The following is a 70,279-nucleotide window of genomic DNA, read 5'->3' on the forward strand; positions in this document are numbered from 1 at the left end:
TCAATCTCCTCTGTTCATGTCTGTCCTTGACAGTATTTAGTGTAACTTTCGGCACAAGTGTTCCCACACGTGTCGTTTCATTTTTTGTTTTGTTTGCTATATTTTCATCTGTTTCTTCCTTGCCTTCCTGGGGGCTACCTGAAGCTGTTTGAAAATTCTTTTGTTGGGGCTGTACAAATATCTCAAAAAGTAAGCTTGCCTGCTACCAAGCATGCTGACTTGAATTCAGTCTCTGAGACTCTCATGGCCAAAGGAACGAATTTACTCTCACAAATTGTCCTCTGACTTCTGTAAGTGCACTGTGGCACAATCCCCCAACCCAAATACATAGACAGACAGACAGACAGATGTAATAAACAAAGCATAGGAAATCCCCCTTGTGAGCTTTCCATGGTATCCTGTGTCTTCTTAGTGTAGCTCTCTTTGCTCATGGCTCCTCTAGCCTCTTGCTGTCGCCTCTGAAGCTCCAGGGATGCAGTGGTCAGATCTCATGCTTCCTGAAGCTGTTCTTTCCAGCTCCTGGTCCATTTTCTCTGCCAGTGCTTCTCTGTCGTCTCCACCCCTCTCTTCTGGCTCGGTGACTCTCCCTCTGTCTCTTTCGTTCGGCAGATGAGCTCATTCGCTGAGCTTTTCCCTTTCATTATTTCATTTTTCAGTTCTGAAAGTCTCATTTGGTTCATCTTTGTATTTTACTTTTATTTTCTGGGATTTTTATTTCACTAGCTGAGGCATTTTTATGGTAACTATGTCAAAATCTGTGTTGGATTTTTTTTTTGATTTTTCGAGACAGGGTTTCTCTGTAGCTTTTGGTTCCTGTCCTGGAACTAGCTCTTGTAGACCAGGCTGGCCTCGAACTCCCAGAGATCCGCCTGCGTCTGCCTCCCGAGTGCTGGGATTAAAGGCGTGCGTCCAACGTTGTGTTGGACGTTTTAACATCTCTGCCAGATAGGTGTGATGTCCAGGTTTTCTACATGGTCTCCTCTGGCTCTACACAGCACAGACACTGGGAAGCTCCTGATGGCCTCATAGGGTAGATGTGTCCTAGTCTAGTCTTTGCTGACACTCAGCAGTCGGTTTTCCTGTGGAACTTGTCTTAAAAGAAGCAGTCTTCATCTAAAAGCTCACTGCAGTGTTGGACTTGATGGTGGCACACACCTTTAATCCCAGCACTCAAGAGTCAGAGACAGACAGATCTCTGTTAGTTCAAGGTCAGCCTGTTCTATGTAGTAAGTTCCAGGACAGCCCGAGCATTAGCTGACACTTGGCTGCTGCTCCTGATGCTCTTTGGCCAAAGGTTTCATGGCTTCCTAGGCTCCCCGGACAGCTCTGTGTCCTCAGCTGAGGGAGCCTCCTGTTTGTCTCATTTTGGAGGTCATAGAGAGGCTAAGATGCTGAAACTTTTAGGTGCCTGGGATGTGTAAAAAGTCTTGTAAGCCAGGTGGTGGTGGCACACGCCTTTAATCCCAGCACTCGGGAGGCAGAGGCAGGCGGATCTCTGTGAGTTCGAGGCCACCATGGTCTACAAGAGCTAGTTCCAGGACAGGAACCAAAAAAAGCTACAGAGAAACCCTGTCTCAAAAATAAAAAAAAAAAAAAAAAAAAAGTCTTGTAAACCAGGTCCCAGCACTTGGGAGGCAGAGGCAGGTGGATTTCTGTGAATTTGAGGCCAGCCTGGTCTACAAAGGGAGTTCCAGGACAACTAGAGCTGTAACACAGAGAAACCCTGTCTCGAAAAAACAAAAAACCGAACAGAAAAGAGTCTTGTGAAAACTTTTAACCATAGAATTTAATATCAGTAGTCCATCCCCACTCACTCTGCCTTTCTTTGTGACATTATGATGAAGGCAAAAAGTACATTAAGACTTGAATCTGTGTATAAATTGTAAAAATCCACCCTAGTTTCAGTCTGGGAGTTTGTATGCCAGACATATATAGGTTAATAAATGGGCTGGAAAGTTCTGGGGTAGAATAAACAACCGCTCTATGAAGTTCCCATGAGCACTTGCCAAGCACAGGCACATATCTGGAATTTCACTATTAAATCTACAATCTAATGGAAAGAATTTGTTTAGGGACTACTCATCGAAAAGTGGTGTCGTCCTCAACAGAGCGACACAGTAGAGCTGAGGTGCAAGTGTGTGAGAACTGGCCCCACTCCTTTGCTCATCTTTACAAGGGGTGAACTAGCCAGAACAATGCTGGAAAACTCACCCTAGCGGTGAAGATAGGGGGGAGCTGGTGGGAACCCTGCAAATATCCAAGCCCAGAACCAGCAGGGTTAAGTGTTGGTCCACCCTGACATCCACCCCATCTGTGATCTGCTGGAGCACAGGGCAGGAGGCAGGGAGTCCTCTTGACCCAGGGCTACAGTAGGCTCTCCACAACACAAGGCAGCAACAGGACGTCCAATAAGAGTCCCAGTGAGGACGATAGCATAGCAGAGACCAGAGGTCTCAAACCAGACCAGTGACTCTTTGTGATGAATGATTGCACATAAAGATGTACGGATAAAAGGGGTTACTTCGCAACTCGTTGGGTCACACTGCAGCCTCCATGACAAGATTTTACTCTTTTTCCCTTTTTTATCTTAAATTTTATTTTATTTGGTGGGTTGCAGAGGCAGGGAGTAAATGCGAGTGGATGGGAGGTGTGTGGGATCAGGATTCATGATGTGAAAGACAGGACAAATAAAAAACAAAACTAAAAAAAAAGGAGAGAAAGAAAACTGGTGCAGTGACTCACCTTGTTTTCCAGGATGGGATTCTGAAGGCCACCAGCAGGCGGCCCCCTAGGACTGACATGCTGCAGACTTTTGCTGCTGTGAGGGTTAAAATCTGATCCCGTAGTTGCGTCCTGGGTAGATTTCTATTGCTGTGATAAACACTGACCAAAAGCAATTTGGGAATGAAAGGATTTTTCAGTTTTTAGTTCATAGTCCATTACGAAGGGAATTCAGGATAAGACTCAAGGTAGGAGCTGAAGCAGAAGTTATGGAGAAACACTAATTGCTGACTTGCTCCTCATGGCTTGTTCAGTTTGTTTCTTAGAGAACTCAGAACCATTTGTCCAGATATGGTACTGCCCACAGTGGGCTGGGTGTTCTCCTAGCAATCAAGAAAACACCCACACAGTCTTGCCTACAGGCCAATGTGATGGAGGCAAATCCTCAATTGAGATTCTTTCTTCTCACATGGCTTGTGTCAGATACATACACACACACACACACACACACACACACATACAAAGTTGGGATCATGCTTGGTTCATGGCAAACACACAATAAGCATTTGCTATTCTTGTGGGTCTATATTAGCATCTGTGTACGTGTGTGTGTGTCCCTGTGTAGGCCAGAGGTCAATGCCACGTCTTCAATTGCTTCCACCTTTTTAAAGTGGTTTTCCTTTTATTGTATTTGATGTGTGTTTTGCCTGAATGTATGTTTGTGTACCACGTTTGTGCCTGTGCCTATGGAGATCAAAAGGGGGCACTGAATCCCCTGGGACTGGAGTTATAGCCAGTGTTGTGCCATCATGTGGGTGCAGCCTGTGTGTGCTCTTAACTGCTGAACCATTTCTCCAGAACCCCCCTCTTATCATATTACAAATTTCTTGGCATCTATTTATTTGTGGAGATGGGACATGCATGCGCCATAGTGTTCATGTGGAGGTCAGAGGATAACTGGAAGGATTGGTTCTCTCTTTCTACCTATGGGTCCCCAGATACAAAAAAAACAGGTAAACAGACTTAGCAACAAGGGCTTCACCTGCTAAACAGTCTCATTGACCCTCTTCATCTTATTTTTGTTGTGGTTTTAATGTTTTATTTTTAAATCATTTATTCTTTGAGGAATTTAACATATGCATACAATATATTTTTATTTTATCCAGCCCCGCTCCTTCCATCCAGTTCCTCCCAGACCCCATCACCATGCCCCCTCCCAAGTTCATTCCTTCTTTTTTTTTCTTTTTTTCTTCTTTTTTAATCCACTGATTTTTTTTTCTGACTTAAATTTTGAGTAAATTATTACTGAACCTAGAACTCAGTTCATTGGCTATACCGGCTAGCTGTAGAGCCCAGGGACGCTCCTGCCTCCATCTCTCCAGCGCTAGGATTAGAGCACATCCTGCTCCCACCAATGTCTTCTGTGTGGTATGGCAAGCATTTTGCCAAGTGAGCTATCTCCCCGGATCCAGTATTTGCTGTTTTTAAGGCTGACACAAAGAAGTTCAATTCTCCACAAGTTCTTTATGTGTTAAATATTGTTGGTACAGGGAGATCCACAAGCACAAGGCATGAAAGTGAAAGGAGGGCTCTGAGAAAGAAGAGGCCCATGGGAGCTGAGAGGGAAGTGTTACATGTTCAGAACCAGAGCTACAAGTGGTGTGTCTTCTCATCCCTATAATCAATCTGAACTATAGGCGTCAGGGGCAGGAAGATCTCTGTAAATTCAAGCCCAGTTTAGTCTACGTAACATAGTCCAGACCAGCCAGAACTACATAGTGAGACCTTGTCTCACAAAACAAAACAGAACTGGGGCTGCAGACCAGGGCTGCATTAACGTCACATGATACAACACAGGTAAGCATTGCCAGACACACAGGTGTCATGGAACATTTAGTTTTCAATTAGTTTTTGGCTGTTGCACATTCAGGAACTTTTACAGTTACCAAATGTGTCACAATGCCTATATTTGGTTATATAATCCAGCCCAGGCTTGTGACCCATAGTTCAGGAAGTTGTGTGCTTGATAATATAAAAACACAAGAGAAAATAGGGGGAAAATAAAAAGATAAAGCACTAACGGGAAAGGTTCTGCATATGAAATCCCACCAGAATCGAGGCAACCTTCCGCTGCCCAGATGGGTAAGGACCAGTCAGTCCATGCTGGGAACAAAGGTTCCTCAAGAACTTTGGTAATTGGGTGAGATTGATAACGACAATGGAAGCCACGCATTAATAATAAAGGGATCAGCGACACAAACAAATATATTTACAAGTCGCTGACTCAAGCTGAGGTCTACAAGGACCCAGATGTATCACCGCTTTCAAATTTATTTATGAATCCATGTCCTAATGTGATAAACAGTTGGCTTATAAACTACAGCTACTGAAAACCACCACATGTAACTCCGGCTGCTTCTCCCCGTATTCACTGTGGGAGAGATGTCAGCAAGGCCACTGGTCCAGGACAACTCCTTACTCATCTGATGAATGGATGAGTGTCAAAGGATGAGCAGCCTACAGCTAACTCCTAATAAACAACAGCTCAGTCGCCTGTGGACAAACGTGGTGAGAACACCAAAGTTCTACCCCAGGGCCAGCATGTCCCTCTTTAAGGCCAGTGTGACCACACTCTGCAGGCAAGTGCTGCCCAAGGCTCATGAAGGGAAATTGACCCCCCCCCCAAGCTTTCAGTTGAGCCTTTCCACAATTAACTCAGAGGAAAAGACAGAGGACTCAGGAGCCCCAAAGGGCTTCTTTCCACCTTTCCTCTCTCCTTCCTTCCTTCCTTCCTTCCTTCCTTCCTTCCTTCCTTCCTTCCTTCCTTCCCTCCCTCCGTCTTAGTTGTGGTGACTATTGTTCTGATAAAGCACTATGACCAAAAGCAAATTGCAGGGTGGGGGTAGAAGGGGTGGGAGGGGTGGGGGGGCAGAGGGAAGTGTTATTTCTCTCACATTTTCATATCATCAAAAGCTGGGTGGTGGTGGCGCACACCTTTAATCCCTGCACTGGGGAGTCAGAGGCAGGTGATCTCTCTGAGTTTGAAGCCAGTCTGGTCTACAGAGTGAGTTCCAGGACAGACTCCAAAACCACAAAGAAACCTTGTCTCAAAAAAAAAAAAAAAACAAACCAAAACAACAACAACAACAACAACAACAACAATGGCAGTGAGGAAGGAACTCAAGCAGGACAGGAACCTGGAGGCAGGAGCTGATGCATAGGCCATGGAGGGGTCCTGTTTACTGACTTGCTCCTCATGGCTTGCTCGGCCTGCTTTTTTATACAACCCAGGATTACCCTTCCACATCAATTAAGAAAATGCCTTTCAGCCAGAATTGGAGGTATTTTTTTCAACTGAGGCTCCCTCCTCTCTGTTGACTCTCCCCTTGTGTCGAGTTGCCATGAAACTGGCCAGGACACTTTCTTCCCTTCCCTTTTGTCCTTCCCTTCCCTTATTCACTCACTCAGCAAATGTCTGGCCAGCCCTAGTGTCCCATCAGTGAGGAGGGCTGCACCGCAGAATCACACAGCCAGACCAAGTCCCTCTCTGCAGACTGTGTCTTGGAGACAACCAGTGACAAAGAATCACAGCAGGATTGCTAGTGGGGAGCACGGGGAGCATGGGAGCACGGGGAGCACAGGAGCACGGGGAGCACGGGGAGCATGGGAGCACGGGGAGCACAGAGAGCACGGGGAGCACGGGGAGCACGGGGAGCACGAGGAGCACGGAGGAGCACAGAGAGCACGGGGAGCACGGGGGGCATGAGGAGCACGGGGAGCATGGGAGCACGGGGAGCACGAGGAGCACGGAGGAGCACAGAGAGCACGGGGAGCATGGGGAGCACGGGGAGCATGGGGAAGCACGGGGAGCACAGAGAGCACGGGGAGCACGGGGGAGCACGGGGAGCACGGGGAGCACGGGGAGCACAGGGAGCACAGAGAGCACGGGGAGCACGGGGGAGCACGGGGAGCACGGGGGAGCACGGGGAGCACGGGGGAGCACGGGGAGCAGGGGAGCATGGGATAGGGCACCATCTGGAGAGGACCAAAGCTGGGCAAGCCAGAGATTGGTCATGCCCTGCTTAACACAGGCTGGGGCTTCCAGGCTGAGGGGAATTCATCTTTCACTCCAATCCCACTTTATACTTGATTCTGTAGACTAGAGACGGGGGAGTGGACTAGGGAGGCAGGCTCTGTGGCCACAGTCTTCTGTTCCTCCTTCCTACAGGGTGCCTGCTCCCTCCTCTCCAGCAAAGTGATCCTCACTGTTTCCTGATACAAAGCAAACTCATAGCTACACTGCCAAAGACCTGCTTCAACAAAACTCCTACCTTCCAGGGTAGGAGCGTGAGGGTTAGGATTATTAAGCAAAAGGAGCAGAGATAGGAGAGAAATAAGAGACAGAAACACGGCGCAGCACTGGAAGGAACATTCAGTGAATACTGAATCCACCGCGTTAGTTTTCCACACGCTGACAAACTTCACTCCAGAAGGGGAGGCGGATGCGACAGTCTTCATTAACATGGTATAAGGAATAGACTTGAATGCTCCAACCTTTGGTCCAGGTGGAGCAAATCCACCTCTATACCCAAAATACTAATTAACCACACCCTAGGTCAGAATCTCTTGTTTGTAGCCTTACCTGTTGACACTTTAGGATGTGGGGAAAATCTCTCAGAAGAATACTCCAGCTTCCTCCATTATTCCCCACAATGTTCTTCGGATGCACCCTTACCCCATCCTCCTCCAAACCAACCTTCCCGTCCTCCTGCTCCTCCAAGAAATCAGTGAGGCACCACATAGCTAGCTTGACCCCACAAGATTAGAGCGATGTTTACAGTGATGCCCCATGATGTAAAGACAGTGAAAACAGGAACACGTGTTACAGGCTGTTCCCATGGCAACAGCCCAGGCAGCAGCGAAGGGCAGTTCCAGTGCTCCCTGACTTGCTCCTTTTCCTTTTCACTTCATTTAGATCTTGCCCATGAGATAAAGCAAACCATATCTGGGATGGGTCTTTTCCTCTCTCTCGGGCCTCTGGAGATGCCCCATAGACGAACAAAAAGGGTGCCTCCATGTCTCAGGTGGCTGGAAATCCAATGGAGTCACAGAGAAGAGTAACCATCATAGCTTGCCTTCTGTAACTGTGAAAAACACCATGACCATTTTGCCCTTGGAAGGAAATGGTTGATTTGGCTTACACTTTCACATCAAGCTCATCTTTGAGGGAAGTTGGAGCAAGAACTCAAAACAGGAGCCTGGAGGGAGGATCTAAAGCAGAAACAATAGAGGGATGTGTTTGTTGGCTCTCTCCCAGGCTCTGCTCAGCTACCATTCCTATGTGAACGATAAAGAAACTCTATATTATGCCAAACATCCACCCTGGTACCCACTAGCTGTTTGTCTCTGACTCCAGTCCTTGAAAGATAAGTCCCTATTAACACTGACTCAAAGATCCCCCATCCAAAAATATACAACCATGACTATCTATTTGTTATGATATGACTAACTGCTTTTTTTTTCCTTCTATAATGGTCCAGATGATCCAGCATTTCAGAGGACCTCTGTTGGAGTTTCCTCTGAGTTCTACATCCAGAACAGTTTCAAGACTGCTGGCTGAGATGATCAAGCCTTACAGAATACTTTAGTCAGGACTTGATCATAATTCTAAATCTTCTTTAGGTCCCCATAAGATTATCAGTGCTCCCAATCAGCAGGAAGTAGCCTGGAAAACCATGCTCACATTTCCAAAAAAATGGATTATGGATATTCATCTTTGTTTAGAGTGTTGGTTACAGTTGTTATGGATAATGGTCTGGAAAAAAAAGCTAAACAAAGGAGATTAAATTCAGAGTTCTTGTTTTTTTTTAAAAAAGGCGGGGGAATAATTGCAATGGTCTTGTATTGTCTTTAATAAAATGCTGATTGGCCAGTAGCCAGGCAGGAAGTATAGGCGGGACAACCAGGCAGGAAGTAGAGGCAAGGTGATGAGAACAGGAGAATGCCTGGAAGAGGAAAGGCTGAGTCTACAGTCGAGACGCAGATGCAGAGGACACAAGATGAGCATGCCTCACTGATAAAAGGAACCAAGCCACATGGCTAACATAGACAAGAATAATGGGCTAATTTAAGATGTAAGAGTTAATAAGAAGCCTGAGCTAACAGGCCAACCAGTTTATAATTAATGTAAACCTCTGTGTGTTTCTTTGGGACTGAACGGCTGCAGGACTGGGCAGGACAGAAGCTTCAGTCAACACTGTAACTTGCTTACACAGATACCCAAAGATTGTTTTGGGCAGCCTTACCCTCTTAACTGAACAGACCAGTTTTAGCTTGCTTGCATAGGTATTGAAAGTTTTCTTGTGGTTTTTGCCTTTAAGAAAAACCCTTCCCCATACCCTTTCTTCATGGCAATCTCAAATTCGTCTCAGAGATGGTTTGTTCTGCTAGTAGCTAATCAATAAGTCTTTTAATCATAACTGGATTGAATCTATGGTCTTTTCCCAGGGATCACAAACGCTGTAACACCTAGATGTCCTATACCTCCCCTGAACATTTGGGAGGAGTAATACCACCCATAGTGGGATGAACCCTCCTACACCAAAAATTAACCAAGAAAATGTCTCAGAAACTTGCCTACAGAGCAATCTGATAAGGCATTTTCTGGTAGATTCCCTCTACCCCGATGACCCCAGCTTGTGTCAAGTTTAACATTAACCATCACACAGAAACATCATCCTCTTCCAGATAGGCTTTGTCCTCCTGCTCTCATTAGCACCCACTCTCCATCCTCCTGGTCATTCCCCTGGGATCCCAGAGCATTCGATAACATCCACACTCTTTCCTGGACATCACTGGTGAAGACACTGAGGCTATATATTCAAACAGGAGCTGAGCCATTACTATAGTGATAACAGTGACCTTGTCAACTCATAGCTCTATAGATAGATATTCAGCATGAGCTGGGCAGTATTCTAAACTCCACACCTCACAGTTCACACTATGAAGTCAGCAATATCTTCACATTCATCAAACGATAAAGTCTTTGCTTCAGAAATCACTCTTCTTACAATGTGACCTTCAGGCTCTGCTCCTGAAAACATAAAATGCTATATAGTCAAATGTATTTGCCACAGCGTCATTTCTAATATACAAATGTCGGAAATAACTAGTCAGGTGCAGTGCTGTGGGCCTGGGGTCTTACTACTAGGGAGACTCAACTAGGAAGTGCTTGAGGCTGAGAGTTCAAGGCCAGCCTGTGCTACAGACTGAGACATCGTCTCAAAAGGAGAAAGAAAGAGGATACACAGAGAAACAGTATTGACTGCCTTCCTTTGGGTCCACATGCATGCATAGAAAAACAAGGATGTGTGGAAGTTAGAGCTAGGGTGAGTTCCGCAGTGCACCCCAAAACAAAGTGACCAGGTTTCAACTTTTTCTTTCCTTCCTTCCTTCCTTCCTTCCTTCCTTCCTTCCTTCCTTCCTTCCTTCCTTCCTTCCTCCCTCCCTCCCTCCCTCCCTCCCTCCCTCCCTCTCTCCCTCCTTCCTTCCCTCCCTTCCTGTCTAGACTTGCTCTGTAGTCCAGACTTGCCTCAAACACCGGCTGCAGTTTTCAAACTCTGTTAGTGTCTGTGACTCCGCCCTCCCACCAGCAGAGGGCACCGCCTTCCCATCCCATCTTTTTAGTCTCACAGAAGCGCTAGTTCGGTAGTTCCGCCCCTAGCGGAAGTCGTGCACTGGACATCCCGGAAGTTAGCCATATCTGCAGGCATGGGCGCTGCAAGCCGCGGTGGAGCGCATCCGCGCGCGTTCCGCCCGAAGCGTAGGGGCGGTCGCCGCGGTCCGGGTGGTGGGGAGGGGGCCCTGAAGCGAATGCGGTTGGCAGTGGAGAACTTCGTGCGGGCTACCTCCGAGAGCGAGGCCCTCGAGGGCTGCGAGGACCGCGGCGCTGTGCCACGCTCCCGGCCCGGCGGGCGAAAGAGCCGCAAGGAGCTTCGTAAGGAGAAGCGACACCTGAGGAAAGCGCGGCGCCTGCAGTGGACGGTGGACTCCGGGTCCGGGGACAGAAAGGGTAATGTCGGCCTTACCGGCGGCCGGGAAGCTCCACCGCCCTCTGACTCACGACCGACCCCTGCCACGGCCACAGCGAACTCCACCAAGGCCAAGGCTTCCTCCGCTAACCTTAAGGCCGCCGCGACCCAGGATAAGGTTAAGACTTCCTCTTCTCCGGCCACGGCGGTGTCACCTAAGGCCAAAGCTAAAGGTGGCCCCGGAAAACTCGGTCCCACCACCTCCGCCGCCCGGAAGCGGGCACTTCTAGCAGCCAACGAGGAGGAGGACCGAGAGATCCGAAAGCTGGAGCGATGCCTCGGCCTAAACAAGCGCAAGAAGAAGGGCAACGGCAGCTCGGTGCCGCTCAGCTTCGCGCGCGACGGACTAGATTACATTCTCGGGGCCCTGGAATGCGGGAGAGGCGGCGGCCTGTACGAAAGCAGCGGGGAGGAGGAGGAGGAAGCCAAAGCGGAGACTGAACAGGCACTGGAGAGTGACCTAGAGAACAGTTCCGAGGAAAGTGAGGAGGATTCAGACTCGGAGGATCAGGAGGATGTAAACTCGCACAGGGAGGAAGAAGCGGAGGGTGGGACGCTAGAAAATAAAGGGAGTAAGAGAGTCCGTTTTGCAGAGGCCGTTGAAAAGAGCGAAAGTTCTTCGGAAGACGACACAAAAAATGAGGTATGGCGCCAACAACGTGTAAGGCCCTGGGCTGTCATTTCAGACGGGGTGGGGGGCAGGGGACACAATGACAGCCACAGCCTGCCCGGGGAAAGGCCAACCCAGGCCGTTCCAGGCATTCGCTCAGTAGAACGTCTCTGTCGAGCAGCCGTGTCCTGTAATGATAGTTGCTCCAAATCCTCAAGAGGCGGGGTAGTATTTGAGTAAAGAGGAAAAATACTGAGTTTGTCGACTGTAAATTTTTTTGCGATTTCATTCCTGTCTTCAAGGAAAGGTACTGTGTTGAAAGTGGTGGAAAGTACATCCCACCTCGGTTGCGGGGCGAGGAAACAGTGGATGTCCACAAGAAAGAAGAGCTGGAAAGGCTCAAGAAACACGTTAAAGGCCTCATTAACAGGTAACCTTATACAATGAGGGCATATTATCAGTTAGCTATAGAAACCATCTAAAAAGCGAACGATGGGGCCAGGACTAGACAGTGTTTTGGATCCTTGTTCTTGTTGTGAGGTAACTGGACCACTCTTGAAGAGGGAGGATGCTCAGCTGTTTGGTATTGCCCTTTCCATGTTTGAAGACCTCCCACGGGTCATTCTGAGAAGCAGGAAGAAACAGGTCAGGGTTCTTTCTTTCTGTGTCATCCCAGGAACGACCAGCTGACGTTACCCTCCCTGTGAAAGTGAATTCACCTCGTGGTGAACAGGGTCCTCCGTCGCCATTCGCTTCGTCATTTTTTTAAAATATTTACTTATTTCTTTATTATGTATACAATATTCTGTCTGTGTGTATGCCTGCAGGCCAGAAGAGGGCACCAGATATCATTACAGATGGTTGTGAGCCACCATGTGGTTGCTGGGAATTGAACTCAGGACCTTTGGAAGAGCAGGCAGTGCTCTTAACCTCTGAGCCATCTCTCCAGCCCTCGCTTCATCATTTTCTGTTGTTCATTTTAAGAATAAACATCAGAGCGTTCATCAGAAGCCACATGGATGGGGATTTGTCAATTACCTTTCCCTATTGGCTGTCTAGACTTAACCCGTGGATCAGAATTGTTTGTCTAAAGCCCTTCTCTTCTTTCATGTCCCTCACTTGGCCTCATTCGGGCCCCTCTTCCAAGCCCTCTAAAGATGACCACTGTCCTGGCCTCTAGCACCTCATCTAATTTTGTCAGGTTTCAAATATGTATTGTCCTTTTGTTGCTTAACCTATTATTATAGATCACTGGGAGTTACAAAGACGGGGAGGTAGGGGGAGCAGTCCTTAGAGGGATCACCCCCAGCTTGTTATTACAGTTAAAAACAAAACAGAGAGAACTGGGGATGTGGCTAAGTTGATAGAGTATTCATCTAACATGCACAACACCTAAAGCCCTAGCTTGCCAGGCCACATAAGCCAGGCATAGTGGTACATGTCTGTAAAGTCTGTAATCCCAGAACTCTGCAGGTACGAGTAAGAGGATCAGAAGTTCAGGATCATCCTTGTCTAGACAGGTAGTTTGAAGCCAGTTTTGGATACATGAGACCCTGTCTCAAATGAAACAGACACAGCACCCACAAGTGTTCCAGGTCACATCTTTTTCACAGGAGAGAGGTTGAGACTGAGTCTGTGCAGTTTTGTTCCGTGAAGATTTGGGTGACTGCCACCATTATCAAGATGCATGGTTACTCTACCACAGAAGGTTCTCATGCCAGTCCTTGTCACACTTCCTTTGTGCTTTCTCTTTATTTTTTGTTAAAGCCCACATATCCTGTAATTCCATCACTACCTGTTGTTTTGACAGCTGGTTCAGTAGTAAGCACAGGTATCTGTGTCACATAAGAGATGAGTAAGTTCATGTTTTTGTTTTTAACTCAACACCTAGGCGTGATCATGCCTCTGGGGGATAGTAGATCAGGCCACCTGTGGGCATATGTACAGACGTAGAGAGGATCCTAGGGTATGATTCAGTGGCTATGCACCGCTAAAACATGGTTTCATTATTTCAGGATTCTAGAGTGTGTTAAGAGCAGTATGCACCAGGTTTTTGTGGCAAAGTTAGGGTGGTTTCTGGGTTATATATCCATAAAACAGAATGTATTAGTAACACTGCTCATACTTCACTGTAGGCTGAGCGAGCCAAACATGGCATCTATAAGTGGGCAGCTGGAGGAGCTATACATGACCCACAGCAGGAAGCACATGAATGACACCCTGACTGCTACCCTCATGGATGCCTGTGTCACTGCCTCAGCCATGCCCAGCAGACTGATGATGGAGCATGTCCTCTTAGTCAGCATCCTTCACCACACGGTTGGGATAGAGGTACACCTGTGCCATCTGGACTAGTATTCCACGTGGAGTCAGTGAGTTTGGGGAGCTCGGGACGGGAGAGATTGGCCTAACTACCTCAGAAGCGCTGTTCTGCAAGGTCTACATTGTCGTCTTGGGAATTGTGCTTCTGTAGTGCTCCCCCACCCCCAAGGGGGTGCTTGTTTTCACATGCCAATGCCCGAGTCCATTTTCTTGCTATTACAAAGTGTAATGGATGCCCTGGACAGCTTTCCTGGTGCCCCATAATCACGGTAATTGACACTGTTCTGTGGCTGCTGTGGTGCCTCCCCCATCCCACTCCACACTGGGACAGTTCAGCAGACTTAATCAAAGTGATTTGAGTGCAGACGGCATTTCTGTAAGTTATTTTAAAAGTCATAGATATGACCACCGCAGCACATCAGGAATTTACTTGATTTGAAAACCTGAAATTATCGGTCCTACTTACCATTTAAACCTTTGCTAATAGCGTGCAGGACAATGAGATGACTTGTTCAAGGGGAAGTCATTTAGTACTTTAGCTAATGGCATCCGCTCAAGCTTGTGCCAGATCTGCTGCCTTCTCAGGATGCTGGTTCCCATTGAACTGTGCTGAGAGAAACCTCCCAGGAACTCATGGAAGGGAAAAAATATGAAAGGGTCTTCTCCGCTACTGGGGCCTTCTGTCAATCAGTTAACATTCAGGCCTTTGCAGGTTTTGTGCTAAAATTCACATATCAGAATCAGTGTTGGCAGTGTGAGTTTTTTTCTTATTTCTACATTATACCAGTATCTTTAATTTAATAGAACATTAATAGAATTTAAATTTTAGGTGGTTACATAATTGGACCTAATTGTGTGCTGAAAACATGCCTCAGTTAGTGTCTCAGTGCTTCTTGTGATCCTGCTAACATTCTACGTGGGACTAATAGGAGAGGATGTGCTTCGGGCTCTCTTCAGTGAGAAGACCTGAGCTGGGAATCAAGTCTCAGGCCTTTATTTTGGGCCTCCAGAAATCAGTATTGCCAGTCTTTCTAGCTTTGTTGTTTTGCCGTCTAGCAGTCCTGTGTGTAGTTGCCCATTATACTCTGAGCTATATGTGAATCTCATCTGCCTTTGTACATCCACATGTCTTACCTGATGTGAATTTTAACAGAAATATGCACTGGGCCAACTGACATTGAAACAGGTTTTAACTAGCAGCCCACAACCTGCTCATCCCTGTGTAGTTCCTGGAGATCCAGAGCAAATGCTGGGAATCACACTCAGTGGTGCCTACCCTGCCAGTCTGCCCCACGTCACTATGAGCAGCCCTTTCTTTCCCATATATCACAGCTGCCTTACTCATCTCCCAGCTGGATATCCTGCAGGAGAAAGTAGTCACAAGATGATGCTACCAGCAGCGGGATTACTGCCATTTCTACCTTCACTGCCTTTGTTCAGAACCACCACAAGTTGAAATCCTGGCCTTCCCCAGCATACATACATATGTATTCATACACTTATAAATATGTAAATAGATGTTCCAGAACAGCAAAAGAACAGCACCATCGCGACCTTGCCCGGCTTCATCAGGCATCTGCTGGTTCTCAGCCTACTGCTGTCCCCTGGCTCTCACCCTTAAGTGTGTTCTGACACCAAACTCGGGTCATCAGGTGGGAAGCAACCTCCTTTATGCGGAGCCATCTTGCTATCACTTCTGAAAGGAATTTTTCTAGGGAGCCACAGTGACTCCAAGGGAAGCCACCAATTCTTTGATTATTCTAAAGACATGAAAGTATTTTTATAGAAAAGGTTTCTATGCTGAAGCAAGCACTCAGTACTATGTTTGTTATCTAGAATCTTCTCATCAGTATGTGAAGCCTGAGTTACTGAAGTCTGCATTCTTAGTTACCAGCGCCCCTGCTGGAGTTCTTGTCCCACCTGGATTTGTGTGTACTTTATGGGTATTTGTGCAGTTTGACAGGCAGGATCCCAGAACACCATGGGGACATTTCTTCCATCTCCTTCAGGTTGGTGCTTGCTTCCTTGAGGCTGTGGTGAAGAAGTTTGATGATGTCTATAAAGATGGAGGTGAGGGGAAAGAACTAGACAACCTGTTTACCATGATTGCACATTTGTACAACTTCCACGTGGTACAGTCTCTCCTCATCTTTGACATTTTGAAGAAGCTTGTTGGAACTTTTACGGAAAAAGACATTGAACTGATCCTGCTGATGCTGAAAAATGTGGGCTTTGCATTGAGAAAAGATGACGCCTTGTCACTTAAGGAGCTGATCACAGAAGCCCAGGCCAAGGCCAGTGGGGCAGGCAGCATGTTTCAGGACCAGAACAGGGTAGGAGTGCCACTTGACCTGCTGAGTGACCATGAAGCACGTAGAGCGTAAATGAGTAGCTGGCTGAATACTACTAGTTCATGCCCTACTGCTCCTTGTTCTCTTCTGCCTTACCTAGTACTCTGACTTTTTCTCTAGTCTGCAGACTGACCTTGGTTTTGAGGGATCTGCTTTCGTTTCCTTGGTTTTTTTGAGATGAAGTCTCACTATGTAACCCAAGCTGGCCTCAGGCTCATGATGTGGTGTGGGAAGTCATTCTGTACATGTGTTGTTCTTATTGGTTAATGAATAAAAAAGCTGCTTTGGGCCTGTAGCAAGGTAGAATAGAGCTAGGTGGGGAAAACTAAACTGAATTCTGGGAGAAAAAAGGTGGAGACGAGACACCATGTAGCCGCCAGAGGGAAAGAAGCAAGCTGCCGGCTGGAACCTTGCCAGTAGGCCATGAGCCTTGTGGTAAAATGTAAAATAATGGAAATGGGTTAATTCTAGATGTAAGAGCTAGCTAGAAATACGCTTAAGCTAGTGGCCAAACAGTATTGCAAATAATATAGTTTCTGAGTGATTATTTTGGGGCTGAGCAGCCTACAGTGATCGATACTCTTCTGAGTGCTGGGATTACGGGTGTGTACCATCACACCCTGTTTGAACCTTGTTTCTTCATTAAGAACTCATACATATTTTATGATTATAAATGGTTTGTTTGCCCTCTCAGAAGCTATTTCCCACGCTTGGGTGTCAGCGGCAGAGGCTTAATCTTGCCAGTTTCCTTTGTCAAGGCTCCCACCCCATCTGAGGGGTTAGGACAGCACCTGAGAAGCCCGGATGTGACCTGTTGAAGATCATCAGTGTGGGAACCTGGGGGCCTAACTAGGAAGGAGAAGATAAGGCCCAGGGAGCCAGGATTTTTTTTCTTGGTGGAGGGAAATCTGAGCAGATAGTATTGACAGCTGTTCTACTCTGATGGAGACTTTGATCCCAGTGTAGGAAAGATGAGAGATGACAGAGCAGGGGAAGGTTTCAGGAATCTCTAAACAAAAGTAGCGTGTGTGAGTGTGGTGGCAGTGGGTGTCACCTTGGGAATCAGAAGTAAATGACTTTTGGAGGAGCAGGGACATGGGATGGAAATTTGGGGTCACCCTGTAGGACATACAGGAGGAGATCTGAGGCTGGAAGGGAAGGTGACAGCTTCTGAATATTCAGCTTGGCATCTAGATAGTCTTTTTTTTTTTATTTACTTATTATGTATACAATATTGTTTGTGTGTATGCCTGCAAGCCAGAAGAGGGCATTATTACCTCATTACAGATGGTTGTGAGCCACCATGTGGTTGCTGGGAATTGAACTCAGGACCTTTAGAAGAGCAGGCAGTGCTCTTAACCTCCGAGCCATTTCTCCAGCCCCCATAGACAAAGGGTTTGCAAGGAAGGATTCTGGTCACGCTCACACCAGGGCTGGGGTTGTGGGAGTGCAGAAGAGAAGGCCTCCAGATAGTGAGACACGTCTATTTTAAGATACTCTATTGCTGAATGAACTGTTAGAGGTATCACAGACTGCCTTTAGACTATCAGTGTTCTCCATCAGTGGTGACCATGTGCTTCAGCCATGATGTGTTTTTCACCATGTGGAATCCTCAGTGGCTGTTAAATGATGCCTTCGGATGCTTTTCCTTTTCCTTTAAGGTGCGGTTCATGTTGGAGACAATGCTGGCCCTGAAGAACAATGACATGCGTAAAATCCCTGGCTATGATCCTCAGCCTGTGGAGAAACTAAGGAAGTTACAGAGAGCTCTGGTGAGTGACACCCTATTCTGGTTTGTCCTGAGTCTCCATGCCATCATGGACTCATTGTGAACAGTGGTTATGCTATGCCCAGCACAAGTCTTAAAAACTGTATATCTGTAGTGAGATTGTGGAACCTCCATGCACAGGAATCGTCAAGTTGGTTAAGTGCCCAGTATGAGTCTCCTGAGGTGTCCAACCTGTAGTCTTGCCATGCAGCATGAGATGATTACTGTAGGCATTCTAACATAGTCATTGTTGCAGTCCAGGTCACACACATTTGGATAATGGACCCATAGACTTCACAGACAGAACACTAAGAGTTGACGGCTCTTTCTGACATTTTCCCAAACAGACTAACTGTTCATTGCCATAGTCATACACCCAAACTGCCTTTTTCAAACAAAGCATAAGAAAAGTTCAGAGTGTGAGCCAGCCAAAGCTCTTCATGAAGCCTTTTCTTTTAATCAGGTACGCAATGCTGGCTCGGGTTCTGAGACTCAACTTCGAATCTCCTGGGATGGCATCTTAAATGCAGAACAGACTGGTCGCTGGTGGATTGTGGGGTCTGCATGGAGTGGGACCCCAATGATTGACAACAGTCATCAAACGCTCTTAGAGAAGCCGCCTGCAGGAACGGTATGAAGGCCCCAGTGGCTGCCTAGCCTGCTGTGTTACAAGTCTACTCTGCCTAAAGTAGCTCCCTGTTATTCCTGAGTATTCATGAAGTGTACCACACAGGCTTATCAGGATGCCTCAGAGAAATAGCTCCTGTCAGCGTATGAATAATTCAGTTTCTCTGTTCTAAGAATTTTTATAAGTTCCAATACCCATTGGGTAGTGGTGGCACACACCTTTAATCTCAGCACTCAGGAGGCAGAGACAGGTAGATCTCTGTGAATTTGCAGAGTCTGGTCTACACATTGAAACCCTCTCTTGAAAAACCAAAAATGAAAAAAAAAAGTTCCAAGACCCAATTTAAATAAAATCTAGAAATTGAGTGTAATGAGAAAGGGGTAAAGAGGAAACTCGCCTGAGAGGAGGAGCTGTTGTTGGAACTCGGGCACATGCTGTTCCCAGGAGGTGTAGGTTCCAGTCCCTACTGTGGATTCAAATTGTGACTCCGATTTCCTTTGTCTTTCCTTCCTGGGGACCTTGGTCTTACTTCCAGACTCTGGCAGCAGCTTGTATCTGGACTTGATCTTCATTTGATAAACAGATCTGATCCACAGAGCAAATCCACCTCCTGAGAAGGCTCCCACTGCGCTTTTCTTTCTCCCTTATGTGCTCAAATGTGTATGTTACACTTTAGAAATTCAAGTTCAGAAACCTGCTATGCTAAGGAACAGTGTCCTGTTTCTGAGGAAACGGCTTCCATCAGGATGATGGGAGGGTCTGGACACTGACTGCTTTCTTTTCAGATGAGCTCCAAGATCCTAGAACTTGCAAGGAAGCAGAGAATGAACACTGATGTCAGGAGGAACATATTCTGCACTATCATGACGAGTGAGGACTTCCTGGATGCTTTTGAGAAGCTGCTGAAGTAAGCATTGGTGTGAGCATTTTGATCTGTTATTTAGTAGACATACTGTACATAGATCTAGGTTCAGCTTTTGGCTAGTCTAAACCTCTCATCTGGGTTTCTGGGTTCCATGAGAAGCTCATGAGGCATTGGCCCGTACTAGTGCACCTTTGTAAGTAGTATCAGGTGAGAGCTTGATCGGCAGTGTTTAAGTGACCAGCCACCTGATTGTCGGGAATTATTATCTCTATCTTTCTGACTCGTAATATAAAGCTTACAATATAGTTCCTGTAATTAGTTGTAAATTTTACAAAGTGTGTCTAAACAGTTGAATGTTAAATCCTCCTTAATCTGGTTCAAACTTAGAAATAAGTGCAAGTCTGATGATTGGGTTTTCTGAACTGGGCCTTGTTGATATGGAAACCTTGAGCTTGCTTATGCTTCTGAGACCTTGCTGTTTGCTGAATGTAGGCCGCACTGAGTCCCTCAGTCAGTTTCTGTCTCTGAGAGACTTTGTTAAAGGAGGATTATCCTGTCCAGTCAAAGGGTCCAACTTGCCCATTGCTAGTCAGTTGTCAGAGCCTGCTCTAACAGAGTCTACCTGGAAGGGGGCACTGAGGCTAAAGAACTGTTAGATCGAGAGAAACTGAGACAGAAAACACAGGGTATATTCGGGAGACTGCCAGCTTACTCTGAACAGCCCTGAGTTTATTTCAGAGCCTGCTTATACACAAAAGCATAACAAAGCACACACAGACCTTCAGATTCCTGTTCTTGAGCGTTCTGTCTGGATGTGCCCTCAACTGGCATTCACCAGCCTGTGTTCGATAATGTACTCTTTCTCATTGGGCAAAATGCTCTTTCCCATGGACTTAATCAGATCTTTCTCACAGCCCTCAAGGATGCAGGCAGGGCAGGCAAGCTTGAACTCAGATTCAGATGACTTTTAAATCAGAATTGACTCCAAATGGAAACTGAGCCACCTGTGGGCTCCCACAGTCAAATTTTCTGTCTCTGTGATAGAATGCCTGAGAAAATCAACTTGAAGGAGGAAAAGTTATTTGGGCTTATAGTTTCTATCCATGGTTCCCTGACCCTGTTGCTCTGGGTAGTGGTGGGACAGTACATCATTGCAGAAATGTGGTAGAAAAGACCTGCTTATTTCGTGGAAACTGGGAAGCAGAAAGAAGATCTAGCTTCCCTGCATTCCCTTGAAGGGCACGTCCCCAGTGACCTAACTTCCCTCCCACTGGGCCTTCTCAAGGTTCCTTCACTTCCAGTAACACCACGGCTTAGGGACCAAGCCCTCAGCACATGACCTTTGGGAAATGTTCCAGTTCTGACTGATGTCCTTTATGCCAAGAAGTATATTTCCTTCACTGTTCTCTCATGGCCTAGTTAGCATTAACTGTCAACTTGGCACAGCCTAGAATCACCAGAAAAGAATCTCAGTAGAGTAACTGTCTGTAACAGGTTATCTGTGCATGTGTCCGTGAGGGACCGTCTTAACTGCTTCAAGACTCAGCCCACTGTGGGCAGCACCATTCCAAGCAGATGGTGCTGGGTTGAATAAGGAACTAGCCTAGGATGAGTAAGCCAGGGGGTAAGCCAGTAAGCAGCATTCCTCTGCGGTTCCTGCCCTGTTTCCTCAGTGACAGATTGTGACCTGTCTGTCACTGATAAACCCTCTCCTCAAGTCACTCTACATCACATTATTTTTATCAGAAAAACATAAGAAATCTAGAGCATTCTAGTTCATTTCAGTGTTTTCAAACTTTTAACATTGCTGGGCATGGTGGCACAACCTATGTTGTCCTATCACTTGTGAAGCTAAAACTGGTCAGTCTTACTTCCAGGTCAGCTAGGCTACAAAAGAAAAGGCCTATCAGACTTAACAGTGACTCCCTGCCCACCCCACTTGTATTCATGCTGGGATTGTAATTCAACAGTGTGAGGTCCTTGACTCCAGCATTCCAGCATTGCAGGGTTTTTGTTTTTGATCACTGTCTATTCTTGTACACATGTCACCCCAAGGATTGCTATAGTACAGCTGAAATGAAACTGGCTATTTGGGTGGCCCACATACACTTGAAAGGCATGCTGCTTCTGTTGGGTTTTGTTGCTTGGGAACAGTGTGGGGATAACATGGCAGCAGAGTTGCTGTTTTCTCCTAAGTCATACATAGAGCTTCTGCTTTTGTTTACAGCTCCTGGATTCAGAGGACAGTCAGCTAGGGCTAGGGACATGGTTCAGTGGGTAGAGGTCTTGTTTGGCATGTACAAGGCTGTGGGTTCAACTCCTAATGCCCTCCAAAAGAAAGAAGATAATTATCTTTAATTGCCAGAAACCCCAAGGCTGTATGTTCTTCCACTGATGGGTAGACTGACTGTGGGTCCTCTAGGTACATGGGTTGCTTGTCAGTCAGTTCTGCAGAAGACAGGGCAGCAAGGCTCATACAGCAAGGATGGGTCTTAAATATTCTGTGCCTGGGACAAGAGCCAGACTTGGACAACTACTTCATGACTGTTGACATGTTGACACAGCAGAACTAGAGGCACAGAAAACACATCTGTAGTGGCCTGTGTTTCAGGGAGAATGCCCTGCTGCAAAGGGAGGAAGGAGGTAGAGGGACTGTAGAATTGTGTTTTCACTGGAGTGGTTGCTGTTTGACCCTGTGGGCCTGTCCACACTCACAGGATTGTACACAGGAAAGAATGCATTTTGTTGTGAGTTTTACCTGGGAGAAGGGTGTTTGGGAGGTTTGAGGCAGGTCTCCTTGTATAGGTCAAGCTGGTCTTAAGCTCAGATCTCCCCACCTCCGCTTCCCAAGTGTTGGGTTATTGTTATACAGCACCAGAGCTGTTACCTTAAGTTATACAGAAAAACAAACAAAAACAAAAAAGTACCTGGCGAAAGCCTTTAGTCCTGGTGCTCAGGAAGCTGAGGCAGGTGGGTCTCTGAGTTCAAGGCCAACTTGAACTTGGTCTTCGGGGTAAGTTCCAGGACAGCCAGGGCTACACAGGGTTTGACGGAGTTTCTCTGTCTCAGAACAAAACAAAAAAAGTCAAAGTGTCTGGTGAATTGGGTCAACATTTAAGAGTACTTGCTACTACTCTTCCACAGAACCCAGGTTTGATTACTAGTGCCCACATGGCAGTTCACAAACATCTGTACTCCAGCCTAGGGCCTCAGATGCCTGCTTTTGATCCATATGGGCAGTAGACATGTAGGTGATGCACAGACATACGTGCAAGCAAAACACTCATACACATAGAAAATTTAAAAACATAATTTAAAAGAAAAACAAAAAGTAAAGTGATTACCTTAACCACCCCCGGCTTCATGGCATCACAGGAGAATCACCTGTGTTGTCTGCAACAACCAGTCCTTGGCTTTTACTACCGTACAGCTTGGGAGCTGTGCTGTGCTTCAACATTCTGTCACATCATAGGCACTGAGGCCCATTGGGGCTGGGAACAAACCTTGGTTGTGACCAGTATGTGACAGTATGTGACTGCCATCACCATCTTTACCGACTCCCTTTCCACTGGACTCCTCCGACAGGGAGGACTGATATTGCCCTAGAAATTGAAGTAGTATACATTCTTAGTCTGGTTGTTTTTAGGCTTGGGCTGAAGGACCAGCAGGAGAGAGAGATCGTTCACATTCTCATGGATTGCTGCCTGCAGGAAAAAACCTACAACCCTTTCTATGCTTTCCTGGCTAGCAAGTTCTGCAGCTATGAAAGGAGATTCCAGGTAATGTAGAAGACCACCAGTACATCTGCCTGGCTCATTATCCCACCATGGACCTTGTCCATGCCAGCAGCCAGGCCTGCCTGCACTGGAGAAGATAGAACAGTGGGGCAAGGTAACAAGAGTCCAGAACATCCCGAGGCAGCTTGTCTGCCACAGCTGGAAGATTGTGCCAGGCTGGCTGGACACCTCTCTAGTGTTTCAGGCCACTGCTATCTAATAACTGGTTGTTGCTAATAACATTTCTTCAAAGCCATGTGTTGACATGTGGGGCAAAACTACAACCAAAAGGAACTTTTCTGTGATGGTGTCAGGAAGTTGCTCTTAGTTGTGATTTGGGTTATTGACTATAGAGTACCTTTAAAGTATGTTCACGGTGAGTTGTTCCAGTGGTTTGCTGCATTTTAACTTTTTTCTTCTTTACTGTTAACTAGATGACTTTCCAGTTTAGCATATGGGACAAATTTCGGGACTTAGAAAATTTGCCAGCCACTAAATTCTCAAATCTGGTTCATCTGGTGGCACACTTGTTGAAGACAAAATCACTTCCACTTTCTATCCTAAAGGTCTGTATAATGCAAGAAATTAGTAAAATTCTTTCTGTTTGGTGTATTTTAAAATGCCTTTACTGAACCTCTGGAGTGTTTTTTTTTTTTCTTTCTTTCTTTTTTTGGGGGGATGGGGTTGTTGGTTTTGGTTTTTCAAGTCAGGGTTTCTCTGTGTATCCCTGGTGTCCTGGAACTCACTCTGTAGATCAGACTAGCCTCAAATTCAGAGATCCACCTGCCTCTGCCGCACCAACACCCCTAGCTATAAAATGTTTTCATTGTCATAGCCATCACAGAAAATATCTAATCAATACATAATATAAATTTACTTAGAAAATTAGTGTCAAGCTACAGGGTTTTCTTTTTTGTTTGTTTGTTTGGGGTTTTCTCCCCTTTGGTTTTATTTTATGTGTGTGGGCTTGCATGTGCTGGGTTCAGAAAGCAACTTTCAGGAATTGGTTATCTCTTTCCATCCCATGTGTTCTGAGAATCAGCTCAGTTCATCAGTGTTGTTGGCAAGTTCCTTACCTGCTGAGCCATCCCATCAGCCCCGTTACAGGCTGTTTAATAACCAAGCTCTAATTATACAATGCTGAACCGGTCACAGCTCCTTGTGTCACAATTTCCTTGTGACTGTGAGAAGTGGGCAGGAGCCAGCTGTGGATGATAGGGTTCTCTAGAGTAACAACATAGAGCAGAAATCTCTCGATATATAAAGGGGATTTATTAGAATGACTTACAGTTTGCAGTTCAGCTGATCCAACAATGACTGTGAGCAGAAAGTCCAAGAATCTAGTAGTTGCCCAGTCCATGCGGTTGGCTATCTCAGCTGATCTTCCAAAACAGTAGTCTCCAATGCCAGTGAAGGAATGGGCTTGCTAGCAAGGCCGGACAAGCAGGCAAAGAGCAAAAGCTTCCTTTTTCCATGTCCTTATATGGCTTCCAGCAGAAGCTGTGGCCCAGATTAAAGGTGTATCTTCCCACCTAAACTCTGGGTTAGAAGTGGATCTTCCCATTTCAAATTAAGCAGAAAGTTCCTCACAGGTGGGGTTTTAGTTCCAGGTGTAGTCAAGTTAACAGTTGAGAATAGACATCACAGGGCCCTAGACACATCCCTGACCCTGTTCCTGGGTTCTTGTCTGTGCCCTAGGCTCTTCTCAGGGGAGCCACACTACTGTGGTGCGTATCCTTGTTCCTAGCCATGCTTTTGTGCTTTCCCGTGCCTGCGTCTGTAAGCAGAGTGTATGTGGGCATAGCTCAAGTCTCTAGGCAGTGCCTAGTTACCTGCTGTACCCTGTATTTCTGCGGTTTTTTCTATCTTTGTTACGAGCATGGACAATTTTATTAGCATTTTAAAAAGGAAAAAGTACAGATAAGCTGTAAAAAGGAAAGATGACCATGCCGTTTAAGCAGGCATGGAAGTAGTCACAAAACAAAATAAGCAGCTTCAGGGTAAAACTGGAGGCTGTTTTTTTGTTTTGTTTTGTTTTTTGGTATTTCAAGACAGGGTTTCTCCGTGTAACAGCCTGGCTGTACTGGAACTCACCTTGTAGATCAGGCTGGCTTCAAACTCACATAGATCTGCCTGCCTCTGCCTCCCGAGTGCTGGAATTAAAGGCGTGTGCCACCACTGCAGGATTGGAGGCTTTGGAGAAAGAATAAAAAAGCCCAGAGTGTTAGGGGAAGCATGTTTGGAAGCTCCATTTAAGTTCAGCTTGATTTTGTTTTGCTGTCTGGGTCTTTGAGTAATGACTTCGGTGTGGAAATCCACTGTGTAAGTATAGCATGCTAATCCTACTGCTAAAATTGAGAAGCTTTGTGCAGTCGTGCTTTTCAGGGAAACACGTACATATGTGCATGCTAATTGGCCTCTCTGTGCAGAGTTGTAACTCAGGAGTGGCTGCTGCAGAGGACAGAGGCAATACCTGTTTCCCGTCTACTAAGTAAACCTAGCTTTGCCTTGTAGCTCACAGCCTGGGAGCCAGCCCATCTTGCCCAGCAGTGCTCTGTACTTGCCAGCAGTTGGTGTTGCAGAGAGCTTGTCACAAATCATGGTAACACTGAATCAGCAGGATGATGTTTTCCTATCTCCTGACCCTTAGGTAGTTGAGTTCAGTGAATTGGATAAACCCAGAGTCCACTTCCTACGGAAAGTGTTGACTGAGCTGTTGATGGAAACAGAAGAAGAAGACCTGGGTTTAATTTTCTCAAGGTACGTGCCCAGTATTTCCTGATAAGACATGGGAAAAGAGCAAACATTGCCATTTGAGCAAGCACGGAGGGTACTCCCATTTCACTCCTGTCGGCTTATAATGCCAGGGATGTGCCTAGCACATGATTTTAGACTGAGTTCTACATTACAGTATCTATGCACAGGATTGCCTAATGGAGAACAGTGGCATGTAACACATGCATATGTTAAACTGTTCCTTGGGTTTCATTTCATGTTCTTCCTATGAGGTGCCGACATTTCAGGCCTCTCTCTGTGCTAAGCATATGCTTCTACCACTGAGCCTCATCCCTAGCCCTCAAGAAGTTCAAGTGAAAGCTGGGCATTTCGGTTCACACCTGTAAGCCCAGAATTTAAGAAGCTGAGGCAGAAGTATTGCTATAAGCTCAAGGCCAGCCTGGTGAATTCAAAGCCAGGCCAGGACACAAAGTAAGACCCTGTCTCAAAAAAAAAAAAAAAAAACTGACCTTGATCTCACAGGTCTGTGCCTGCCTCTGCCTCACCAGTGCTGGAATTAAAGACTTGTACCACCACACCCAGAATCCTACTTTAAAAGCAACCAGTTACAGCAGCTCATGTCGGTAGTCCTAGCACCTCAGAGACTGAGGCAGAAGGGCTCCAAATTTAAAGCCCCCCATACTGCTTTATCCAGGTGTAGTGCCATTCCTGTGGTCACAACTTTTCTAGAGGCTGAGCAAAGGGGGGTGCTTTGAGTCCAGGAGTCTGAGACCAGCTTAGACAGTATAGCAAGGTTCTGCCTAAAAATAAATTCTCTTAAATAAGGGACAGGGTGGGGGTGTCTCAGTAGCAGAGTACTTGCCTATCTTATGGAAGACCTTGAGTTTTATCCCATCATCCAAAAAAACAAATGCCTGAAAGTAGGTTTTGCCTTGCTGCTTGAACTGTCAGGCACTGAGATCTGGAAGACCAGCCCCTCCCTGACCTATGTCTCCAATTCCCTTTCAGAGTGTCAGACAACCCAAAGCTGGGAATGTTGCAAGAAGGCCTGAAGCTCTTCATTAGCCACTTCTTACTGAAGCACACACAGACTCTCCAGAGTGCTGAAGAAGCCAATCTGCTGAGAGAGAGGGCAGGCCTTGCATCCAAGTCTTTACAGGGCAAAGCTATCCTAAGAATGTAGCCAAAGGACATGGAACGTGTAGCCAAAGAGATGATATGTGTGAACTCAAAAGCCTGTCCTGCCTCTGTAAGAGTGGGGAGTATTATGCCATGGTTTGTCACAGTTTAAATACTATATTTTCAGACTTTTTTGAACCCAGGGTTGTACTGGGATTTTGTTTGTTTGTTTGTTTGTTTTAGTTTTTCGAGACAGGGTTTCTCTGTGTAGCTTTGGGTCCTGTCCTGACACTAGCTCTTGTAGACCAGGCTGGCCTCAAACTCACAGAAATCTGTCTGCCTCTGCCTCCCGAGTGCTGGGATTAAAGGCGTGCGCCACCACCGCCCGGCTGGTTGTATTGTATATTTTAAATGTATTTGTATGTATATAGCAGATCAAAGGGAAAGGGGAGAGAAGACGGGGACATTAAGCCCTGTGAGTTCAAGGCCAGCCTGGTCTACACAGCAAGTTCCAGGACAGCCAAAGCAAATCATGAGACCCTGCCCAAAAAAGTTCAAAAGCTAAGTTCCCCTGGTGATTAGAATCTGATATCTCCCATTCATCAATCCCACCTTGGGGACTGTTTGATAAGACAACTTCAGATAGGTATTGGGTACCTGGTGATAACAGAGAGAGACAGGAACACTTGTGGTGGGTAAGTAAGAAGGAATAGCCTTGGATGTATGAATACTCTTATTTTACAGCCTTAAAGTTTGCTTCTCTTTCAAATGCTGTAGACTTGACTAGCTCTGATCTTCAGTTGTTGGAAAGCAACTAAATCAGAGCCCTTCCACCCAGCAGTGTTTTGTGTAGAGTGTGCATTCCAGGAAGGGAGGCACAGACCAGGAATGCTGCTCCTGGGTGAGTCACCTCTTCGGTTTGAGTTTTGAACAGCATGTCCCTGTAGCAGTGTGAGGTGACCATGTGTAGTCAAGAGATGTTCGTGCAGATCCCGGAGGATTGAGCTCTGAGGTGTTCAACAGTGTCTGCTGCTGTTCTTGTTGCTGTGGCACATGCTTAGCAAGAGCAGTGGAAGGAAGGGTTGCCTGGGTTCATACTGTGTAGACACAGTCTGTCACGGTGGAGTGCCATGCAGCAAGAACTCAAGGCAGCTGGTCACATTGCAACTGCGGTCAGGAAGCAGCAAGATGGACACGGGTGCTCAGCTCACTTTCTCCTTCTTACTAAGTCCAAGACCCCACCCATGGGAAGGTGCCACCCATGTTCAAGATGGGTCTCCTCCTAAATTAGCCCAATCAAGAAACTCACTTTGAACCTCCAGAGGTTTGCCTTCTAGGTGACTCTGAATCCTATCAAGTTGACAGTACATTTGGGGGCTGAGAGTACAGCTCTGTGGTAGAACATTTGCTTGAACCCTGGGCTCACTCCTTAGCTTCACTCAGAAAAGAATTTTTTTTCTAAGTTTTATTTGTGTGAGAGTGTGTGGATGCGTGTGTGAGTGTGTTTGGAGACCAAAAAAGGGATCTCTGGAGCTGGAATCCTAGGTAGTTGTCAGCTGCCAGTGTGGGTACTGGGAACCAAACTCCGGTCCTCTTAAAATAGCAAACACTCAACCACCAAGCCAGATCTCCAGCCCCAAATGAGTCTTTGTTGTTGTTGGTGGTGTGTGTGTGTGTGTGTGTGTGTGTGTGTGTGTTTTGTTTTGTTTGTTTTATGAGACGGAGTATCTCCAAGTAACCCTAGTCCTGGGACTCAATATATAGATTAGGCTAGCCTCTAACTCACAGAGATCTACCTGCCATCCCTAACCCTGCCCCAAGTGATGGGATTAAAGGTGTGTAACACTATGCCAGGCCCCAAATATGTACTTTTAAAATTGTATCATACCTGAGCGTTTGCCCTCCTGTCTCCCGGGCCTGCTGCCTCACAGCAGCCTCAGTCATTTCTCTCTCTCTCTCTCTCTCTCTCTCTCTCTCTCTCTCTCTCTCTCTCTCTCCCTCCCTCCCTCCCTCCACGTGTACTTCTTATCATAAAGATTAAGAACTGATGTAAAAGCTAGGCAGTGATAGCACACACCTTTAATCCCAACACTTGGTATGCAGAGGCAGGTGGATCACTGAGTTCAAAGCCAACCTGATCTACATAGTGACTTCCAGGACAGGCAGAACTACATAAAGAACCCTGTCTCAAACAACAAACTTACTATAAAACTATAACTCAAACAAACTATAAAACCACTTTTTTAAAATGGGGAATTTCATCTATAAAATAAAGATGTAAACTTTACTTTAAAATAAACCTCTTTTAAGCTGTTTTTTGTAGTGTGTCACCACCACTGAGTTCTGAGGCTGGCTTGAGTCTATGTGAGAAGTTGGCTTGGGTCCCATAGGAAAGAGTTGCTTCTGCCATCCCAGAAACTGCTGATACAGGGCTGTAAGATTATTCATACCTAGTTCATCACCAGACTCTTCCCTTTATCATGTGGCTTTTCTGGCTATGGTCATACTCAACTGGAGGGAACTGCTGCGCATCACAAGGGGTGAGCCTTTTCTGACAACTCTCGCTTGGACAGTGTCTGGGTGGTTTTTTATTTCTTCTGTGTTTATTCTTTTTGTTTGTTTGTTTATTTGAGGCAGGGTTTCTCTGTGTAGTACTGGCTGTCCTGGAACTCTGTAGACCAGTCTGGCCGTAAGCTCAGAGATCTGCCTGCCTCTGCCTCCCAAGTGCTGGTCTTAATGGCGTGTGCCACCACTCCCGCCTGTTTATTCTTATTCTACAGTAAGAAGCAGCACCCTTCCCTCACTTGATATCACTACGAACTTCTAGATCCCCATATTACCTTAGTATAAGGCAAGGAGCTATGACCTGTTTTATCTGTGTGCAGTGATTTGCTTGCATGTATGTTGTGAGCTGCCATGTGAGCCCTGTGAACCTGGGTCCTCTAGCAGTGCTCTTATCCACATAGCCATCACTCCATGTTACTTTAAACTGCCTGTGTGATTGACATGCAAACCGTTTCAGTGTGTACAGTTTGATGAGTTTGGGCATAAGTATGCCCACATGAAACTGTCAGCACCATCAAGGTCATGAGCACATCCTCTGTTTTCCAAAGTCCATTCCCATCCCTTCATTTTACTGTGGCTTGGGTATGGTTGGTGAAGTCAGTGTCAGATGTGTTTAAGTACATGACCCAGCTGTTAGCTGTGGTAGCTGTGCAATAAAGCACGATGCCAGAACCCTTGAACCAACTGCCCCAGCCTTGACAAGCACTGTCCTACTCTGCTTTAGATCATGGAAAGGTGATGTCGTGTAGTGTCTGTGTCCGGCTTATTTCACTCTCCATGGTGCCGTCCGTGTGGTCACAAATGACAGGACTGTTCTGAGAAGGCTAAGTGTGTGTTGTGTGTTCAGGCCATGTTCCTTCTATCCATTCACCCCTTCATAGACACTCAGGCTCTTGTAGGTGCTGCTGCAGTGAACATGGGGTGCTGTGTCTCTGGCACTCAGACCTCAGTTCCAACAGTGGGCTTACTGCACTCTATGACATTTCTATTGTTAATTTTTTTTTGAGGAACTTCTCCCCTGTTTTGCATAATGGCTGTACAAATTTTCATCCCACACACACAGTACAAGGACTACCTTTTGTTCACACACTTCCGACACTTGTTGCGTTGTTTTAGCAGTAGCCATATAGATAGGGGGAGGCAATGCCTCACTATGGTTATGATTTGCATTCCCCTCCTGATGAGTGATGTGCAGCCTTTCCGCACTCCTGTTGGCCTTTTCTGTCTACTTTGGAGAAAAACGTATTCAGATCCTTAGCCTGTTTTTTTGTTTGTTTTATCAAGTTGTGAGGGTTTTGTTTGTTTTTTTTTTTCATTTAGTTGTATGAGTTCCTTATGCATTTTGCATATTAACCCCATATAAGATACAGGATTTGCAAATGCCTTCACCCATCCTGAAAGCAACCTTTCTACATTTTATTATTGTGTGTGTGTGTGTGTGTGTGTGTGCGCGCGCGCCGTGGCTTACACTTAGCGGTCAGAGGACAACTCAAAGGAGTTGGTTCCTCCTACTTGGAGGTAGGTACTGGGGATTGAACTCCGGTCACCTTGGAACAAGCCCCGAAGGCTGCCTTATACCTTATACTGTTGTTTCCTTGTGGAATCTTAATAGCTCCATGCTTAATAACTCCATCCACAGTCATTGCCAAGACCAGAGTCAAACAGCCTTTCCCTGTGTTTTCCTCCAGACCCACAGTGTCAGGCTTTGATCAGTTGGGAGTTGGTTTTTATGTATGGCTTAGGTGTCTAGTTCTTTAGCTTATGGATATCCAGTTTTCCCGCACTGTTATTGAAGACAATGATTTCCCTACTGTCAGTTCTCTGCACCCTGTGTAAATATTAGTTATTCGTGTTTTGATCCTCTTGTCTGACTGTTGTGCCAGGACCATTCTGCTCTAGTGACTGCCACTGTGATGTAGTCTGAAATCAGGAGAGTGAAATCCTCGCTTTGTTTTTCTTAAGATCACTTAGTTCTTTGTGGTCTAATGTGCTATAAATGAATTTTTGGTTTTGGTTTTGCCTTTTGCCTATTTCTGTGGGAGGAGTTGCCATTGGATTTTGATAGAGATTGCTTTCAGAGGTGGTGGGAATGTGGCACTTGAGAGTTTAGGACAGGGTTTTGTCTGATGTACATGTGTCCACCCCATTCCCTTCCACTGCTCTTTTTGAACTGACTTTGCACTTTCTGCTTCTGTGTCCTTAACTTAGTGAGTCCCTGGTGTGTAGCAACAGTTGGATCTTGGGAAAGTGGGAGGGGGTTCCCATCTACCCTGTCTTTTGGGGGAGAAGTTATACTTTTATATTATTATGGCATCTTCAGGGTTTTCTAGATAGCAAACCACTTGCATGCAGCTCAGGTTTCAGTTCCCGGAACTGTAAGCATAATAACAAGTAAAGTAGATTTTGCTAAGTAAGGCTGTTGCTGTTTGTCTGTTGTCTACTGCTCTAGGATCCCTGGCCCTTTCTTCCTCTGTTGCTGTTTTTATTTTTGTTCTGTTTTTTTGGTTTTTTGGGTTTTTTTTTTTTTGTAATATAATTTTTTATTGAAAAAAAATTTCCGCCTCCTCCCCGCCTCCCATTTCCCTCCCCCCACTTCTCTCCCCCTCCCTTTCCAATCTGAAGGGCAGTCAGGGTTGCCTGCCTTGTGGAAAGTCCAAAGTCCTCTCCCCTCCATCCTGGTCTAGGAAGGTGAACATCCAAACTGGCTAGGCTCCCACAAAGCCAGAACATGAAGTAGGATCAAAACCCAGTGCCATTGTCCTTGGCTTCTCAGCAGCCCTCATTGTCTGCCATATTCAGAGAGTCCGGTTTTATCCCATGCTTTTTCAGTCACAGTCCAGCTGGCCTTGGTGAGCTCCCAAGGGGTGTCTCCGTGGGTGGGTGCACCCCTTGTGGTCCTGACTTCTTTGTTCATATTCTCCCTCCTTCTGCTCCTCCTTGGGACATTGGGAGCTCAGTCTGGTGCTCCAGTGTGGGTCTCTGTCTTTATCTCCATCCATCTCCAGATGAAGGTTCTATGGTGATATGCAAGATATTCATCAGTATGGCTATAGGATAGGGTCATTTCAGGTTCCCTGTCCTCAGCTGCCCCAGGAACTAACTGGGGACATCGTCCTGGGCACCTGGGAGCCCCTCTAGCTCCAAGTCTCTTGCCAACCCTAAGATGGCTCCCTTAATTAAGATATGTGCTTCCCTGCTCCCGTATCCAACCTTCCTTTATCCCAATCATCCCGTTTCCCAAGTTTCCCCCAACCTCCCCTTCTCACTTTTCTCTCCCCATCTCCCCTTACCCCCACCCCACCCCCAAGATCCCAATTTTTGCCCGGAATCTTGTCTACTTCCCATAACCAGGAGGATAGCTATATGTTTTTCTTTGGGATCACCTTCTTATTTAGCTTCTTTAGGAAATAAAATTATAGACTCACTGACCTTTATTTATCTCTAGAAACCAATTACGAGCGAGTACATCCCATGTTCATCTTTTTGGGTCTGGGTTACCTCACTCAGGATAGTGTTTTCTATTTCCATCCATTTGCATGCAAAATTCGAGAAATCATTGTTTTTTACCGCTGAGTAGTATTCTAATGTGTATATATTCCACACTTTCTTCATCCATTCTTCCATTGAAGGACATCTAGGTTGTATCCAGGTTCTGGCTATTACAAATAATGCTGCTATGAACATAGTTGAACAAATGCCCTTGTCATATGATCGGGCATCTCTTGGGTATATTCCCAAGAGTGGCATTGCTGGGTCCAGGGGTAGGTTGATCCCGAATTTCCTGAGAAACCGCCACACTGCTTTCCAAAGTGGTTGCACAAGTTTGCATTCCCACCAGCAATGGATGAGTGTACCCCTTTCTCCACAACCTCTCCAGCAAAGGCTATCATTGGTGTTTTTGATTTTAGCCATTCTGACAGGTGTAAGATGGTATCTTAAAGTTCTCTTGATTTGCATTTCCCTGATCGCTAAGGTGGTTGAGCATAACCTTAAGTGTCTTTTGGCCATTTGAACTTCTTCTGTTGAGAATTCTCTGTTCAGATCAGTGCCCCATTTTTTAATTGGGTTAATTAGCATTTTAAAGTCTAGTTTCTTGAGTTCTTTATATATTTTGGAGATCAGACCTTTGTCTGTTGCAGGGTTGGTGAAGATCTTCTCCCAGTCAGTGGGTTGCCTATTTGTCTTAGTGACAGTGTCCTTTGCTTTGCAGAAGCTTCTCAGTTTCAGTAGGTCCCATTTATTCAATGTTGCCCTTAGTGTCTGTGCTGCTGGGGTTATACATAGGAAGCGATCGCCTGTGCCCATCTGTTGTAGGGTACTTCCCACTTTCTCTTCTATCAGGTTCAGTGTGTTCAGATTGATATTGAGGTCTTTGATCCATTTGGACTTGAGTTTTGTGCATGGTGATAGATAGGGATCTATTTTCATTCTTCTACAGGTTGACATCCAGTTGTGCCAGCACAATTTGTTGAAGATGCTTTCTTTCTTCCATTGTATACTTTTAGCTCCTTTATCGAAAATCAGGTGTTCATAGGTTTGTGGGCTAAAATCCGGGTCTTCTATACGATTCCATTGGTCAACTTCTCTGTTTTTATGCCAATACCAAGCTGTTTTCAATACTGAAGCTCTGTAATAGAGTTTGAAGTCAGAGATGGTAATGCCTCCCGAAATTCCTTTATTGTATAAGATTGTTTTGGCTATCCTGGGTTTTTTGTTTTTCCATATAAAGTTGATTATTGTCCTCTCAAGATCTGTGAAGAATTTTGATGGGACCTTGATGGGGATTGCATTGAATCTATAAATTGCCTTTGGTAGAATTGCCATTTTTACTATGTTGATCCTCCCAATCCAAGAGCAAGTGAGACCCTTCCATTTTCTGGTATCCTCTTCAATTTCTTTCTTCAATGCCTTAAAGTTCTTGTCAAATAGATCTTTCACTTCCTTGGTTAGAGTTACCCCAAGATATTTTATGCTGTTTATGGCTATCGTGAAAGGTGATGCTTCTCTGATTTCCCTCTCTGCTTCCATATCCTTTGTTCTGTTTTTTTATGAGTCTTTTGTACTGGTGTACTTTGATTCCTTTCTCTTTACCTGTTCCGTCTCCATTACAGGTTTTTTTCTTTGTAATTACCTCGAGGCTTGCATTAAAATCTGGTAGTTATAAGAGAGTGTTTTAAACTGACAGGACTTGACTCACATTTGGAAACTACACTGTCGCTTCTCCACAGCATACACATCCCTGGCATTTGGTTGTCACAGTTCACACCCCCTTGTTGTACCCACTAACAGTGTAATGTACTTGTAGTATTTTAGTACTTCTATCTTTTATGCTAGAGATAAAAATAATTTTAATACCCCCATTACAGTACACTCTTGTATTTTGAGTTTAAGGATGTCCATTAGCAATTTCTTCAAGGCAGGTCTAATAGGAATGAACTACTTTAGGGAATTCTTTACTTCCCCTTCATCTCTGAAGGACAGCCTTGCTGGAACAGGATGGGGTTATTTGGGATATTTATATGATAGTTTTAATTGTCAAATTGCTGCAATGGAGAATCACACAGAAAAGGACTCTCAAAGAGTAATTGTCTAAATCAGATTGGCCTGTGGGGTATGCCTATAGGGGATTGTCTTGATTACTCTCTAGTTGATGTGTGAGGACCTAGCCCACTGTGGGTGGCTTCTAGGGAAGTAGGCAGGAAATCCTAGATTGTATAAGAAAGAGTAAAGAAAGCTACCTGCATTTCAGGCAGCATTCATTTCTCTCTGCCCTTGATTGGTCATGAAGTGACTAGCCTCAAGTTCCTGTCCTGATTTCCCTGCTATGATGGGCTATAACCTGAAATTGTTAACTGAAATAAAGTCCTTATCTTAGGGTTTCTATTGCTGTGAAGAGACACCATGACCATAGAAACTCTTGTAAATGAAAACATTTGATTGGGGTGGGTGGCTTACAGTTTCAGAGGTTCCCTCCATTATCATCGTGGAGGGAAGCATGGTGGCATGTAGGCAGACATGGTGTTGGAGGAGTAGCTGACAGTCCTACATCTTGCTGGCAACAGGTAGTCTACTGTGTGACTTAGTGAAGCTTAAGCAAAAAAACTCAAAGCCCACCTCCACGGTGACACACTTCCACCAACAAAGCCATGCCTACTTCCAATAAGGCCACACCTCCTAATAGTGCTGCTCTCATTGGGGGGGCATTTTCTTTCAAACCACCAGAGTCCTCCCTTTTTTTTTTTTTCAGGGTGTTAGTTATATCACAGCAACAGAAATGAAATTAGAACCAAGAGGGTTTGGTTGTTGGTTGTTTTTTTTTTTTTTTTTTCTTTTTGGTACTTTTAGCATATTTTCCCAGTGTCCTGGCCTGCAGGGTTTCTTCCAGGAGCTCTCCCACAGTCTTACAGAGGGAAGGGTTTTCCTAGTACCTATTCTCTTTCCTCTTGGTGCTTCCAGAATTCTCTCTCCGACTCTCAACAGTTTGGCTTAAGTTACTTAGTTAAGACCTTTACTTCATGTTTGGAGTTCTTTGTCATTGTGACCTGGAAACTCACTTTCCCCCAGCTTTGAGGTTTCAGTTACTTCTCTGTATAGCCCTCTTCCCCACTCTCTGGGACCCCATGCTGTGTATTTTGATGTGTGTTCTGCCCTGAAGCCTATGATTCCTTAATCTGTTCATTCTCTTGTTTTTTTGTTCAGAATGTAGATAGTTTCCATATCTGCGAGAGCTTGCTGGGTCTTCTGTCTGACTTCGTGCCATGTCTTCATTGCATGCACTTATTGTAGGAGGCCACTTGTTTGTTCCTGGATGCTCAGCCCCAAAATAACCACACAAAGATTGTATTGATTAAATCACTGCTCGGCCTATTAGCTCTAGCTTCTTATTAGCTAGCTCTTACATCTTTAATTTAACCCATTTCTATTAATCTGTGTATCGCCACGTGGTCGTAGCTTACCAGCAAGGTTCTGTTCAGCGTCTGTCTCTAGCAGGGCTATATATGGCTTCTCTCCAAGTCTGCCTTCATTCTCCCTGCATTCAGTTTAGTTTTCCCCACTTACCTCTATTCTAACCTGTGCAGGCCCAAGACAGTTTCTTTATTCATTAACCAATAGAAGCAACACATACACAGAAGGACTTATGTTCTTCAGCTCCGAGTTTCCATGAAGGTTTCCCTTGAGGTTTCTTTCTCTTTATATGCCTTGCTTGGGTGTTGTTTTCCTTAATGCTCAGGTGTCCTAGAGTGTTCCCTTGCAGCTCTTTGGACTGTTTGAAGATCCTTTAATGCCTTGTCAGGTCATATGCAGCTCCTTGACTCTGGGGTTATGTCTCTGAGGTCAGGCTCTGGAGCTCACCTTTTTTCCTGCAGTGCTTGCTGTCAGTGTTCTCTCAAGAGGGCACTGAGCACTCATGCTCTGCACTCCTTCTCAGCACACCGTGTTCTGTGGTGAGGCAGAATGGCCCAACCCTGGGCAAAGCCTTACAATATTGGGGAACCCACTTCCTTTTGAGTGAAAGGGAGTGCCCACCACTGAGGGGGCATGACACATGCAAAGTGTTCTTTGCCATCTTGTATGTGTTCCTGGATGTTTTCCTCCACTGGGTCCTGACACCTCCCACAAAGTACTCCTGTCAGTGAGTAGTTGCAAAAATGGATATCCTGTTGAGGGTTAAGGCTAGAACCCCTTTTCTGCCATCTTAGCTCTAACTATGAATACGTCTCTGCTTGTGTTGTTGGCTTGCATCAGAAAAGAACCTTCAGTCAACTTCCCAGCTTTCTATGTACGTGCAATACTGTTGGCATTTGCCTGTTTTCTGGCAATAAGTGTTGTGGGTTCCCATACTTTCTCAGCTATTTCTCCAATAAGCTTTGTCCTCTCTGTGCCTTGTCCCCTTGGTTGGAGAATGATGTTTATAAATCAAGAAACAGGGTCCTGCTGAGTGGCTGAGCAGTTAAAAGTATTTGCTACTCTTGAGAAAACCTGGTTCACTTCCCAGCATCCACATTGTACATCTCACCTGTAACTCCACTTCCAGGGAATTCAGTGCCCTCTTCTGGCTTCCACAGGCACTTGTACACATATGGTACATATGCATACACTCCACAACACACATACACACATAAAATAAAGTAAATCTTTAGAATTGGTGTAAGAGAAGATAAAATGTCAAGCGCAAAAAAAGCAGGTCATGGTGGCACATGGCTTTAATCCCAGCACTCACAAGGCAGAGACAGGATCTCTCTAAGTTCCAGGCCAGTGCAGTCAGTCAACACAGTGAATTCCAGACCAGACAGGGCTACCTAGTGAGGCCTGTCTCAAAGCAGGAGGGAAGCTTGTCTTAGTCACTGTTCTATTGCTGTGAAGACCCATAACCAAGGCAACTCTTACAAAAGAAAGCATTTGACTGTGGGTTTCCTTACAACTTTAGAAGGTTTACCCCATCACCGTGGTGGTGAACATGGTGGCAAGCAGGTAGGCATGGTACTATAGTAACTGAAAACTACACCCTGACCCACAGACAGCAGACAGAGAGACACCGGGCCTGGCATGGGCTTTTGAAATCTCAAAGCAACACACCTCCTAGCCCTTCCGAACAGTTCAACTGGGAACTAAGCATGCAGATGTGTGAGCCATTGGGAGGCATTTGCACTCAAACCGTAAGAGTTGTAGGTACGAAAGTGTGCCACTCTTTTCTATGGTGATCTGTAGGTGTGTGTCTTAAGGTTTCTGTGGCTGTGCTGAAACAATGAACAAAAGCTATTTGGGGAGAAAAAAAGGTTATTTGGTTTACATATCCTGAATTTCAGTCCATTGAGGGAAGCCAAGGCAAGAACAGGATGGGGACCTCAAAGCAGGAGCTGATGCAGAGACCATGAAGGAATGCTACTTGCTAGCTTGCTCAGCCTGCTTTCTCTTTGCATCCAGGACCACCAGCCCAGGGGTGGCACCACCCACAATGAGTTGGGCTCTCCTGCTTCTATCACTAGTTAAGAAGATGCCCTCCAGTCTTGCCTACAGCACCATCTTTTGGAGACAATTTCTCAATTGAGATTTCCTCCTCTCAGTTGACTCTGATTTATGTAAATTGATATAAACTAGCCAGCACAGCAGGCCACTCATTTCTGAGACACCAGGTTTCCAGCTCATTGCCTTTGAAGAACAAGGAGAGAACACTGAATGCCGTGTGTAGCCTGTGTTAGGCGTGTACTAAACCAGCCTTCACACGATGACTCAGGTGCCCACCCGACACCCCAGCAATCCCCTCCCTTTCTTCTGTGTGGCAAACATGCACATATTTACTCAGTCACATAACCCAGAGAGTGGTCTTAGGTTAGCTGACTGAAAGACGTGTAGAGAGCTTCATGATTAGTTCAAGATGTGCTTGAGTCCTCTGGGATCAGTGCTGAGGGGGTAGAGCCAAACCACCTGATGTTGAGTTGGGAGGATTGGTTCTCATTTCCATGGTCTGAAATGTAGATAGCACCATTGTTTCTGTTTGTATTTTGCTTGAGCCCGCCCTCCATCCTTCTGATTTATGAATTGTAAATTACTTTTAGCAAACCATTATATTCATGAAGTTTTACTGTGTGCTGTGTCCTTCTGACATATTCCAGAACAAGGAACCTTTGAAATTCCAGATATTTCTGTTTATCAGTAAACCAGATGTGGGTCTCTGGTGTGCCACAGCTGTAAAAGTATGGCTTGTTGCCAGTGGTAGCAGCCATGTGCCTTTTTGTGGTTCTGATTACATGGAGATACATGTGCCAGGAACTGAGTGTTGAAGCCAGCTGGCTGTGGCTCTCAGGCCCTCACCTCACCTTGCATACAGACCTGCCTCTTTGCCATCTCAGTGGGCTGCTGAGATGGAGTGGGGTGCAGATGTTCTGGAGCCTGCTAGTTTTCCCCATTGTTCTCTTGGATTACTCTGAGAAATCAAATTAAGTTAGCCGTAGCCAGGCAGTGGTGGCTCATGCCTTTAATCCCAGGACTTGGAAGGCAGAGACAGGTGAATCTCTGTGAGTTCAAAACTAGCCTGGTCTATAGAGCGAGTTCTAGGACAGCCAAAGCTACAAAAAGAAACCCTGTGTGTGTTGGGGGGTGGGTACTGCCTGGCTTGACTGAGGTGCAGGACCCTAGTCCTTACAGTTTTTCTTATACCACCATTCTGCACTCCCTGCAAGCTTCTCCTGAGGCCATTGCCCATTCCTACGACCTTGGAGCTGTCCGCACACACCATAAGGCAGCTTGCTTCCTTTCTCTGGCCGGCCTGTGGCTAACTGGGCTGGGTCAGGATGGGCCCCAAGGCACCAGCCAGGTGTGTCCAGTGGGGCCAAGTCTCATAAAGTCAATCAAAGACTCTAGAGGATGGGTGGAAGGGAGGGCTGCATGGCAGAAACTGCAAAGAGAAATTGCACAAAATAGTGGCCAGAGCCATGAGACAGAATGAGGAACTCATCTGCTGGTGGCAGCTGCTCCATCAGTCTGGATGCCTGGGTATGCCACCTACACCTCACCTTCAGGTTCTGCTCACTAAGGGCTCCAGACCACAAGGCTCAAACCTACTTACTGTGGAGGCAGATGTGGGAGAATGGCCTGCCTGCCACTCTCACACCCCTGCTTCTCTTGAGAGGTTGGTGGTAAATTTTCTAACCCAGCAACAGCCATTGGAACTTCCCAAGGTCATCCTGCAAGTCAGGCCTGAGGCCGGATGTGGAGATACTTCCAGCCTCCTCTGCTACTACTTGCTTTCCAGCTAGATACCTGTACTGAAATCACAAGAGCCCCTGAAGAGATGGGGGCTGTTGGGGTGCCATGGTATCCGCTTAGCATCCACATTGCCTAAGAGGTTGCTGGGATGCACTTTGATCTTACTCTGGCTTTTCTCCACTGACTGCAGCACAACATAGCAGCGGATTAGAAAAGTACAGAGTGCTGGGTGGTAGTGGCGCATGCCTTTGATCCCAGCACTCGGGAGGCAGAGGCAGACAGATCTCTGAGTTTGAGGCTAGCCTAGTGTACAGAGTGAATTTCAGAACAGTCACGACTGTTACACAGAGAAACCCTGTGTCGAAAACCAATCAACAAAACAAAAAATGCGTAGAAAAGTGCAGAGTGAATGAGGCTACCACTGCAGGAGCCTAGCCAGTCCCTTCCCAGGGTGGCACCCTGTGACTTGACATCCTTCATGAGACTCTCTTTGTCAGTGCTCCACAGGCCCCACACTGCCACCCTGGGGTGTGCTCCCAATACACAAACCTCTGGAAACAAACCGCAGTACAGCAGTAGTGGACAGTTGTCAGAATTTGGAAGCTGAGGAGGAGAGGGGTGTGAAGAAAGGCTTGTTAGGTCTGAGGCGCACAGCATTTTCTAAGACCTGAAGAGTCTTTGGCAGGCAGGGCCAGGGAGAGCCCATTCCACCTCGGGAAGAGCCCGTGGGCCTCCAGCATCTAGGAACCTGGTGGAGAATAAAGTCATGAGGGAAGGTCCAGCAGCCGGACACAGATCACAAGGTTGTCTGGTAAAGTCAGATACATGGTGGGAGTGCAGGTTCTGGGATGGGAGGACTCAGCTGTGTGCTCTCCAGAGCCTCATTAGTACCCTGACCGGAAAAGATCCCTTATCTGCTGGAATGTGTGCAACCACAGAGGAGTTAAAGGTTCGTGTGAAGGCAGTCCTGGCAGGGCAGGGCACTTTGCCTTCCCTCACCTTTATATCTTGTGTCATGGGCTGTACTGGCACAATGGTGGGAGGGAGTTGGTTGTTTGGAAGTAGAGCTCATGGGAAGGGGACATTTATCTTGAGTAGAGCAGGATAATGGTGAGAAATTACGTTTGCATGAGATGATGAGAGGGGGCATTGGGCTCAGTGCTGAGATCCAGATTAAAGGGTGCACTCAGGCCTATGACTCTCATGCATGCCAAAGACAATGCAGCCTGTGTCCTGCTGGAAGGCAGCTTTGTCCATGCTGAGCGATTGTGGCCTTGGCACGTCCAGATGAGGATGTGACTGCCACCAGCCTTCCCTGGGTCCCCAGCTCATTTCACAACCATAATAGGTATAGTTTCTGAAGGCAACTGACTATCTCAGAGTAGGCTTTGCTCCTACCTCCTGCCCTGGGAATGAGATGTCAGTCACTCCTTGACAGCCTCCCTGTTGGCTGGCAATTACCCCAGCACCCGTGAGGGAGGATAGCAAAGACAGCAAGCTTGGCAGGGTGTCGGAGGGAAAATGACCAGTTTTTGAAGGGATTCTTGATGACTTGATAATGGGCTGTTTGTTTCATTTTACCTTCTCAGAAGTCTTTCCAAGCAAAGAGCAGTTCATTGCCTTTATTGATTATTTTTGGTTCTCTATTTGCTCACAGCCTGCAGAGCTAGCCATGTTCACTTTACATACGCTGGCACATACAGGTGCATATGCAAGTTTATATACATTTTGATGCTATTGTCTGAATGAGCAGCTGTCACCCTCCTCCACTCCTGATTTCCAGCCTGCCCCTTCCATGAACGCAGGCATTTCCTCCATACCCTCAACACCATCACCATCACAGCACTGGAGGCTGTGCACTGGAGTACCACACGTCCTAAGGGCTGCCAGGCATGCTGCTCCTGGCTAGCTAGTTCTATAGCCTCTTTCCCTACAAAGGATAAAATGGGACTCAAAAGTCATGTTTGCTGTTTATTTTTCTTCTATATAGAACACCCCTGCCACCCTGGGAATCTTTTAAAAAAATATTTGTTTTATGTGTATGAATGTTTTGCCTGCATGTATGTATGTATGTGCACTGTATGTGTGCCTGGTGCCTGCAGAGGTCAGAAGAGGGCACTGGATCCCCTGGAACTGGAGTTACAGTTATGAGCCACCATGTGGGTGCTGAGAATCAAATCCAGGTCCCGTGCGAGAGCAGCAAGTGCTCAGCCACTGGTCCATCTCTCCAGCCCCCACACTGAGAATCTTTAAGTCATCCCTGCATGCTTCCTTGTGTTCAGTGGGGGCTGTGGTCTCCATGAAAATCAGCTAAGGTCCTGTTCTTAGTTCCTTCTGCCGACCTTCGTCACTGTTCCTGTTGACAGAGGTGCCAGTAAGGTGATCACCAGTTCTGATTTGTCCATGGATTGGTGCGATTGTCCCAGAACATGAGAAAGTTCCACCAACCAGGTGGATTGGTCATCCTGCCACAGCAGACAGCACTTGGGAGAGCAAGTGACATCTGTGTGGACAAGATGGGAGATAGGAGAGCAGAACAAGAGCAAGCTGTCTGCTCACAGCTCCTGTGGGTTGCATGTGTCTCTCTGTCCACAGTGGCTCCTCTTTCCATCACTGCCCTACTGAGAGCCGACAGCCTGACACCCGACAGCTCATAGGTCCCAGGCACTTCAGTTTGTCTTTCAGAAGATTACCAGACTGGCAATCTTCATGGTGTGTGTGTGTGTGTGTGTGTGTGTGTGCGCGCGCGCGCGCAAGAGAGAGAGAGAGGGCAAGAACAACCTTGGGTGTCAGGAGCTCAGTACTTAGTTTTTGAGACACGGTCACTCACTGATTTACCTAGGCTGACTGGCCAGCAAGCCCCAGATCCTGTTTCTGCCTTCTTAGTCCTGGGCTAATATATGAACATGCACCATCACAGCTGCTTTTTATGTGGGTGCTGGGCATTGAACTCAGACCCTCACGCTTGCGTGGCAAGCGTGTTACCTGCTAAGCCGCTTCAGCTCTTCTACTTGATTCGTCATGAGTATCACTGAGTCTATGTTAGTATCTGTTTTACTTTTTTGAAATAGGTAAGTGAGGATGATCCTGCCTCCACCTCCCAATTGCTGGATTCCAGGCATAAACCACCATGCTAGGTTTATACAGTGCTGAGGATTAAACCCAGTGTCACGTGTGAGCACTTTACCAAACAAGCTACAGCCATAGTCCTAGTATCTGTTTCATAATCCTCAGAATCTGATGGATAATCCAGGGTGCTTTTTCTCACTCCAGGAAAATATTCCTAATAAGAGTAAGACAAAGCTCAGGATGCTGCCAAACATTTATGACAAGACCCAAGCACCCAGGTGAGCCTGGCTGCCAGCGTCTCAGTGAACAGGATTTGGAATGGTGTGTCAGAAAACTGGGACCAAAATCATTAATACTATTATTTCATTTTACATAGCCTTGGCAAAAACACCAATTTCCTAGAAAGATCCAAGCCCAAGCAGCTGTGCCCAAAGGTGTAATTACCAGGCAGGACTCAGAGGCCACAACGGCAAACCAGACTTCCTGTGTGTACGTTCTTATCCAGAGCGTGAGGCTATACTTGGGACATAAAACATTCAATTAACTCGTCAAAGACACAGTGTGATTAGTTGAGATTTATTTTGTCCTTGTCCTCCATCATTTGATTAGTGGATCTGGCCCCAGTGGATGAAAGCTGGTGGTGGTCCCCAGAACTCTGTGTATGATGAGGGTACGGCTGGAACCCCTCTGTCTTCTGCAGGCCTAGCAGGTGACAGGCCTGCCTTCCCATGTTAGCAGCAACAGGGCCCGCTGATAAACTAAGCTGTGGATAGGTGCTAACCTCGCCCTGGCACAAGAGTCTGGGCCTGAGGAAGACAGGGACCAGCCACCCCATGCCTTACCTTGTAGTCGAACTTCCTTTGGACTGCCAGCTCACAAATAACATGGAGATAGATTATGAAAGCTCAGCCTTAGCTTAGGCTTGTCCCACTAGCTCCTAGTACTTTAACCGTTTATCTTCATTTACATTCTGTCTTGTTGCCCATCACTTCAGCTTTCTGTACTGTTTCTGCTGCTTCCTTCTTGTCTGGCTGGTGACTCCGCCTTCTTCCCAGAGTTCTCTCTCTGCCCAAAAGTCCTGCCTAGACCTCCTACCTAGCTATTGGCCGTTCAGTTTTTTATTACACCAGTCCAGGCATAGCAATACATTTTCACACGGTGTACAAATATCCCACATTACCTGGGGAAAACGGCACCATGGCTCACTTTCCACAAACACAATACTCATTGCAGACGTGCTACACCACAGGTATCACTGTGTGTGGCCATTCGAAGGCCCTTCTGTGCTCTCAGAGAGGCACTGTTAAAATGGGTCAAATGACCCTTTCACAGGGGTCACGTAAGCACAAATATTTACATTATTATTCATAACAGTAGCAAGATTACAGTTATGAAGTAGCAACAAAATTAATTTTATGGTTGGGGGTCACCACAACATGAGGCACTGAATCAAAGGGTCACATCATTAAGAAGGTTGAGAGCCACTGTTCTGTTCAGAGAGAAGGTTCTGTTCAGGTCTGGGCTGCCTTGGAACCCAGACATATCCTTAGAGAGTCCTGGTATTATGTGGCCATCTGTCGCCATTAGGAACATCTCAATAGAGCTCCACCTCCAGGCCTGCTAGGAGCTGCTTTACCCAGAAACAAGGGGCCCAGTGACCCCCAGGATCATGTCCTTCAGAATTCCAGATCCTTCCTGGCCTAGCTGAGGCAGGTGAGGACCAGAACCTACAACAGCAGGCTCAAGAACAACTTCCCCCGTGTCAGACAGCTCTGGCAAAGGGGGTCTGGGCTGCACAGCAGGAGTTGGCACCAGTTCATCCTGGAGTCCAGGGGCAGACTTGCCCACTAGCACCTGTTCCTTTCAAGTCCATATCACCCAGTTCTGAAGTTCTTACGTCTCACGTGGCCTGGACAGATGGTAAGGAGCTCTGCTCACCCTCTCCCTGGCACCACCGTGGGAGAGTCCCAGGGTCGGAAGTCCGAGTGTCACTGTAGCCACAGTGGGAACCGCCCGCTGAGGCACTCCCCCCACTAATGGCATAATAAAGTGCTTTGTTACCTGCGAGGGAGAGGCCTGATAAAAGCAAAACACTATCACACTGTCTGCGATTAGAAGGCAGCCAGGCCCTGAGACGGAGCGACATACATGAGCAAATATAATTTATTTCTGTTCTCTGATTATGAAGGTCATGGTGGTTTAACCTGTGGGGAAGGCTGCAGACATTATCTGCTCCAATAGAACTGGGAAAGAAAACACCAGCAGTCATTAAAAGCAAATTACTTTGTTTTATGAAGATAGAGAGGAGAAGGCCTCCAAAACTCTAGATGTGGACTATTGGGGCACCATAGAAGGTAGACAACCGGGATACTGGGTACTGAGCTAGGATTTGGGCTCCACCTGCAGCTGGAGGGCAGGGAGAGGCTCCCCTAGGACTTCTAGGACCCTTGTCTCAAGGTTTTTCTGAAAGTTCAAAGATACCAAAAACATGCCGCTTGAGGATGTGATGTTTTCTGTTCCTGTGGAACCAAAGAGGAAGATTTCAGAGGTCTGTTCTTCTGGTCCTAAGAGTGGTTTAAAAGAACCAAAGAGTGGCACAGGGCCACTGAGATGGGCCACCAAAGTTTAGAGATGCTTACTTGTGCGAGTCTAATGGCCTCGGTTCCATCCCCGGAACCCCCATGAAAGTTGAAGGGGAGCCAGGTGTGGCACACACCTATAATTCCAGCACCCAGGAGACAGGTGGGACTACGCAGTAAGACCCTGTCTTTAAAAAAGGGGAGGGGTGGGCAGTGGTACCGCGTGCCTTTAATCCCAGCACATGGGAAGCAGAGGCGGGTGGATCTCTGTGAGTTCGAGGCCAGCCTGGTCTATAGAGCAAGTTCCAGGACAGGCTACAAAGCAACAGAGAAACCGTGTCTCAAAAAGCCAAAAGCAAACAAACATACAACAAAAGGTGGAAGGAGAAAACTGCCTCCACAAATTTGTCCTCAGACCTCCACATGTGTGCTATGGCACAAATACTTACACGCACACATAAATAATAAATGAAACATTAAAAAACAAAACAAAAACTGTGTGTGCGATGGCACAGCACTCGGGAGGCAGAGGCAGGTATTTCTGAGCTCCGAGGCTGACCAATGTGATCTCCAGAGCAAGTTCCAGAACAGATGGAGCTACACAGGGAAACCCTGTCCTGAAAAAACAAAGTTTTTTAAATTTATTTATTTGTTATGTATACAACATTCTGCCTCGATGTATGCCCGCACGCCAGAGGAGGGTGCCAGATCTCAGCACAGATGGTTGTGAGCCACCATGTGGTTGCTGGGAATTGAACTCAGGACCTCTGGAAGAGCAGCCAGTGCTCTTAACCTCTGAGCCATCTCTCCAGCCCGAAAAAACAAAGTTTTAAAATTTAAAAATTTTTTTAGAAAGATCCAAGCTCCTGAAATAGTACCACGGGAGTAGGGCAGAGGGTGCTTGGCTGCTCAGAGCATGAATTGGAGCCCTCAGAGGTGATGTTTGGGTGGTGAAAGTGGAGGTCCAGAGAAGAGAAATGCCATATGGCACCACTTACAGCCTTTAAAAGACAAACACATGCACATTTTACCACAATAGCTGAAGATCTAGATCAATTGCCTGTGACAGAATTTGTCTCTCAATATCCTTCTACCCAACATGCACGCTGCAGGGTTCCACCACGTCCGTGGCAAACCAAAAGGGGAAGCTCTGTTCTTGTCCCCAGAGATTCTGTGTGGTTGTGTGATGGATTCCAGCCAGTGGGGTGGGGAGAAGATCCTTTACTGAAATCCTGAGGAGCCTCACTCATCGGCCCTTCTCTCCCAGTGATGGCTAATGGGCTTCTCATTGCCAACTGGAACAGATTTAGAATCACCTAGACGTTACACTTCTGGGTATGTCTACAGTAATTTCCAAAGAGCTCTAGCTAGCTGGGTGGAGGTGGCTCATGCCTTTAATCCCAGCACTTGGGAGGATGAGGCAGGTGAGTATTAGTGAGTTAGAGACCAGGCTGGCCTACAAAGCGAGTACCAAGACAGCCGGACTGTCACACAAAGGAACTCTGTCTCAAACAACAACATCTTCCCATAATAATTGTTCATGTAGATAATTGTTCATGTTGGCCATGCTATTGGGTATTGCTTTCACTTGCTGACATCTTGGGAGGGTTTTCTCTGGACAGCCTCTCTATGTGCCCATTGCCTTATATATTGTATATAATTATTGTACTTATTGTATATAGCTTTTCTTGTATTAGTTAGTTAATAGTCTTTATTTTAGACAAAAAGGGAAAGTATTGTGGCATTTCAGTTGTATTTTCAGTAGGCAGAGCGGCAGTCGTGTTTTAAGGCTCTGGTTGTTATGTATGCACAAGGGCCCCATTGGTCAGTCACAGCCTCATCTTAGGTGCAATAAGGCCAAATCAGGGGCTGACTCAGAGACTGACTAAACGGGCCATCCCCTGAGTCATGCCCTTTCCAGGTGGAAGGCTGGAAGAGGGTAAGAGATGGCTCAACTGTTAAGAGCACTGACTGCTCTTGCTGAGAACCTGAGGTTGAGTTCTAACACCTACCTGGAAGCTCACGACCTTCTGAAACTCCAGTTCCTCTTCAGGGCTCTAAAAATATCTAGCATATAAGTGGTACACATATGTGCAGACAAATACACAAATACTCATAAAATAAATTAATTTTTTAAAAAAAAAGAAAAAGAAAGGCCCACAGGTTGGATTATTTGCAGTGGGTGGCACAGGTTCCTAACCTGAGGCTGATCATGAGCCTGAAGATCTAAAATAAAGAGACCGAGATGCGGAGTGGCCTGGAAGGCGAGGGATAGGATGTACAAGCTGCCCTGTGAGGAAGAGATGATGTATATTCCCTTTGTAAATTATTATCGTCGTTTTTAAACACTGCAAGTTTCCTGTCTGTGTTGGCCCTGACTTGAAGAGCTAGAGACATCCAGACCTGAGAGCTGCGCCTCTGTTTGCACAGAAAGGGCCTCTGACACTGGCTGAGGCACAGTTTGCAAGAGGCAGCTAAGCCAGGGCTTAGCCCAGGCAGCCTGTGACCACCTGGGAGTCCCAAGCCCAGTAAGCTGAACAAACCGCCGCTCATAACAGCCCGGACACTCCCTGACCCCTTTCTGGTTTTTTGTTTATTTTGTTGTTTTCTTCCTTTTCTTTTATTTATTGAATTCCGGCATAAAAACAAATACTATGGTTGAAAGAACCATTTTAATCAGGAAAATGAAAATATAACAAATATAAAACCTACAGGCATCTTGGTGAAATTGGGTAGGCTTCCAACACTAACCCGTCGCCGAACCCACTCGTCCACTTCCATGGCCTGCCTCCTTATTTTTCTTGAAAACACCCAGAACTCTTTCTGGGCTGTAACAGGAACCTATGAAAAGAAGGGGGACCCGCTAGGGGGGAACTGAACCCAGGGTCGGAGCATGCCGTGTTACTGCAGCCATAGATAGCTCCTGGGTCCTGTTCTAGCACCCTGCAGAACAAGGTCCTGGAGACAGGACTGGTGCAGCTCTGGACTCCCCCGGGGTAGCCGTTTCACAGTGCCCGCCCGTGGGCAGGTACTTCCCTTTCGCGGTCCCAGCCTAGGGTCCCGCCCCGCGCCCCAGGCCTGACCCCGCGCGGCTCTCCCCGGGGTCGGTTGCGCGGACCTGGGAGATAAGCGCGCGCCTTTGTTCCTCCCCAGCTGGGTAAACCGCACGCCCGCCCTTGCCGCGCCCGCGGGGGGGTGTCACCCTGAGTCCCGCCCCTGCGCCGCCACGGACAATGGGTCGGAGCCGCGCATTGTCAAGCACCGTGTGTACCAGGGGCGGGGCGGCAGGTGCACTGGCGGCGGAATGCGGGGTCGACGCGGGGCCGAGCGGCAAGGAACCCCGCGGGCAGGTGACCCCGGGCCGCTCCACCTCCTGCTGAAAGTGGATTCGGGGAGGTGGGAGCTGCGCGCGGGCGGTGGTGATGCGGGGCGCGGACCCGAGTCGCTACCGCCGCCTCCACGCGCCTGCGTCGCACACCTGGTGCTCCCTAAAGTGATTTACGAAGTGAAAGTGTTAAACGAGGCCACCAGCTGGAGCCCGGACCGGCTTTATGCGTTTTATTAGGTGTCCTATTATGGAAAATAAACTTTAATCCGACCATAAAATCCAAATCTGAAAAACATATTCGCCCTTGTAGTCTGAATACTGCGGCATTCTTGGCGCAGGTCACACCTCCGAAGGATTAGTTTTATTGAAGGAGACACAGAGTACCGCGGGACTTTGATACTGGGGGGGCAGGGAACATTCCTCTTGGCACCCACACCTTGCGACGATTCCGAGAAGGCTCCGAGCCCCTTCCATAGGATTCCCAACACCTCCAGGACGCCTCCCAGAGTTCCCACCTACCTAGCTAGCCCTGGGGCTCGACGGAAGGGTCGGAGGACTCTCTCAGACTGTCCCTGCACCCCTGAGGATAGAGGAAGTCTACAGGGCGCCTTTAACTGGTAACCCTGAGAGGTGTACGTGGAACCACCCTGAAGCACCTGGCCAGGCGTGAAGCCACACTCAGTTCGGAAGCTGTGGGACAGAAAGACCTGCTTGGCGCTTAATTTGTAAGAGAAAGGAGAAAGGGGCGCGCAGAGGGGGTGGGGTATAGAAGGCAGGCAGAGGCTAGGGGTGAAGAAGAACGTCTTCAACTCTCTCTTTCTCTTTTTTTTTAGATGGGGTCTTGCTATGCAGCCCACACCGGCGCCTGAGGCACCTGACTAGTGGGATTACAGGCTTTTTATACAACCGCCATCACCAACTTCATCTTTTGGATGTGGTTCCCCTGTGTAGATCCTGGCTCAGATCGGCACTTCTCTGTAGTGTTGAGGTGATAAACATATGCCCCCTTCTCCCTCACTACTGTTTCTAAGTGTCCAGTGCAATAATGTTAACTAAACTCCTCTTGTAGCCGCCAGATCTCCAGAACTTTCTCATTTTCCCAAACAGAAGTTCTGTCCCTGTAAACAACTCCCTAGGACCCCCACCCCGCCTCTCCTTCCACCCATCGTCAACCACCAGGTCACTTTCTGAGGTCCTAAAATGACCCCATTAGTGTGGAAAGATGGCTCAGTGGTTAAGAGCAGCTTCTGCTCTTGCAGAGGATCTGAGTTTGGTGCCCACACCCACTTAAGGCCTCACTTAACTGCCTGTAACCCCAGCTCCAGGAGAATCTGGCTCTTTTTCCCTCTACCCTCCAAGGACACCTGCAGTCACATAATGATACAGAGACATGTGCATACACAGTTTTTAAAAAATTAAATGGTGCCTATACAAGTGAAGTCCAGTAGCGATGGTTTCCCTGTGGCTGGTTTATTTCCTCAGGGCAGTACTCTCTAGGACTCATCCATGCTGAGGCATGTGGCCGAGCTGCCCTTCCTTCCTTCCTTCCTTCCTTCCTTCCTTCCTTCCTTCCTTCCTTCCTTCCTTCCTCCATAGAGCGAACATTTTGTTCATAGATTCACCTGCTGTTGAATACCTAACTTGCTTCCAGCTCTTACCTCTTTTGAATAATAATGCCATAACATATGAGTGTGCTTATTTTTCCTTCAGAGCTTGCTGTCAGTTCTTTTAGATATTCAGACTAGCACTGCTGGCTCACATTGTGGTTTGGTTTACTTTTTGTTGCTGTTTAGTAGTAATAGGGATTGAACTGGGGGCCTCACATATACTAGTCAAGCCCTCTACTGCTGAGCTGTAGTCTCAGCCCAGTTTTGATTTTTTCGAGACACCTCTCCATTGCTTTCCAGGGTGACTGCACCACTTCCCTTCCATCCCAGCCAGCACACAAGGGATCAGATTTCTCCAGGTCCTCATACCAAGTTTTCTGTGTTTGTAGAGGGTGCATCTTCCTCAAGGTTTGACTGGCATTTCTCTTCCTAGCCATTCCTGCTCTGCGTCTGTTATAGTCCTTATGAGTCTTCAGTTGTGTTGTTTCGACCTTTGCTGTGGCTGAATTGTAGTTCTTTACTCTCTATGTTAGCCCATTGGCTTGCAGTGTTTCCTGCCTTTCCTGGGTGGACCTTTCTGTTAACTCTGCCTTTTGTGGCACTGAAGTTTTTTCACTGATGGACTCCCAGTTGCCTATTTTTGCTTCTCTTGTCCGCGTTTTGGGGCTCATAAAATTATAAACTTTCCTCTCCAAACTGGGCACTGGGCTGGGGAGGGCTAACATGAAAAGAGCAGACCCATCTCCTCTACTTGTAGTTGCCCTGGGCTTCCAGACTCTATACTATTAACCTCTCACTGCCCTCGGGGGCTGGAAAGGGTGTAGATTATTTTATTGGATCACTAAAGAAATCGGTCATCAGAGTTATGGGAGTCCTGGTCAGTTTTGGGTGGGGGGGCTCTCTAGACGAATCCAGACTACATCACACAGCAGGGCTGCAGAACCGCTCTACAGACGCACTGTAAAGAGACACATCATAGGGACCAGGCATCGCCAGCTGCGCGCTTGGTCACCTGAGGATATGTGAGTACAAAGCTTGGAATTCGAACTCCCGACATCAGGATGCCCACTGTGTAGACCTAGCTGGCTTGTGATTCTGGGAACCCAATCCTTGAGACTGCAAAGCCATTTTCTAGCCCCACCACCCTAGCCCAGGGCCACAGAGTCTCAAGTGAGGACGGAGGAGAGGCCTAGGGCGGTCCTTGTGGGTGGCACAGCCAAGTCGGTGACCCTGAGTGGGGGCGCAGCCCTCCACGCGCGCCAGGAGGCCTCCAGGCAGTTCCTTAGGCGGAATGAATGAGCACCGTGCCCGGAGTAAGCTAGGATGAGGCAGTGATTATATTTAAATTTGCTATAATTGATTTGGGGAAGAGCTACAGTGACAAGAACGAATTGATCATTAAATTTATTAGCGAGATAAATTCCGATGCGATTAAGCTGCTGGCTTGAGACACTGAGGCCGCCGGCGGATCTGCGCGCCAAACTAGAGGCTCTCTGCCCTGCTGTACCCTAGTGGGGAGAAATGGAATGGGTTGTTCTTGTGGTTGTTTCTTCCCCCAGCGTTCCGCTGGCCTTTGTTCCCGGGCAGTGTCTCTTTCTTGAAGTGGGGGGGGGGGGGTACCCTGAGTTCCCAGGTCAGTTGTTACCCTTCCGTCCCAGTTCCAGGCCTACCTTTTCTTGTTTACTCAGGGTTTAGGGCTCGAGGCTCTGAGACTGGGATGGCCATCCTCGGAGGGAAATAACCCCCAGAGGTGGTGCCAGACTGCGAAGAGATTGTTTCGGGCTGAACCTCGCCAACGCGTTAGAAATTAAAAAGAGATACATACGTCTTTTTTTTTTTTAAAAGCATGTACTTTTCTTTCTTTCATCCACTCCTTTCAGATTTTCCCATTTCCTTTCCTTCAGCCCTTTACCATTTGTAAACTCAGTCCGAATTCGCCCCAAAGAGCGTTTGGATCGGAAGGCTGCAGGGACTCCGGTCCATCGCTCGCGTGGCGCTCAGCAGCTGCCCTGCCTGGCTTCCAGTCCCACGCTGGCTTGAGCCGACTTGAATTTTACGGAAGGAGCCCAGGGTGATAATGAGCTGCCAGGAGGATATTAATCTGGCTTGGCTCTGAGGTGGAGGAGTGCCCCGCTGGCCCCGCTGTAATCACCCAAATGAAACTCCAGGCCCCTCTGAACTCTCAGCAGCTGGGGAGGGGGGGGGGCAGAAGCAAGAGGGAGGAGGCTGCTCGCCCACACCCAGAGAAAGTGAAGGAACGGAGGAAGACCCAAGAGAGGTCTCAGTCGAAAGCTGGCCACCAAGACAGCCAAGGAGGAATGGGGAACGGCGGCGGGGTGGCGGGTGGGGGTGGGGGGATTGAACCAGACCCGGAAGACTCAGCGTTCCCTGGCCAGAGTCAAGATGCTGAGGACCGATGCGCCTAGGTCTGGGCCCGGCATCTGTGCCGCACATGGTCCGGGGACTGATGATTGATGGCGTTCGCTGCAGAGGTTTATTAACCCAGAGCCATTGCGGCCCTGGCATGGATGCATTCTTGCCGCCTGCCGCTTCCTCTCAGAAGACATTTGTACAGATCCAGCAAAATCGTTCCAGGCTAGCTCAAGGGATGTCGTGCAGGCTGAGGGGCCCCAGTCAAAAGGAGAACACGCTGCAAGTCGCCATTAAGTGCTTTTCCGGGAAATGTGCTTGCTTAGCCCTGGGACCCCAAATGCCACTGACACCTAGTTGTTGGCAGCTTATTCTCCGAAATATTTAAATACTATATTCCCATGCCAATAAAGCTAAAAGATCCAGCAAGTAAATGGGAAATAAACACAGTGTTCAAAATCACTCCGTCACGAACAGCACAGGGTTTAAGCCAGACACTGGGCTCACTCTGACACCTGGCCTCTGATATTTTTAGCCACACTTCACACCTGCGGTCCCCACCCCCTCCTGCACCTTCAGCCTCTGGAATTAAGTTCAGACTTGGGGGCCCTCCCCCGGGCATGGAGGTGATTCTGACATCCATTTGCTGTTCTGATTTTCACCCTTTGCTGATAATCACTAAGTAGACACTGTCCGCCACCCCTACAACCAAAACAGCCAGGCCCCCGAGGTTTGCTCTTCCTGAGTTGGCAGTGTGGACCAGTGGCACAGCACTTGCTTAGCTTGCCCATGGCCCTGGGGTCAATCCTCCACCTTCCAAAATTAAAGGGTTTTTTTTCCACTCTCATCCAGTACAAAACCAATTTATTTTACATTCCATCTCCACCCTGGGGAATGGGGAAGCTAAATAATAATTTAGCATGCATAAGTAGACGTTTCTTTCTTTATATATAAATACAATATACAAAAATACACTACCATTCTGAGATTTTTCAGCAATCTGAATGCTTATGACATAATATCCCCCATACATAGGCATAAAACCTTTTTTTTTTCTGTTTTTAATTCTTAACAGAATGGTGTCTCCAAAGGTTTCAAGTTTCTAGGTCACTTAACACTGAAGTTTTCCCTTCTCCGATGAAGGAAGAGCCAGGCAGGAGCCACTTCTCAAGGGATGGGTTTGTCTCACAAGCACCTCCGGCCAACACAACCCGAAATTAAATTGAAAAGAACGAAAAGTTCACAGTGGAGCTCTCCTCTCTCTCTCTTGCTGACCTTCAAGAGCCCAAATAGGATCGCCCACCCGAGCCCGCACCTGAATGCACGATCCGGAGACAGGCTGTCAGATGGATGCAGGCCACAGATGGGGTTGGAAACGTCCAGCGCGTCCCTGCTGCCGCGCTTAGGACAACTACTGAGGCGGAGGATGGTGCCCGGGCCCACCGGGCCTTGGTGGAGGAGAGTCGTCCTCGGATGAGCACTCAGACGAGGCGGCATGGGCACCGGAGCCATTGCTGTAGGGGAAGTGGTCGTCTTCTTCATCATCCTCATCCTCATCTGGGTCACTGTCTCGCAAGTCCCGCAGGCGACGGCTGCCGCCCTTGTCCCCGGGTACCGGCGGCCCCAGCAGCTCTTCCTCGGCTTTCTCCTCAGCGCAGCCTTTGCCGGTGCCCCCGCCGCCACCCTTTTGTTTCTCCGCCTCCTGCGCAGCCTGCTCTTTGGCTTTTTTGCTGCGTTTCCATTTCATTCGGCGGTTCTGGAACCAAATCTTCACCTGCAGGCACAAGTTGGCGTGAGAAACCCGACACCTGCATCATCACGGATGCAGAGGGTGTGAGCACCCGGGACCTCTGCCCCTCGGCCCACCCTCACCCTAGAAGGGACTACCTAGAGGACTAAGAAGCTGACTGGGTAGCGGCCTCTCGATTTCCTCGCCCCTACATCCACTCTATTCTTCAGTAACTCCATAGCTGGGTGTGGTGCCCCAAACTCACAGCTGGGAGTGTTTCACTCCATACCCTTGGTCTATCGAGACACCGGGGCAGCTGGCAGGTCTCTAAATGCTAAGTCCGCACCTTTCTAGAAAAAGAATCACCTAGAATGTGGCCTGGGGGTCACCTTCCCCAGAATAACCTGTTAAATACAGATCCTCAGCCTCTACCCCAACCTATTGAATCAAACCTCCAGCGTGGGAAAACGCCTGGGTCTACCTAGAGCCCGTCCCACTGAGACTTCATACCCAACCTGAAGGTCAAGAAGCTGGGACCCAGTTCCCCAAACTACTACCCGCCTGGGCGTTTTGTGGGGACTGGCTGCTCAGGGGGACGGGGTATCAGGTGCGCACCTGGGTCTCGGTGAGCATGAGCGAGGTGGCCACCTCAAAACGCTTGGGTCTGGACAGGTACTTGTTGAGCTTGAACTGGTGTTCCAGTTCCAACAGCTGCTGGCTGGTGAAAGCAGTGCGAGGCCTTCGGCACTTCCCCAAGAGGTTCGACTGCGCCTGGGCTGTGGACCAAAAGGGTGAGAGGTCTCTGTAGGTTTTCCACTATCCTGGTTCCAGCCATTGCTGCCCTTGTCCCTCCCAGGGCCCAGCCTCCAGCGCCCACCCTCAGGACATGGGCTTCTTTTTCAACGTCAGTGTCTCCTCCCCACGAACCAGAGGAGCCACATCTCAGACACCAAAGCAGAAGTGGAGGGTTTGTCTCAATAGACAATCTTTTCATTATTTGAGGGTCTTGATTAAATAAATAGGGCCTGTTGATTGCTTGCAGTGGCCGCCTGTATGAACACTAAGATGAGAGAGAGAGAGAGAGAGAGAGAGAGAGAGAGAGAGAGAGAGAGAGAAGAGAAGAGAAGAGAAGAGAAGAGAAGAGAAGAGAAGAGAAGAGAAGAGAAGAGAAGAGAAGAGAAGAGAAGAGAAGAGAAGAGAAGAGAAGAGAAGAGAGAAGGCTAAGACCAGAGCTGGAGCCTAAATAAGCATATTCATCAGGGTGTCTTCACGTTGGTCTTGACGAGCTCCCTCCTCCTCCCAGAGCAGAGGGCAAAGGGAACGGAAGCCTGTTCGGACGATTCTCATTACTCAAATTAAAGGCTGAGCTGTGAGTGGATCTGGCTTTCTGTGTGTTCCAGGAGATCTGTCCAGCTTTATTTACATAATTTCGCACGGTTACATCACAGAGAATTTTATGACCTCAAAACGAGACTTCCCTTGATTTCCCAGGAGTCCAAAGAGTGTTAGACAATAAAAGAAAGAAAGCAAAGGAAAGAAAGAGGCCAGCCCCTGGCTGGGATGAGCTCAGGCTCCCCTGGGATGGGCAATTTGCTTTATAGGAAGGTCCACGCCCCCTGCTTTAGTTAAACAAGGCTACGAATTCCCAACTTGACAATACATTAGAACTCTAATTAAAACACTGCCTCGGAAGGGATCATTGGGAAATGCCATCTAGTGGGTAGAAACAACCAATTAAAGAAAACCAAGCCTGTTTTCCCAGGTGAGAGGGAAGTCCAGGAATAGAACACATTCAGCCACCCACCCTCTGCTGCATTCCTCAGTGCCTGTCCACGGTCTGGGGTTTGGGTTCTTTTCCTAACGTAGAACTGACCATACTTTTAATGTAGCGACCATGAGATGCTATGGGCTGGGTGTGGTGACAAAGGGGTCCAACTTGCAGGAATTCTGAGTGAACCTGGGCTCCTCGGAAAAACATCCTTTTCCCCCAGAAGAGCACTGGAGTGGTCAGGAAACCCAAAGACACAGAGGTCTGTTGGTGACCAGTGACCAGCTCCTCTCTGGGCACCTATGCATCTCACGCCTAGAACGTGCAGCCATTACGGACCCCTATGGGTAGGTTTCCATCTGAAGCTGCGGGCTATGCTCCTCCCGGGCTTAGATCCTGCCCAGGACTTTCAGAATAGGAACAATTTCCAAGACAACTGAGCTGCAGCCCCCAACTGAGGTTAATGGAAGCCTTGCCTTCCCTCTTTGCCGAGATCAACAAGGCTGGCCTTCTTGGAGCCAGGCTGGGAAAAACCCGGGTGGCTCTGAGCAAACAAGTGTGCTGGCGGGGATTCTCTCACCACCTTGCGACTTCTGCACTTCTCCGGGGTCCTCACTCTCTGTTTAGTCACAACCATTGCTTCTAGCAGAGGAATCGGAATTCTGGCAAGTGTTTATTTCTGTTTTCTTTTTTGCCTTTTTTCCCTCCAGTGCCTGCATCTCCCCAGTCTAAACAAACCCACTCAGACGGAAACAATGGGGTCTCTTTGTTTGGGTGTTGGGCGGCTGACAGGGGAAAGTCATATACATCTTCTGTTCTGGCCTGAATGGAAAGGCAGCTTGCCCTACCCATGTGGGGCACAGGGCAAGAGTCAGAGCCAGGGTGCCCTACACACATGCAGCTGCAGCGTGTGCCAGGGATGTCTGGAGTGGCCCCTAAAAGGTTGCCCCTCTTGGGTGGCAGAGATTTCGCAGCAGGCTGGACCTTTGCTCCCACCTTGGAAGGAGCTCCCAAGGGTGTTGGGCACCTGGAATTCCTAGGAGGAGACTTGCTATTTAGAGTCCCTGAGTCTGTTCATAACAGATGTCTTGGACACTGTATGTAGGGACCCCACCACACACACACACACACACACACACACACACACACACACACACACCACATACCCTGGCCCTTCAGAGTAAGGCAGAGTCCTGACAAGGAACAGAGAAGAGCTTGGGCCCTGGTCTTGTAGCCCCGCGACTCTAGGAGTCCATTTTCTCCTTAGCTACTGGATCCAGTGATGTGTCTTGTCTTTTCGTAGCCAGTTATGGAGCCCCTAACCAAGTTCATGTTCCCCGGTGATAAGTACCAAGTTACAATGACCCTAAAACCTGCCCCATCTTTGGCTAGGCCCTCTTTTGCTAACCTTCCTGCGCACTTCCTTCTCCAACCTGTAAGTTAATCATTAGGTTTCAGTCTCACATCTCTAACCTCCCCTGCCCATTAAGAGAGAAAGAGAAAGCAAGGCCTGAGCGTAGCCATCTTAATAATTCGCTGCTCCTCTCACGCCACGCGGCCCACGCGAGGCCCTCACAGGCCAAGGGATAAGCCGTGGCGGCTTCGCTGCACTTGCACTGGTTGCTGAGAGCCGAGGCCGAAGGGAAGGGGGTGCGGGAAAGGAGGATGCGCGAGAGAACTGCCCGGGTGCTGCGCAGGTACTCACAGCTGAAGTCCGGCATCTTGGGCAGGATCATGCCCGCGGTGGACGCGCGCAGCCACTGGTCCAGCTGGAAGGTGCCGGCACCCAGCTTGATGGGGTCGGCAGGGTGCGCAGGGTGCGCGCCTTGCACCTGAGGGTAGGAGTAGGAAAGCGCAGGGTGCTGGCCCGCCAGCGCAGCCGCTGCCGCTGCCGCCGAGTAACCGTAGACCGGGTGACCGTAGAGAGCCGCCTGTGCGGGAAGGCCTGCGCCGCCCTGCGCGCCCCCCGGGTGCAGCCCCAGTGCCAGGCTGCCTGCAGCGGCGGCAGCAGCAGCCGCGGCGGCGGCGGCGGCGGCACCCGGGTGCGCGTGGTGGTGGGGAGTGCCCGGCCCACCCGCCGCGCCGCCGCCTCCTCCGGCGCCCAGGAATCCAGGCTTGGGCAGCAGAGCGCAGTGCGCAGCCAGCAAGCGCGGGGGCGACGGACTCTCAGCCCGCAGCCGGTCGCCGGGCGCTGTGGTGGCCTCCGAGGACACGGGGCTGCAGCTGCGACTCGCTCCGCTACTGGTGCCCCCGCCACCGCTGCCGCTTCGACCGGGGCCAGATGATGTGGCCGCGAGCGAAGTGACCAAGGCCAGCGGCGCGCTTTGAGTGGAGGCGGCTCGCGGGGTATCCACCGCCAGCAGGGCGTCGATGCGGAAATTTTTGGATTTTTCCATCGGCTCGTTTGGAGCTGAGAATAAGTGCCCAAGGGTGGGCGACGTGGTCGCGTGCAGGCTTGCGGAGACTGAGCGTGAAGGTGACCAGCCCTGGGGCTCGGTATTCTTACTGCGATTATTTGCCAATAATCAAAGTCGCAGTCGGAAACTCAGCCGAGAGCGACCATGGTCCAGACGCCTCTTCCTTGCGGTCCTCGCTTGCGGCGACCGCGCTCCACTCACTAGCACAAACTCCCACGCGAGCGCTTCTGCGAGTTTAGGTTGGGGAGGCCGGTTCTATGCTCTCTAGCACTCAAGCGACAGCACCGAGGCCGCTGGCGCCTTGGTGGGGATCCGCGCCCCTCCGCACACTTGAAGCTCAGCGCGGTCTGGGATTGGCGAGAGCAGCGGGGACCCAGGGAGGGGTGTCCGTCCGGCGATTGGCGGAGGGGCGCACCTGTCACAGTCCAGTTCTCCTGCCGCCCCGCCCCTGCGCCCCCAGGTCCTAAGTAGCCGGTGGTGAGCAGCAGTGGTGGGGGAACCAAAGATGGGGTGGGAGTTTGGAGGCTGAATGCAGGCTTGCTGCTTCGTTGGAGCTGAGAGAGTGGCGGGCGCTGGTAACCTCGGTTCCCTGTGAAAGTCCCTGCACCTTGTTCCTCCAGAGGCCAAAATCTTATCTTCCTCCAGTAACTCTTGCGCCCTTGCCAGAGTTGTGGACTGTTCTACACTGGGGAACTAGGTGGTTCCTTACCCCTGGTGCCCACTGGGAGTTCAAACCGAGAACTTGAGCTTGGCACACTGAAGACCAGAATCTCCCCGCTCCCCGTTCCTGAGTCTTGGGCGCCTCAAGGTGGTTTGAGTCCCAGTCACCAAACCTTTGTAGGTAGAACCTTCAAATCTGCACCCCCCCCACGACCCCCGGAAAATCTCCTGCGTTGCAGATGTTTGTTTCAGGGTTTCCGGTGTGTATAAATATGGTGTTTGACGCCCACAAATCTTTGTCAAGAGCTTACACCTCCCAATCCCCCCAATCCCTCACCCCGGTCCACCTACCCCTGTCAGGGTGGAGAGAACAGTCTTTCAATTCTTCGAGTGAGAGACCCACGTTGGCTTGAAGTCGTTCGTTCAGGTGCCAGTGAGCAGGACCTAAGTGACAAAGTTCTCTTGGCGGAGCTTCTCCTCGCCTCGTGGGCGTTCAGGGGTAAGGCTTTGCGGGAGTCTGCCTAGGGCTGCACCCTCAGACTGCGCCCTACCCAAGGCTCTGGGAACCACATTCAGGCTCTCGCCTCCTCCTGCCGGCCGCGTCCAGGAAAATCAGGAGAGGGCTTCCGACTGCGCAAGATTCAGAGTGTGACTCCTCCAGACCTCACCCTACATACACATCAAATATTTACAATAAAAGAGCTCCCTTCCAGGTTTTTTAATTTTTATTTTTATTCTAAGTTTAACCAATCAGTAAGTAGATTGGGAGATCAATCGGTCACTAACAGGGTTTTGTCGCTAGCTCCACCCTCAAGTATCTTCCCCAAATAGGAGGAAAAAGTAGGAGGGAGTTCCAGGTTCCTGAAGCTTGGCTACTCAAGCAGGTGAGAGGTTAATAAAGGGGCAGAAGTGGGTCAGGAAGGGGCAGGGAATCCCTAAGACAAGACAGTCGGTGCTGGATGAACTTAAAAGTAATAGACAAGGGCCTGGCTGTGATGGCGGTGCATGCCTTTAATCCCAGGACTCAGGAGGCAAAGGCAAGGGGATCTCCTTGAGTTCGAGGCCATCCTGGTCTACAAGCGTTAGTTCCAGGACAGCCAAGACTGTTACACAGAGAAACCCTATTTCAAAACAAAGCAACTCCCGCCAAAAAAAAGTATCAGGCAAGGCTGTTTTAAGATATTTTGAAAGATAAATATAAAGACTATACTTTTCTCCTCAAGAGATTTTTTTTTTATTCTGGAGAAACTAACACAGTGATTCTGTTCCGATGAGTGGGATTCCTTTTCCATTATGACAGGGTGGTTCCCAGGTGCACAGTACTGGCTGGAAAGTCGGGAACAGAGCAGGAGCCACTTGGAGTAAATGCTACACAGCTTTGCAAAGGCCAGCCGCTAGCCACACACACACACACACACACACACACACACACACACACGCACCATGTCTACAAAGTTGCTGTCTTTAGGTGCTGTGTTTGGGGTGATTAAAATGCAGCCCTGCCTCTAAGTGGGAGCACTTCTGTTCTGTGAATACCTGCTGTGTTCTGTGTGTTTTCTGTAATTATCACCTTTAATCTTCATTATGATGCAAAAAGAGGGTTTATCAGCTTTGTCTTCTAGAGCACAGGTTCAAAGAAACCGAGACCAGGTCCGGTTTGGGGGACCACAGCTGATGCCCATGAAGCTTCTCGTCTGTATTTGTCCTGGTTCTTCATCCCATGGCTCTGTGGAGAAGCTGCATTAAAGGAGAACTGAGATGCCCTGCCTCTTCTCCTATGAAGGAGTTCCAACTCAGGCAAGCAAGGGTGCTGGGCTGCTCCCCTTCCCCAGGGTCCAGCCTTTTCTAGATGAGAGTTAGCTGACTGATCCCAAAAGGAATTGTTCAAGATGGAAGAGGTGAGATTTTCCAGAGGTAGACCTCAGGGGACCTGCATCCCCTCTGACCTGCTACAGCAGAGTTATTTTTGTTGATGAGGTCGTGTTAGGTCTACTGAGTTTAGGAACAGGTTTCTCAGTAAATTCATCTGAATAGAGGAATTCGTTGTCCATTTGCTGTGTAGGTGATATGCTCCCAAAGCCCCTAAATCCCTTTCCACTGTCTGGAGTTTGAGAACCCACCAGGCCATAACCCTACCAGTCCCCCACCATCTGTGGGCTGAGTGAGACAATATCAAGAGCCTCTTTGGCCAAGTGGGAACTTTGCATGCCAGACTTGCGTGCCAGACTTAATGGATTTATTTCTTTGTCTGGCAAAGTGGGGGTTGGGCCAAACAGACACTTCTGAAGTCAAAGGGTTTGAACATGATCATATATTCTGTTTCTGTTTGAGAATAAATTAATGCACATTGGAGGTGCCTGGTGAATTGCTCGCTGAGAGGCAGGAGTGAAGAGAATACTGGGAGTTATCTGGAACTGGGATCTTTGTGCATTTTACAATGTGTGAAGTGAGCATGCTGGGTCTCTTCCTGTTCCCAGTGTCTATTGACCCAGCCCAGCTGGCTTTGGGGCAGCCTAAGACTGAGATGGGGGCTTACCAGAAGCTCAGGGAGAGATCAAAGGTCTGGTCCCAGCAGAGTTCCCAGCCCTGTACCTCCAGGTAGCTCCCTTCTCCATCAACCTTAGGGACCCAGTGAGGTTTTGGGGGAGCAGTGAGGGAGAACTCTCCTACCCAAAGGAGGCTGGGATTAAAGGCCGGTAAACTTTTTCAGTTGACTCCTAGTCATTTTCTCTCCATGCCCAGTCAGGTTGTCTTTTTAGGGTCTTGCATTAAAGTAAGTTACTGAATATAGCCTGCAATTGAGCCTCTTCTCATTACTGAAAAAGGAGAGTGTTGATTTATATAAACAACCACAAAAGAATAAGATGTTGGGGGGAGTTGATCAATGGTTCAGGTGGGGCCGCGGTTCAGAGCTTACTGTTGCTCTTGCAGAGGATTCAAGCTGGGTCCCCACACTCACCACCACCTCCAGCTCCAGGAAACTACTCCCTCTTATGGCTTCCTCGGGTACCTACCTGCACTCACCTGTGTACCCACAAACAGACACAAACATACACATAACTGACACATAAAAACAGAACCTATTTTTAAAGAAAAAATATGTACAATCTGTCTTTTACACCTGGACGTATACAAGAACTCAGGACAGAGCTACATGTGCCCAAGTTCGCAGGTCAGGCCAGCACTGATTCTTTTACTCACTCATGTGCTTCCCTTCCTGTGGAATGCCGCAGGTACAATATACAATAGCCATTAACAAGAAAGCTAGGAGCGTGGAGGCGTGCCTGGGAGACTGGATAGAAGCCAGCCTTCTCTGTACCTCCCTCCGCACACCTGCCACTGTTTCCAGAACTGAAACAATCAACCCCCTTCCCCGACCCTCAGCCTCATAGAGAAAGGCCCAAGAAGATTGACATATCAGCCCTATGGAACATTCATGGGAGTTAGTGTGGTACAATCTCAGATCAAAATTTTAAGGCTTCCCTTGGGGAAAATGAGGCTGGAGGATGTGGCGCGCTCACCCAGAGCCGGACTAAAGCTTGTGGTGGTGGTGGTGGTGGTGGTGGTGGTGGTGGTGGTGGTGGTGGTGGTGGTGGTGTGTTTTCCCAGGCTGTCTAAACTCAGGAGGACACAGAGCAAGTTCCGAGAGTGCTGGACCTGGAGGGATGCAGACCATCCTCCTTCAGGCCTGGCTGACTTCAATGTTTAGAATTTCGCTAGTGTCATACCCCCCAGCCTAGGAACATACAGACTCCAGGGAAGAGCCTGGGGTCACTGGAAGGTGAGATCAGGAATTGGGAAGGCTGGTGAGTTCTCCTGGCTCATCACAGACCTTGCAGAACCCGAGGGCCAAAGTTAGCACGGACTCTTTTATCACCACCCTTTGATCTGCGGACCTCTTCTCCCGACTCCTCTCCTCACTCCCTATCCCCAGTTCAGCTCTGAAAGGGGTGGTTTTCCAAAGTGCCTTAGAAGACTGCCCTGAGGACTACCCTGAGGTGAACTGCCCTTGCCAAGAACTCTAGCCAGTTCCTTTTATGCCAGCCCCTCCTCTGCCTCTCCGGGCACACCTGGATTTCCAGCCACCCTTTTCTGGAAGCATCCTTCACCCTCTCCTTCCCTAGCTGAAGCTGCCTGGACCAGCTGGAACCAGAGCCCACTAGGCCTTTCAGTCTCACTGGCCACCATTCTCACTGGCCTGTTCCTCACTGAAAAAAAAAAAAGGAGTCAAAAGCATTTTCAATTTCCCTTACATATCCTAGAAACCATGGGCCTGGGTCATAAAGAGAAACAAAGCTAACAGTGGTTACCTCAGTTCTTTTAATCAGCCAGGGGCGGGAATAGCACCCTTAGAAGAAATGACATACTTCCCAGGAAACCTGTGGTTTTGCTCCAAGATCTCATTTCATTTTAGTGCAGATTCATTATATGGGAACTCCATACCCTTGTCAGGACAAAGAGCAGGAGCAAGCTCCAAGTGGGCTGTGCAGCCCTGACCCATCTCTACTACTACCCACCTGCAGAGTGGGGTGAGCCTTCTGCATGGTTCGAAGTGCAGAGCAATGCACTTCATGATAACCCAGCTTCTAATCTCCAGTGTGAAGCATGTCTAGGAAACAAAACCTCTCTGTGATCTTGCGAGCACTCCCTCCCAAGCCTTTCTAAGCCACCAGTCTGCCCCTGGTCAGGCAGAAGGAGAAAGTTACACTGCTAGATATTAGCTACAGTGAGGTCCCAGAAACAAAGTTTGCAAATATCGGCAAACAATATAATGCTTGCTTTAAAAATATAAAAACTAACACAGGAGCAAAAAAAAAAAAAAAAAAGTGTCTCCCTGACCTGGACTATCTCTCTGACCTGTGTGATGCTGGCATGGATCAGACACCCAGAGAAGAACCCAGATACACAAACACAGATGTTGCCTGGGAACATTTTAATGCCTCGGTGAGTGAAATTTTTAGTGTGTTCTGACTTGAAATTACGGTGAATCAGGGCGCACTAATGCCCAAGTCTACAGCAGATAATGGCAGGAAGTCCTGGCTAATTGGTCTATTCACTACTTGCTGAGGAGGCAGAAACTGAGGCTGCAGGAGGCAGAGTGCGGACAAGGGGGGGGGCAGGGATGCTGAGCCCCCCTCCTGTGCTCCTGTGCTGTGCCTCAGAGCTGGGGAGGGACAGGTGGGAGTGGGGGTTGTTTCCCAGCACAGGATCAGGTTCACCTCAACACTGCCAATGCCTCCCAGACATAGAGATCCCAGGAAAGTTCTCTTGCCAGAAGGACCCAGCTGGGTTATCCCAGAAGCTCTTCCCAAGTGTTGCCTTACTTGGGGCAGTGGTCTCACAAACCTGTGGAAGAAATGCACCTCTGCCCCATTCTGTAGATGGATAAACCAAGGCTCCCAAAAGTCCAGGCTCTTTGCTTAAGAATGGCAGAATAAAGTCCCAGCGGCTCTGGATGAGTTCTGCATTAGGTTTGGTTCACGGTGCATTCGGTTGTTAGAATCTCCTGGTTTCCTAATTATTATAATTCCTCCTCCACCACTCCACCACCCTGCCTCTGCTAATCTGGCTCGTACCTGTGGAGTACAGCCATATCAGAGCGGCCAGATTGCCTTTGGTGTTCTTTTTCTCCTTTGGGGAGGGTGTCCTTTCTCTCCTCCGGTCGCAACTGTTCTTGCAGAGGCCAGCAAGAAGGTAGAAAGACCCACCCTCTCCCCGACCCTCCCGAGAGTCTCTGGGGCCCTGTGCTGCGGGCAAGATAATTTGGCTAATGAACTCGTTAAAGGGCCCCTGGTGACCCGCCCTGGCCTCCCCTTGGCCCATCTGGGAAATTCCACTGAAAGGCTGAGAGCGCTCTGCAGTTCCGCTGCCGTCTGTCACTGCAGGAGGCGCGAAGTGGTGACTCTAGGCCCCTTACATTAAAATAATTACCCAACGGAACAGGTGGCCCACTCTCGGTGTCCAGACGCGTCTGGGCCTGGAACTGAGACTGCCGGGGAGAGAACGACCCTCCCAGGGGAGGGCAGGTCAGGCGGGAGCCAGGGAGGGCGGAGAAGGGCCTTCGCAGGACTGTGGATCCCTGGACACCCGGCAACTGGGTGGCCAAGGCCTTCTCATGAGAGAGGGAGGCGGCTTGTGCAGCCACCCACGCTCTCTGTATGCTGGTGCCAGAATCGAACCACGTGCTCTCATCTCACTTCAAGGCTGGTGCGCATCCCTGTACCGAGCTTTACACCCGGGGCTCGCTGGAGAGGGCGCCCATTTCCGCATCATCCCAGCAGGAGACTGAAGACAGCTCAGGTAGCATGTGCAAGCATGTGTCCATGTGCACTGAGTGAGCATGCACAGAAAGCCTGGGCCCATATGTGCATGTGTGTGCAAAGTGGTTCTCTGTTCTCGAGTTCACGCGGAGACTGCCTAGAGGTCCCCTGCAGTGTAGCTAAAGGAGCGCCAAGGCCCCGGCGAGAGGCCAAGCCTATTGCCAAAAACACGTATTACACTGCGACATTCTGTAAATGAGATAATGATACATAAACCCGATGATCGATGTGACGGGCCTGGATGTCTTCTCTAAATTAGCTGCTCACATCGACTGCTAATAATGTGAGTTTATGAAAGCAATTTCGGTTCAAACGGCGAGAGGGTCTTCTTACACTAATCAGCCTGCCTGGCTAATGGACCAGGGGGTCAGGCTGAGCGTTATTGACACGCCCGTGCCCTTAACCTGTTTCCCAATAAAGCTGATTAGTTTTTGTCAATTCATCAGCTAACCACTCTGGCTGGAACCGAATCAAAGCCATATTTGTTCAAAGGAATCAACAAGTCACAGATCAGCACCGCTCAGGGACCGGACTTGTCAGGACCTGCCTTAGGGAGGAATGTCCATGAAGCATTCCCTTGAGCTGGAGAACCCTAAAATGAGATGGTAGGAATGCACAATGCTTCCTTCCTTTCTCTGACTGCTGTGTACTGTCCCTGGACGACACTAAGTCTCAACCGATCTGAAAAGAGGGTACTCTGTGATTTAAGTTGGACCAGGCCACCTTCTGGTAGGGAAGAGACTTGTGGGGGGGGGGGGCATGCGTGGGAAACGGAGGAAGGGCCCACTGTCCGGATGCTCCCCAGGAAGAATGGGAAGGGCTGGATATAGGAAGTCAGACCTCTTAGGCAGGCGGAAGATAGTTCTGTCTGCAGCATGCTGACCACCCCACTTCTGCTCCAAGGGAGGAGGATCCTTGTCACTGATTTTTTTTCCGGGGAGAAGGAGCTAGACTAGGCGAAGCTCAGCTAGCAGAATACAACTGACCAGTGTGTGACTTGTACCCTCAACCCGAGCCGCAAGTTTGCTGGGCTGGGCAGGGAGGGCAAGGCTCCCAGTCTCCCTCAGTTCTCTCTACTACTTGACCAAGTCCAGCGAGGTGGAGGTGACCTCTAGCTCTGGCCCTTGGGAAAAGAGAGGAAAATGTGCACTGTCCCTTTAAAGCCCCTAGCCAGGGCTGCCTCCAGGGCCCCATCCCCCTTCAATTTAATTTCATTAAAACAGAGCATGAATATTTCTATTAAACCTAAAATGAAATATGAAGCCATTTAGACTCTGCCTGCACCAATCACCCAGATTTATGACTTTTATTCATCACATCAAGAGCTTGGAAAAATGAATTTTCTTCACCCAGGAAGGAAATAAAACCTCAGGCTTGGTCATTTCCAGAAAGCTGTTAATTTGACCATGTGGTAATTACTTTCACAATTAACTAAAATACAAATCAACTTGACAAATTGGGCTAGTTTATATATTAATTAGCCCGCTTAAATTTATTCATTATGAAAAGACAATTTAAGGGGACCTGCAGTGTCTGTTTTATCGCAATAAATTATTGTAAGGGAATGAGACTAATAAAACATCATAATATTTAAGGATATAGCACACGCGTGGGGGTGTGCTTTATTGACAATTTCATTTCCCAATTAGTAATTTTGTTGTAATATATCTGCGAACCCGGGACTCCTGGGCAGGAAGACAGGATCCCCCAGGTCCGGGGCGGTCAGAGCAGCGGGTCGGAGCCGCGGGAGCGAAGGCCAGGTCCAGCGGCGGCGTGCAGTGGGTGGCGGGCGAGTTGGCTCTCAGGCAGGCGCCCAGTGCAGCAAGCAAGTCTTGGGCACAGCGGACCCAGGCTGGGAAGCGGAGCCGCGCCTCGCGGGGTCCTCCTCCCCACAGGTCGCGGGGCTGATTTAATAGAATGTCGATAGAATCATTCGATGCCTTTTAGCTTGTGATCTTTATAAATGTCCCTCTATTAAATTAGAAAATGATTCTCTTCTCGTTTAATTGTATTCTTTCGTTTCTTATTTCCAATTAATTAGTCCTATCGACGTTGCAATATTTTAAGGGACTGGAGTCCGTTTCCAGTTAGAATATATGGGTCAACGCATTCAGTTTTATACTCGACAGAACTATATAATGTGGGTTTTAACTACTCGTCCCCATCTGTCTTAAACACCTGGCTGCCTTGGGTCTCCTTCCTGGGGTAGATGGTCCCTCATGGCCCCTCGGTGCTCTCCGGCTCACGCATGCACAGTTTGGTCCCAAAGACCAGTTGCCAGGGCCTTCCTTTGAGATGTTTTTGTTTTAAACGTGTCCAGCTCAGTGGGTCCCGGACCTGAAGAGGGTATCAGCAAGGGGGAGGTTCAACATCTGAGGGGTTGTGTTCCCCCTAAAGAGGGGAAAGATGAGGATTCTGGGTAGTAATGGTCCTTGTCCACTCGTGTCGTCTTCGTCCCCTTCTTTACATAGGGTCACACTTTATAAATCTGGGGAGCCTGCAACCCCTACATAACCCTAGCTCACCTCAAACGTGCCCATCTCCCGGCCTCTACTTTAGGGTTACATGGCACAAGCATGTGCCGCCGCTTCACGCGCATAAAGCTACTTTTAAGTATGCTACGGAGTTGGACCCTCCTCTTTTTTCTCTTTCTCTTTCTGTCCCCTTACGTTTGCTGTGGTGGAGCATACATACACTTAAGACCCTCGACAGCGCTGGGACCCACAACCACCAGCCACCAGCAGTCCGCTGTCCCTGATAATGATTCCTCCTAGTTCAACCGCGCAGGCCCCTCCAACTTCTTTTGAGCTGGCGCTGCTTCCTCAGCACGCCACACACCACGCACACGTGGCAGCAGCGCGGTAATTTAGGATGCGGGTCTTCTGCGGACTGCCTACCCCCTACCCTGCAACCGGTAGCCCAGCGGCCCTCCGGCCTGTGTATGTCAGGTGGCGGGGAGATGGGGAGATGGGGGCAGATGGGGCTCATCTTCCTGTTTGGTAGGTGGGGGGAGGGGGGAGGGGGTGTGGCCTCTGCCAAACCAGAGACCATAGCCTCTTTTCTCCACACCCGGAGGGGAATGAAGTTAGAAAAATGTCTACTTTGGGTTGGGAATCACCTTTTACATCCCCTCAGCTTCTTTTTTTACTAGAGTCGGAAGAATTGTCTAAGCTGCATGGCCTGTCACCTGGATTTGACTCTGTAAAAGCCACGCTTCTAAGGCCTATTTCCCAAAACCGGGCGGGGGTGGGGTGGGGTGGGGTGGTCTACAGACCCACTGAGGATCCAGGAAGGTGTCACCTCTCCCTCAGCAACAGCCATGACAGATGGCTTCCTGTCCTTAGTTCTGGCTCTGGCCACAGGGCCAGTGGACTGGCAGGGGGATTTACCATTCAAAATCTGTAGGCTCCAAGCTTCTTGACAAACCAGATAAAAGAAGGTATGTGGCCTCCCTCCAGGCCTAGATCTCTTTCCTGAGGCATCTGGGTGCTCCTTCCACAAACTGTGTGTGTGTGTGTGTGTGTGTGTGTGTGTGTGTGTGTGTGTGTTCTCTATAACCACATTTTTAAGGAGAAGGTGGACTCCGGTCTCCCAGAGAGGGAGCTCCTTGCTTCAGTGCTGACTGAATGAGAGCAGATCCTTCTAAGGTGTCTCCAATTGGACCCTGGGAGGGCAGTTTTCCCAAAGGACTTGTGAACATCTCCTTAATCCTCCCTCCATCCCCTGGGAAAGGCCCTTCTGCCTAGCTCCACTTCTCAGGCACTCTCTGTGTTTGTCCTAAAGGGGATGGTATGTTCAGCCACCGGAGCTGACCACCACCCGCATCCATCCATCTCCCAGCCTCCCCCAGCAGTTCCTCTTCCACCCTGGACTAGAGCTGGGCCAGGCAGAGGGAGCGGCTTCTCTACTGGATGCTGAACGTGATTAGAGCAGTTGCCTGACACAGGCCAGAGTTGGTTGCCATAGCTCAGTTTCCAAGTAGAGCAGAGCTATTTTCCTGCCTCTGGCTATTCATCCCAACATCTCATTGGCCCCTCCTTGCTCCAAACGACCCTTGCAGTAGGATTTCTGCTTTCTTGGCCACAGCTACACTGTTTGACATGGTCTAAGTTAGAAAGAATTTTTAAGGTCCTTTGTGTGAGCAGCTTGGTTCTAAGAGACAGGACAGGAGTTT

The 70,279-nt window shown here is 48.3% G+C and overlaps 2 protein-coding genes across 3 annotated transcripts; one reads left to right on the forward strand and one right to left on the reverse strand.

Annotated features, from left to right (window-relative positions):
• The first annotated feature begins 10,463 nt into the window (after nucleotides 1-10,463).
• Nucleotides 10,464-27,367, forward strand: Nom1 (nucleolar protein with MIF4G domain 1). Of its 2 annotated transcripts, XM_050119918.1 has the most exons (11): nucleotides 10,464-11,454; nucleotides 11,724-11,851; nucleotides 13,557-13,752; nucleotides 15,753-16,076; nucleotides 17,756-17,866; nucleotides 18,326-18,493; nucleotides 19,276-19,397; nucleotides 23,002-23,134; nucleotides 23,566-23,697; nucleotides 25,782-25,891; nucleotides 26,876-27,367. In XM_050119918.1, the coding sequence occupies exons 1-11, from the start codon at nucleotides 10,492-10,494 to the stop codon at nucleotides 27,048-27,050; spliced, it is 2,562 nt and encodes an 853-aa protein (XP_049975875.1). In that variant the 5' UTR covers nucleotides 10,464-10,491; the 3' UTR covers nucleotides 27,051-27,367. The 2 variants fall into 2 exon arrangements, with proteins under 2 accessions (XP_049975875.1, XP_049975876.1); XM_050119919.1 differs by lacking the exon at nucleotides 15,753-16,076.
• A 25,630-nt stretch (nucleotides 27,368-52,997) lies between these two features.
• On the reverse strand, nucleotides 52,998-60,417 carry Mnx1 (motor neuron and pancreas homeobox 1). Its single transcript, XM_050119926.1, has 3 exons — nucleotides 58,414-60,417; nucleotides 55,556-55,716; nucleotides 52,998-54,985 (listed from the first exon to the last, which is right to left on the reverse strand). The coding sequence occupies exons 1-3, from the start codon at nucleotides 59,102-59,104 to the stop codon at nucleotides 54,623-54,625; spliced, it is 1,215 nt and encodes a 404-aa protein (XP_049975883.1). The 5' UTR covers nucleotides 59,105-60,417; the 3' UTR covers nucleotides 52,998-54,622.
• Between the last annotated feature and the right edge of the window lie 9,862 nt (nucleotides 60,418-70,279).

This window comes from Alexandromys fortis, unplaced genomic scaffold (genome assembly GCF_014885135.2).
Source record: "Alexandromys fortis isolate MF-2015 unplaced genomic scaffold, M_Fortis_MF-2015_v1.1 scaffold_177, whole genome shotgun sequence".
In the NCBI taxonomy this organism is placed as follows: Eukaryota; Metazoa; Chordata; class Mammalia; order Rodentia; family Cricetidae; genus Alexandromys; species Alexandromys fortis.

What these genes read in the sequence shown, in the direction of transcription:
- Nom1 (XM_050119918.1), top strand. Translation starts at nt 10,492, where the DNA reads ATGGGCGCTGCAAGCCGCGGTGGAGCGCATCCGCGCGCGTTCCGCCCG. An exon ending in GGAAGTTACAGAGAGCTCTG is followed by an intron (nt 17,867 to 18,325) that starts GTGAGTGACACC and finishes TCTTTTAATCAG; the next exon opens with GTACGCAATGCTGGCTCGGG. An exon ending in CTGGGTTTAATTTTCTCAAG is followed by an intron (nt 25,892 to 26,875) that starts GTACGTGCCCAG and finishes ATTCCCTTTCAG; the next exon opens with AGTGTCAGACAACCCAAAGC.
- Mnx1 (XM_050119926.1), bottom strand. Translation starts at nt 59,104, where the DNA reads ATGGAAAAATCCAAAAATTTCCGCATCGACGCCCTGCTGGCGGTGGAT. An exon ending in CAAGATGCCGGACTTCAGCT is followed by an intron (nt 55,717 to 58,413) that starts GTGAGTACCTGC and finishes TTTGGTCCACAG; the next exon opens with CCCAGGCGCAGTCGAACCTC. An exon ending in TCATGCTCACCGAGACCCAG is followed by an intron (nt 54,986 to 55,555) that starts GTGCGCACCTGA and finishes TTGTGCCTGCAG; the next exon opens with GTGAAGATTTGGTTCCAGAA.